The 72089-nt window shown below is 33.2% G+C and overlaps 2 protein-coding genes across 4 annotated transcripts; one reads left to right on the top strand and one right to left on the bottom strand.

The window, feature by feature from the left end:
• Positions 1-46098: 46098 nt before the first annotated feature.
• On the bottom strand, positions 46099-47160 carry Uxt (Uxt prefoldin-like subunit). Of its 2 annotated transcripts, none has more exons than XM_075289187.1 (2): positions 47010-47160; positions 46099-46679 (listed from the first exon to the last, which is right to left on the bottom strand). In XM_075289187.1, the coding sequence occupies exon 2, from the start codon at positions 46668-46670 to the stop codon at positions 46239-46241; it is 432 nt and encodes a 143-aa protein (XP_075145302.1). In that variant the 5' UTR covers positions 46671-46679; positions 47010-47160; the 3' UTR covers positions 46099-46238. The 2 variants fall into 2 exon arrangements, with proteins under 2 accessions (XP_075145302.1, XP_075145303.1); XM_075289188.1 differs by lacking the exon at positions 47010-47160 and adding an exon at positions 46823-46991.
• Positions 47161-50796: 3636 nt separating this feature from the next.
• Os-C lies at positions 50797-51565 on the top strand. Of its 2 annotated transcripts, XM_075289186.1 has the most exons (3): positions 50797-50954; positions 51012-51264; positions 51461-51565. In XM_075289186.1, the coding sequence occupies exons 1-3, from the start codon at positions 50880-50882 to the stop codon at positions 51469-51471; spliced, it is 339 nt and encodes a 112-aa protein (XP_075145301.1). In that variant the 5' UTR covers positions 50797-50879; the 3' UTR covers positions 51472-51565. The 2 variants fall into 2 exon arrangements, with proteins under 2 accessions (XP_075145301.1, XP_075145300.1); XM_075289185.1 differs by lacking the exon at positions 51461-51565 and having other exon boundaries at positions 51012-51445.
• The last annotated feature ends 20524 nt before the right edge of the window (positions 51566-72089 follow it).

The raw sequence follows: 72089 nt of genomic DNA, 5'->3' as shown, positions 1-72089 counted from the left end.
TGTGAGATACAATAAAAAAGAAGTTTAAATCAGCTGACTTATGCTTCTACTTTATAAGTGTACAGTGCCCAGAAAGGGTCTAACGAAAACTACAACGTATTTGACATTAAATTTTCGTCAAAATCACCATAAACATAGCGAAATTTCCTAGTTTTCAAAAAGCATTAATTTCGTCTGAAAATAGGGTTCATTTCGTTTGAAAAAGGATTTCATGTGCAATGTAAAAGGATTTGCAAAGAAGTTTATGTTTAATATTAAGTTACATATGAAATCTTTTAAATCTCCAAGGTACCTTTCAGGCTGCAACCGTCATTTCGTCCGATATTATTAAAATGTCGCATATAATTGTTACCAATTTTAAAATTCAATTAAGCCATAATTGACCTCTGTCTCATACAAGGGAAATTTGTTTCAAAATTAAAGCCTCATGCACTGGCCAGCTATTAAAAATGTTTCAATAATTCAAAATTTTTTCTCTGGATGGATTAACGTTGACAACATGTTTTACACAATTTTCATATGCAAAACTCATCATGGAAATTAAATCCCTTCACACATTCACATATGTTCCTGGCTAGAAAAATAATTGCTCTTTGACACCCTGCCTCCTATCCATATTTAATTTGCTTCATACACTCTGTATTACACAGGGTACAATTAACATGTCACACATTTCATAGTCGGTCAAAATGAAAGAACATTCTGATTTGACCATACCACACAATAGTAGTGGAGATATGATGGGATATTCCTCTTTCCACAATTGTACGAGGAGATGAACTAACTGGTCCTGCAAATTTGTTCATAATTAAGTGCAAATGCAGAGCACATACATATACACATTTCAGGTTCCAACACTTATGAGTGGTCATTATGTCTAATGACCTAGACTGTATGGTTATTTTGGGAAAAATGGTACATTTTAAGGGTATATCTAAGATTGGACCAAATATTCTCTTCTTTGTGCTATAAATCAACATTAACATTGTGATTTGTAGAAATTTGCTCGTTTATGGAATAGCTTGACAGTGTTCCATAGCATAGTTCGGTTTAAGCGATTCTGGCGGAGCCATGACAATTGTGCGATGACGTTGTTTCAGGGATAGAAGAATGTTGTCCCAAGCGAGTGCAGAGGTAAACAGACCCATCACAAAATGCGTCGCCAAAAAAGTGATGAAAATGTTATTTTTGGATCCGGAAGTGGTGCAAAATTGACGCAGAAGCGTCAATTTAACATGAATTTAACATGAGCTTGTCATAGGACGGAAGTCCTCCATTTCAACAGCCGTTGCACTGAATTTGCATCACTTCTTTAGGTGTGATCCGAATTCAATGTTTTGGATGTAAATTAAAAAAATCTGTGATATTTTGTTAAATGAATAATTTTTATAATTTTTAATGGATTCTAACGCTTGTCGGAAACGTTTGACTTCAGATATTTCCAAAAATCCACAATTTTTTCAGATTGGACTTAGCATTTTTTTCGACAAAATTTAAATGATTTGTACCATTTTGTGAATCCTTACTCTGTTTTTAACCTATTTGAAACAAAAAATCTTAAAATTACCCATTAAAAGTATGAAAACACCATGATATAAAAAATTGAATTAAAATAACTTCCTGGGTAGTTAAAATAAAGAAAATCATTGAGAGTGCATCTTCTGGAAGTGCTTTTTAAAGTTATGCCTTTGGAAAAACTTCCAAATTTTTTTGCTGGGGATGTTTATATGAATGAGTACACAAGGAGTTTAGTGCATTTATGACATTGCACGCCCTGAGTTCCATGTGACATGCTCACTTTAACTTAACAGGTTGGCTGATAAGTCCCCGGTCTAACAAAGAAAAACACATTTTTTTGTCAAAATTCGTTTTTATTATTCAACATAGTTCCCTTCAAGAGCGATACAACGATTATAACGACATTCCAATTTTTTGATACCATTTTGGTAGTACTCCTTCGGTTTTGCCTCAAAATAGGCCACAGTTTCGGCAATCACCTCTTCATTGCAGCCAAATTTTTTTCCTGCGAGCTTCCTTTTGAGATCTGAGAACAAGAAAAAGTCGCTGGGGGCCAGCTCTGGAGAATACGGTGGTGGCGAAGCAATTCGAAGCCCAATTCATGAATTTTTGCCATCGGTCTCAATGACTTGTGGCACGGTGCGATATCTTGGTGGAACAACACTTTTTTATACCCACCACCATAGAATGGTGACGGCGTTATAATAAGTTTGTCATTCCGTTTGTAACACATCGAAATATCGATTTCCGACTATATAAAGTATATAAAGTATATATATATATATATATATATATATATATATATATATATATATATATATATATATATATATATATATATATATATATATATATATATATATATATATATATATATATATATATATATATATATATATATATATATATATATATATATATATATATATATATATATATATATATATATATATATATATATATATATATATATATATATATATATATATATATATATATATATATATATATATATATATATATATATATATATATATATATATATATATATATATATATATATATATATATATATATATATTCTTGATCAGGGAGAAATTCTAAGACGATATAACGATGTCCGTCTGTCTGTCTGTCTGTTGTAATCTCGCTGCAGTCTCCAATAATGAAGCAATCGTGCTGAAATTTTGCACAAATTCGTCTTTTGTCTGCAGGCAGGTCACGTTCGAAGATGGGCTATATCGGTCCAGGTTTTGATATAGTCCCCATATAAACCGACCTCCCGATTTGGGGTCTTGGAATTATAGAAATCGTAGTTTTTATCCAATTTGCTTGAAATTTGAAATCTAGAGGTATTTTATGACAATAAAGAGGTGTGCCAAAAATGATGAGTATCGGTCCATGTTTTGGTATAGCCCCCATATAGACCGATCTCCCGATTTTACTTCTTGGGCTTATAGAAACCGCAGGTTTTATTCAATTTACCTGAAATTGGAAATCTAGAGGTATTGAGTTCCAAAATCTGTGAGTATCGGTCCATATTTTGGTATAGCCCCCATATAGACCGATCTCCCGATTTTACTTCTTGGGCTTATAGAAACCGCAGTTTTTATTCAATTTACCTGAAATTGGGAATCTAGAGGTATTGTAGAACCACAAATACGTGTGCCAAAAATTGTGAGTATCGGTCCATGTTTTGGTATGGTCCCCATATAAAACGACCTCCCGATTTGGGGTCTTGGGCTTATAGAAACCGTAGTTTTTATCCAATTTGTCTGAAATTGGAAATCTAGAGGTATTTTCGGGTCATAAAGAGGTGTGCCGAAAACGGTGAGTATCGGACCTTATTTTAGTATAGCCCCCATAAGAACGATCTCCCGATTTAACTCCTTGGGTTTCTAGAAACCGTACAAAAATGGTTCTTATAAATCCAGAATCATCTCATAGGTGAAATCTTTAAATTTATCTTCGGGAAGTGTCCTCAAGTCCTAAAGCCCTCCTGAAATTTCAAAGGAAACCCTAATATTTGGTTCATGGTGGTGGGTATTTAAGATTCGGCCCGGCCGAACTTAGTGCTGTATATACTTGTTCTTCTTCATATGGGGCCGTTTTGCCGCGATTTCGACCTTCAAACGCTCCAATAACGCCATATAATAGTCACTGTTGATGGTTTTCCCTTCTCAAGATAATCGATAAAAATTATTCCATGAGAATCCCAAAAAACAGAGGCCATTACTTTGCCAGCGGACTTTTGAGTCTTTCCAAGCTTCCGAGACGGTTCACCGGTCGCTGTCCACTCTACCGACTGTCGATTGGACTCAGGGGTGTAGTGATGGAGCCAAGATTCATCCATGGTCACATATCGACTGAAAAACTCGGGTGTATTACGAGTTAACAGCTGCAAACACCGCTCAGAATCATCGACACGTTGTTGCTTTTGGTCAAATGTGAGCTCGCACGGCACCCATTTTGCACAGAGCTTCCCCATATCCAAATATTGATGAATCATATGACCAACACGTTCCTTTGATATCTTTAAGGCCTCTGCTATCTCGATCAACTACATTTTACGGTCATTCAAAATCATTTTGTGGATTTTTTTTATGTTTTCGTCGGTAACCACCTCTTTCGGGCGTCCACTGCGTTCACCGTGCTCATTTCACCACGCTTGAATTTTGCATACCAATCAATTGTTGTTGATTTCCCTGGGGCAGAGTCCGGAAACTTATTATTTTTGCTTGCACCGTATTTTTTCCCAAGGCATATTAAAGAGGTAAAGTCATGCAATCAGGTGACTAATATCGACATTCATCTTGTCAAAGGCTTTGTTTACGTTTAGTAGGTTTGTTTACATTCTTTGTGTACATAAATATTACAATACAACAACACTACACATACACAAAATGTCAACTTAAGTGACCTGCCATTTTAGTTTGACTTTCTAAATATCATGGGGTATACACACGTTTGCTCGTGACTTTACCTTTAATTAATATGCCTTGATTTTTTCCCTTCAGAAAACAGAATTTTATCACAACACGAAATTCCTTTTTTTTCACAATAACAAAAGTTGCTTCACAAAAGACGCTCTATCTCACAAACTAATTTACTTACGGACGTCATATTTTGACACGAATCATTTGAAGGTTGGTACTATATAAAAATAATATGCATTTAATACTAGCGACGCCGTGGACTTATCAGCCAACCTGTTAGTAGGAAACGTGCCTTCAGAAGCCACTCTAATCGAAATGCATCCCGGAGTTAATTTGTCTTATCCGATATGAACGATTTCGTTCGAATGAAACGTCAAAAGCGGCTGACATTCTTAGCTGTATTGGACATTCTGGTCAAAAAGTCCTGGACTTAACCAGACTATAAGTTTATCCGGACGACAGTGTTCGTGTCAATCCATATCCCAGACATAATCGATATTGCAGCTTGTTTATGGGATCGATAACACCGTTATCGATATTTTACTTCCGACAATTCTTATCGTTCGGCCATAATGTGCGATTCTTTACAAAAACAGACATTCCGTCCGGAATAACTTACAGTCTGGACGGCGAATTAGACAATACGATTTGGGATCCGCTATAAGAAGAATGGAATAGAACTGCACTCAATAATATGCCTCAAAGTTTTTTGTGAGGCATAATGATGATTTTAGAGCAGATTCTGTCGTTTTCATAAATTTTTAGTATTTGGTCCTTCGACCTGTATCCTTTGCATGGTAAGATACTACATAGGTACCTTATATTCAAAAAAAAAAATTGTTTTGCTGATAATGCAACCGATACGCAACTGATATAAGATGGCCTTTTGAGGATTGGTAAGTCCACCTTCTTAATAAGCACCCTGAGATTTTTGCGCGGGCCAAAAGTAACTAGCCCAAAGACTAAAGTTAATACAATAACTGCCCATCGAATTTAAAATCCTAATGATAGCTTCTTACAATCGATCCATAATCCAAGAAAGGCCCAGACTATGACATCGTGAACCATAAGCAGGGGTGTGTATGACTTGGTAATGCGGCAAGAAGCATTGAGATCCTAGCCATTGGATAAGAAACGGATGAAAATTGAAGTTGGACCGTAGAAAGGAGGGAATGTTGAAGGATGTAGAGAACCAGATTCCGAATTAAAGGGTCTGAAAATTTCGCCAAACTAACTGACAGAAGAAAAAAGTTATTAACGTTCGTCATGGCTATGGAATGGGATAATCCGATGTCTTCGTTTGAAAAGCTCTTCGATTACATTAGAACTGTAAGAGGATCAGATGTTCAGAACCACAGAACAATGACACGAAGTTGATGAAGCAAGTTCTCCGTTTTAGAGCATCTGTTAGTACACCTCTGATTAAAGAGGGAGAGTTAAGATTCCTACTCAGACTGTGGCAATTAACACGCGAAACTGATGACTAAAAGGAAGATATTTTATGCGATAGCTCAGAAACCTCCGAGGGATGCAGAGGAGTGATGGAGGATCAGATGTTCAGAACAACAGAACAATGACACGAAGTTGATGAAGCAAGTTCTCCGTTTTAGAGCATCTGTTAATGCTCCTCTGGTTAAAGAAGGACCCTTAAGATTCTTACTCAGATTGTGGCAATGAACCCGCGAAACTGATGACTAAAAGGAAAGCATTGTATGCGATAGCTCAGAAAACTCCGAGGGATACAGAGGAGTGGTGGACCTGAAACGCACAAATCCAAAAATGACACAATGGATGAGAGTGTAGAAGTAGAGCAATATTAGAATTTTGTTTAAATAATGCACCGAAAACAATTTGGAAACAATACTGAACTTTAGACCTATACGGAGCGATACTTGCACTAGTAGTTAAATAAGGGAAGGTCATGCTGTCGGGAAACTTATGATGAAAAGTAAGATATTATAAGCGGTAGAATGAAGAAAGTTGAAGAGACTAAAACAGTTAAAGAATGCAATATCTCAGGAGTATCCGAGAGATGCAGAGGAGCGATGGAGGAGGAGAAGATAGACTGTCCACCGGAAAGACTAAGAGAGTCCACTATATTAAACCACTATCTGATAAGATTGAGCACTTAGTAGTAAATTTAGCCACTAGAACCACATCAAAGAGAGGGCTGATAGATGTTGGGCACTATGGACATACCAGATGAGCGCTGGGTTCAAAACGGGCCCTGATACCAAAGATCAAACACCGGATGAGAGCATAACTAGAGAATCCTAATATAGACGTTGGCAGACAGTTTAGAGGAAGTCCAACATTAGCAGTTTTAAAAGTGTCCAAGGTAAATGTTGTCTTGGCATGATCGGGTCAATGAAGGTCACGTAAGACAAAAATTTCGAAACAATACTGGACCTTGGACCTACCGAAACACACATGTCGATGCCGGGAATGTGGACACGAAATAAGGCGAACAATTTACGGGTAATAGAGGTGTCTGTGGAATAGTAATGACCACGACCTCCGTGTTGTACATTCTGATGCCAGAAAGGAGCTTCCAAGGGACTAGAACCGCAGAACACACGCCAGGGGAAAGATTGCTACACCAATAGATCGATGATGGGTGAAAGGGCTGGACTGGATAATTGATGATGAATCCAGGCATCGATAAACTATATCGCACTACGAATAGCAGAGCAGTCCATGCAAGCAGAAGTGTGGGTGGGAATAGTGGTGATCACGACCGCCGTGCGTTCCATTCTTATTCCACAAAGGTGATCCTGTGGCAATGGAACCCCCGAACCAGAGACCACGACCGCCGTGCGTTCCATTCTGATGCCACAAAGGCGATGCTTTAGGAATGGAACCTCCGAACCGAACCAGAGGAATATAAATGTTACACCGATGGATCGAAGATGAGTGAAAGGCACATCGATCCTATTCCGATTGCCGGAACCCAGAACAGGACCTGCAGGCAAAAGTATGGGTGACAACGGAATGCGTTGCATTGCTCAGAAATAACACCAGACCAGCTAGTGAACATTTTCCCGGATATCCGGACTCGAAACGGACCTTGTGGTTGATTTGCAACATTAAAATATTGGTTAAATTTTGGACCGGTGATGAGATTGAAGATGAATATGGACAGAAACGCGAAACATGACAAGCAATCAGAAGACAAAAGAGAATCTGCTTGTGCACCCGATGGGAAACTGAGGAGGCTAAAACAATAAAAATGCAGCATTTCAGGAATTTCCGAGATATGCAGAGGAGCGGTGGGCTCGAATTGGGCCCTGTTATCATCAATAAAGAGGATGTGCAATATTTGAGTTTTGCGTAAATGTTGGACCGGTAGTTTGGAAACACTGTTGGACTTTATATCTATAGAGATACACATCGATGCCTCCATATCGGCGATGATATTAAATATGTAGGAAATATGGACAGAAACGCTAAACATGATGAACGATCTAAGGAGGATAGTCGAGTCGATGGGAATCGTGGTGCAATGCATACACAAGGTCGTGGGTCGATTCTTGCCTTCACCGAACACCAAAAAGTTTTTCAGCGGTGGATTATCCTACCTCAGTGACAGTTCTGAGTGTTTCAAAGCTTCGGACTCGGCTATAAAAAGGAAGTAACATAGAATCGGGCAGCACTCAGTGATAAAAGAGAAGTTCACCACTGTGGTATCACAATGGACTGAATAGTCAAAGTGGGCCTGTTACATCGGGCTGCCACCTAAACTAATCTGTGACCGACATATGTTATATTCCGATGATAGAAAAATGGTCCTGGGGCCGATAATAGACACCAGACGGACATAACTATTTCACCGTTGGTTCGAAGATGGATTAAAGGCGGAAATCGGTATTTATGAAGCCAGACACCGAAATTCTATTTCAATTGCCAGACCACAGAATATACCACGACGCCTGTTTACCATTTAACCATTATCAAAGGAGTCTAAGTTCCAAATATTATGCTCATTTACTGTCCTTTGAACGTTTTAATTCATATTCTAAATATGAGATAAACTACAAAACAGTAGTTTGGACAATAACTAAAATTGACAAAGATCTGAAATTCTCTTACAGAAGTCTTCTCAACGTTTTGGATCACACAAAAACTGGCCTCGCTTGAGGGGCCAGTTATGAATACTAATTTTGAAAAATAAATAAATTTACATTACCAATAAATGACATCACTGTGTTCCATATCTATCTATACTCAGACATGGCATCTTCATCTCATGCTTAGCGTTTGCCCAGAAGGAATATTGACTCCATTGTTGAGAGACAACATATTAGCATATTTACATATTGTGATTTGTCTTTCCTCGAGTGGTGTCATCTTCTTGCATAACATATAGGACCAAGTTCTCATCTCTACTGACTCAGGAATTTGGTTAACATCTCGATAGCACAATGGAGAAGATATGCTAATATTATTATGGATATTTGGATCATAACTCAAATTTGTGTTACTTCTTCCATCGGTGAGTTTGTGATAAGCATCTAAGGTTACAATTTCCGAGGACATTTATGGTTTAAGACAAAACCTAGGCCATTTCAGGTGATTGGTCTCTGGGTTCGTAAACCCAAAAATTAAGCACTAGAAAATTAAATTATGGACCTATAGCTGGACACATAGTGGAATATCAAGCAGACTTAACCATTAGTTGGGAGTGCTTCTTGTTTCAAAATGGAACCACAGTCTAAAGCACAAAGGTAAGGCAGCGGGTGTTGTTTGTTAAGCAGGTACATAATCATGCACTATACCTAGTACACAGTATGCTCGCTTCCTTCTAACTTATTCTCGTTTATCAAGATGAACAGAGATTATTATCTTCATATGCCAATCTGTGAAGCCGGTAATCATTTGTCATTCCATTCATTTTCCACATTGAGTTGAGCTGTTTTTGGTCCGTTGTTTAATATGTATGAATAAGATTCGATTGCTCCTCCGCCAGGCGGATGTATTGTCCCGTTTTTTTTTTTGTTGTGTCTGTTTTAAATCACAATTTTGCAGATGTTCTTTTCGTTTGGAATTGTACTCTTGTTTTTGGACATTGTTGGTTTTTTCACAAAATCCAAGCAAATCCTGTTTTTCACTTTCAATCAAAGCTGTGGGATTTTTTCGGCTTTCTTGTTAATGCAATGGAGTTTAATGAATCAAGACAGGATAATTTTTGGGACATTGATGGTTTGTATGAGAAAGTAGGCATATAGCAAACTGTGAGAGGCATTTTTAGTTATTTGCAGGATGCTTAAGATGTTATTAGTGTACGCTTCTTCACTTTCACCTTGCAAGGAGATATTGAGTAGTGAACTATTTTGAAATCTTACAGAGTTTGAGTATTTGAGCTGGACTCGGAACCAATTTCTTATATTCCTTTTTTCATTAATGTAATTTTAACGGGCAATGTTGAGGGGATACACCTCAGCGAAGAGTGCAATCGTCATCACTATAGGTAACCACTACACGCGGCCTACTAAGGAGCGTGGCTAAGGAGCGTGGGATTTGAACCCATCTACTACGCATACGATATTATAAAACTTCTGGGTGAGAAAGATCGTAACAGGCTCTATAGAAGGACAGAGAGTCCTAAGCTTGTACAGGACGAGAAGATAGACTGTCCACCGGAAAGACTAAGAGAGTCCACTATATTAAACCAGTATCTGATATGATTGAGTACTTAGTAGTAAATTTAGCCACTAGAACCATATCAAAGAGAGGACTGATAGATTGGACACTATGGACATACCAGATAAGCGCTGGGTTCAAAACGGGCCCTGATACCACAGATCAAACACCGAATGAGAGCATAACAAGAGAATCCTAACATAGACGCTGGCAGACAGTGTAGAGGAAGTCCAACATTAGCAGTTTTAAAAGTGTCCAAGGTAAATGTTGTCTTGGAATGATCGGGTCAATGAAGGTCACGTAAGCGAAAAATTTCGAAACAATACTGGTCCTTGGACCTACCGAAGCACACATATCGATGCCGGGAATGTGGACACGAAATAAGGCGAATAATTTACGGGTAAAGGTATGTACTATGTTCGCTTTTCGAGTTGAAATTTTCGCGGTTACTCTATTAAAACAGTTCAATATAAAGCAGATAAATTAAATCAGTTGATGCACAGTTTCTTGTTCCTCTACATTTCGGCAAGACATTATGGGAATATGTTTGTTTTCATTTATAATTTTGATTATTTCAGGAAAAGTAATCGCGAAAATAAATGATTTTCAACTCGAAAACCGAACATAGTACTCACCTTAATAGGGGAGTCGATGGAATAGTGATGACCACGACCTCCGTGTTGTACATTCTGATGCCAGAAAGGAGCTTCCAAGGGAATAGAACCGCAGAACACACGCCAGGGGAAAGATTGCTACACCAATAGAGCGATGATGGGTGAAAGGGCTGGACTGGACGATTGATGATGAATCCAGGCATCGATAACCTATATCACTCTACAAATAACAGAGTAGTCCATGCAAGCAGAAGTGCGGGTGGGAATAGTGGTGACCACGACCGCCGTGCGTTCCATTCTGATGCCACAAAGGCGATGCTTTAGGAATGGAACCTCCGAACCAAACCATATGAATATAACTGTTACACCGACGGATCGAAGATGAGTGAAAGGAACATTGATCCTATTCCGATTGATGGAACCCAGAACAGCACCTGCAGGCAGAAGTATGGGTGACAACGGAATGCGTTGCATTGCTCAGAAATAACACGAGACCAGCTAGTGAACATTTTCCCGGATATCCGGAGCGCACTGAAAATAATAGCAGATTTTAAAATGGGACCCGTGTTGGAATGCCAAAATCAAATGAACGATTAATCGGAATACAGCGTGATCCCCATCATATGGGTACCTGGATATGCCGGATTAAGAGGAAACGTAATGCGCTTTACAGACTATTAGTTATTCCGGACGGAATGTCGGTGTTTGTGAAGAATCTTACAGTGTGTCGGATCGATACGACTTGTCGGCGATGACTAAATAATCGGTAAATGTGTTATCGATCCCATAAACATGCAGCAGTATCGATTATGCCTTCGGACTTAACTTATAATGTACACAATATATGGGATATGTTCGACACGAGCACTGTCGTCGGGAATAACTGATAGTCTATACAGCGCATAAAGGACTATGACTCAAAAGCAAGGAAAGAAGAAATTAAAAGAAAAGCTCAAAAGTCAAGTCGGAACTTGTTGGGTGAATCACGGGAGACCCATAAGGCGGTGCAAGATAGTGCAAAGGTCGGAAGCCAATGAACATTTTATGGGTTTAACGAAACAAGAATAAAACTACAGAACTTCTGGAGGATAGTAGGACGACAGTCAGAAGGGCTATAGAAATCCTGTCGGGGTATTCCGAATTAATCGCAATGCGACAGGATCCACATCATATGGGTGCGGGGATAAGCCGGAATAAGACGAAACGCTAAGGGCTATTACTCAAATGCAAGGAAGACATTAGAGCACGCAAAGCTCAAGAGTCTACTAGGAACTTAGTGGGTGAAGGCGGCAACGTGGGACGCATAAATCATTGCGAAATAGTGCATCACAAGGACAAGAAAAAATCTGAAGAACTACTGAAGTATAGAAGGACCACAGTCAGAAGGGCCATGGACAACCTGTCCGGTTATTTGGAATAGAGGGCACATCTCAACCGAATATGGACAACGGATGGTGATGTATGTAGGGCGTTTTTTTAGGAGGTGGGAAGCCTTGGAACACTACCTATAGAGTAGAGCCCTCTATATCAAGGGAAGAAATGATTCGAAACCTGGCCCAGTTTGGAAACAGCGACTGGAAACAATTTAGGGAATTACTTACATACCACAAATTCCTGAAAGACAGTAATTACAGGGTGCTGCATATGTATTTTTTTAATGTTATTGTTCAAAAGGGAAGAAATGATTCGAAACCTGGCCCAGTTTGGAAACAGCGACTGGAAACAATTTAGGGAATTACTTACATACCACAAATTCCTGAAAGACAGTAATTACAGGGTGCTGCATATGTATTTTTTTAATGTTATTGTTCAAAAGCAAAAAGATCCGAAATAACATCAAATTTTAGAATCAGTTTAGATTTGTTCGAATTGGCTAGCTTTGGCACGAATTATGGAATTCAAACGTCCGACAAAGCCATAACACTCTGCACGAGAGTGGCTCTACGGTTTGTTGGACCATTCACCGCGAATCGGCGTCATGAGATGATCGACACTTTGGTATTTTTTTCGTGCTAACCTAACTATCCAAAATGTACCAGGCGATTGAGATCCAGAGAGGTTTGCGGCCTTTGGGCGCGTGCTGAGTCTTGTTGGAATGCCCATAGTAGGAGGCTAAACGTTTGTATCCACAGGCTTCAATACTGTCCGATAATATTCGCCATTTATTTTAACCCCCCACGGTAGATGACTACTAGAAGGGAGCGACCATCGGCCCCTACGGTGGCTCATATCATTACCGTAGTCGGCGCTTGAGTTTTGGTGGCCAATCGGATGTAAAAATTTTAAGAAAGCAAATTCGGTAACTGGCCACAAGCGAAGCAACACCTTGGTTCTTTGCAGTCTAGGTTAGGTTAGGTTAAAGTGGCAGCCAGATTAAGTTTCAGGCTCACTTAGACTATTCAGTCCATTGTGATACCACAATAACTAAAAGTACCTAAAGGGTACAAAATATATACTTATACTTAAATGCAAAATCAATTTTGCATTTAAAAAACCTGAACACCCCTCATTTTGAAGGTATGTGTGTGTAGAATGTTGCTCCTATTTTGATTTTGAAATTCACTCTTCAGTTGTCAAAATGCCGTCCAAGCAAGAATAGCAGCGTATCAAAATTTTGCTCGCGCATCGCGAAAATCCGAGCTACTCGCACGCAAAGCTGGCAATATCGCTAAAAGTAGACACATCAACCGTTGCAAATGTAATTAAAGTGTTTGGGGAACGTTTGTCGACAGCCAGGAAGTCTGGATCGGGGGGAAATCGAAAACCGGAAGTCGCTGAGACGACAAAGAGAGTTGCCGGTAGTTTCAAGCGAAACCCTATCCTCTCTCTCCGAGATGCCGCAAATAAGCTGGGTGTATCGTCTACAACCGTGCATCGAGCCAAAAAACGAGCCGGACTATCGACTTACAAGAAGGTAGTGACTCCTAATCGCGATGATAAACAAAATACAACGGCCAAAGCACGATCCCGGAGGCTGTACACGACGATGCTGACGAAGTTTGACTGCGTGGTAATGGACGACGAAACCTACGTCAAAGCCGACTACAAGCAGCTTCTGGGACAGGGGTTTTATATGGCAAAAGGAATGGGAAAGGTAGCAGATATTTTCAAGCACATAAAACTGTCAAAGTTTGCAAAGAAATATCTGGTTTGGCAAGCCATCTGTACCTGTGGCTTGAAAAGCAGCATTTACGTGAAAGAGTGTTTGAATAAATGTCTGCTGCCTTTCCTGAAGAAACACGGTTGTTCCGTACTGTTTTGGCCGGATTGGGCATCTTGCCATTACGGTAAAAATGCCATGGAGTGGTACGCCGCCAACAACGTGCAGGTGGTTCCCAAGGACAAGAACCCTCCCAACACGCCAGAGCTCCGCCCAATTGAGAAATACTGGGCTATTGTCAAGCAGAACCTAAAGAAGACCAAAAAAACTGCTAAGGACGAGCAGCAGTTCAAGGCAAACTGGCTTTCTGCGGCGAAGAAGGTGGACAAGGTGGCTGTACAAAATCTGATGGCAGGTGTCAAGCGTGATGCCCGGCAATTCGGATTTGGAAAAGCGAAAGCCTAACTGAATATTTTTCCAGAATTTTATACTAATTGAACTTGAAAAAGAAATTTAATTTGATTTTTTAAATAAACGATTTCACCGATTTACACGCGTTTTCCCTTGACAAAATTTTGACCGTATCACCCTTTATTACATATGGGCACTTCTAGTTTTAACCACTGAACCTTCACTATGATTTTCTTTTGTTGAACCAACCAGATTGTTCCAAAAACATTAACAGACTGTTTAAGTTAACGTTTTCCAGGCCCGCCAGTAAGCTAAAGCTATATGTCCCTAAAATTCCCTTACGCCTTACAAAAAATGCAGGACACTCACACAAGAGGTGTTTAATTGATTCCTTTTCCTCCGCATCATGACAGCTCATACAGTAGTCATTATACTTCGCACCAATAGTTTTTTGCAAATTCGCCTATCAGGCAGCGACCCGTTATAGCAGATATCAGAAGTGATATCTGACGTCTTGAGAACACTAGCATATATAGTGTGCGGTTCAAGTTTAAATGGGGCCATATTTGCTTGGTGTCGTTACAACACTTGCATATCTCCCATCAAGGCTGTCTTTTGCAACTGAGGCAAACGATCTTTGAACACGTTTAGAGGATGACAGTTCATCCGGTGATCGTTCCCTTTTTCCAGCTTCAAGAATTCCTTGAGCCCATTTTAAGAATCGCTTTGCTTAGCCGACAACGTGCTTGGGTCCACAGATCATAATTTCTTTAGGATAAACAAAGCATTTCTTCTTTGAATCTCTTTCGTGAGGGATTACCTCCTTTTGATGTCGTTACCTTAGAAAAGGTTCGACTTGCTAAAGTGTCGCACCTGTCGACCCGCCCTGAAGGTAGCAACCCAGTGGATGACTTTGAATTTAGCTGCATGGTGGTTTCATTTTCCACCACACGTGAAAATTCGTAGTAGGTACCTATTACGATGAAATAATCCGCTGTTCAGTTCGACGGTTAAAATAATTGATTCTTTGCAGTCTAACTTTTAAATATCCCTCATACAACTTCCTCTTCTTGAAAATACCAAAATGACAGAGTTTTTTATGTAAAATGTTTATACTTTTGTTTGCATGTGTAAATATCTTGTTTTGAATATTTTCTTTTCTGTCCATATGATAAGTTTTATGCTCAATCGTGTAGCACTCAATGGGAGGCGGGGTGTTTGTTTTCAAAGCCATCAAGGCCATCGAATGAAGTCTATATCGACTCAAATCTAAATGGCACTCTGTTTTTCATAGACGTCAAAATATTCAAATTAATGTATGCGACACCTAAATCACTGGGATAGATAACTTTGATGCTGCCACTCCATATCGATTAAATGTGAATCGAAAATTGAAACACTTTGAAATTTTGTTTTAATAGAGTGTCCTGAGTAAAATTGATAAGAAAATAAATCTTCGTTAGTGTTTCAAGAGGGATAAAGCGCGAGAGATTTTAGATTCTTCCGAAAGCTTTGAAAGAAACCATTTGATTTATATTTAAATAATAAATTAGTTCAAACAACCGAAACAATTGCTTCTATACCATGAGATTTCTACATTTTGTATCAAAGAGAATTTGCTTTGATTCATTGTCTCTCGAAAAACAAATAAAATATGTGTGTGTGTTGTTTATCCTTTCCTTGCGTTGTCAATATTTTTGATTCCTCTTTTCTACTCTCTCTTTCTCCGTCCCTAACCTATCTAAATATATTATATCATTAAACGAAATTTCTAAATTTAATATATTTTTACATACAAATAAATTATGTTTAAAAACTTATTAATAATTTCTTAATTATTAATAATTTCTTAAAATGTGAATCCCAAACATATTACATTGATTTATGAATATTTTTCATTACAAAACTCTGTCCTAAATAGAAATTATTTGTTTGTGTTAAGCTCTTTTCAAAGACTGAAAACAATGTTTTCTTGCATATTTTGTTTAATATTTAACCTGTCGACCCTAAGCCATACGTTTGCGATCATCTGGTTTGGGTCACTGAATACATAAATTTAGCCCTCTAATGCTAGTGGTAGTCTCTCAAAGTCTACAGCAATATGAAGGCGAACCAAAACAAGGACATTAAACAAAATTTCAATTTACATCACAGAGAACATCAAAATCTACCACAAATTGTTTACGTAGCTTTTGTGTTTCTAATAAAGTATCGAATTTTTTGGAGTGATAAAACTTATATATGGACTTAAAGAGGTTTATTCGACAAAATAGTGCAGTTATATTCCCAACATCCACCAAAAAACTTACTGAATTTTCCTCAGCTTTGTAAAGGAAACAAAGTCAAGCAGTACTTGTCATCAACCAATTTTATTTCTATAGAAAATTTTGTAAAAATTTTATTTCTATAGAAAATTTTGTCAGAATTTTATTTCTATAGAAAATTTTGTAAAAATTTTATTTCCATAGAAAATTTTGTCATAATTTTATTTCTATAGAAAATTTTGTCAAAATTTTATTTCTATAGAAAATTTTGTCAAAATTTTATTTCTGTAGTAAATTTTGTCAAAATTTTATTTCTATAGAAAATTTTGTCAAAATTTTATTTCTATAGAAAATTTTGTCACAAATTTATTTCTATAGAAAATTTTGTCAAAATTTTATTTCTATAGAAAATTTTGTCAAAATTTTGTTTCTATAGAAAATTTTGTCAAAATGTTATTTCTATAGAAAAGTTTGTCAAAATTTAATTTCTATAGAAAATTTTGTCAAAATTTTATTTCTATAGAAAATTTTGTCACAAATTTATTTCTATAGAAAATTTTGTCAAAATTTTATTTCTATAGAAAATTTTGTCAAAATTTTATTTCTATAGAAAATTTTGTCAAAATTTTATTTCTATAGAAAATTGTATTAAATTTTATTTCTATAGAAAATTTAGTTGAAATTTTATTGCTATGAAAATTTTATTTCTATAGAATTTTTTTATAGAAAATTTTGTCAAAATTGTATGTCTATAGAATTTTTTTCTATAGAAAAAATTTTCAAACTATTTGTTGACAAAATTTTGTCAAAATGTTATTCCTATCGAAAATTTTTTAAAAATTTTATTTCTGTAGAAAATTTTGTTAAAATTTTATTTCTATAGAAAATTTTGTCACAAATTTATTTCTATAGAAAGTTTTGTCAAAATTTTATTTCTTTTTGTTTGTTATTGTTGGCTTCTCTTCAATCGTTATTGTTGTTTTTTTGTTTTTTGATCTCAGCTTAAAGCCATGCATTGACTATACTACAAGTGTAGCTTAACCAACAGAGGAAAAGTATGCTTGTCAAATTTATTTGGGCAAAGCCCTATAGACTGCAAGATGGTTGGATGTACAGCTGTTTCGGAATTACCACATTCCTCATCAGCATCCTCTACTTGCAGCAAAACTATCAACCAATTATCAGAATAAATTCGGGTAATTCACTCAACCCAACGTGAACTACACTTGAACCTCCCGAAAAATTTATTCTGATAATTGGTTGATAGTTTTGCTGCAAGTAGAGGATGCTGATGAGGAATGTGGTAATTCCGAAACAGCTGTACATCCAACCATCTTGCAGTCTATAGGGCTTTGCCCAAATAAATTTGACAAGCATACTTTTCCTCTGTTGGTTAAGCTACACTTGTAGTATAGTCAATGCATGGCTTTAAGCTGAGATCAAAAAACAAAAAAACAACAATAAAAATTTTATTTCTATAGAAAATTTTTTCAAAATGTTATTTCAATAGAAAATTTTGTCAAAATTTTATTTCTAGAGAAAATATAGTCAAAATTTTATTTCTATAGAAAATTTTGTAAAAATGTTATATCTATAGGAAATTTTGTAAAAATTTTATTTCTATAGGAAATTTTGTCAAAATATTATTTATAATGGAAATTTTATCAAAATTTTATTTCTATAGGAAATTTTGTCACAAATTTTATTTCTATAGAAAATTTTGTCAAAATTTTTATTTCTATATTTTTTCAAAATTTTATTTCTATAGAAAATTTTGTCAAAATTTTATTTCTATAGAAAATTTTGTCAAAATATTATTTCTATAGAAAATTTTGTCAAAATGTTATTTCTATAGAAAATTTTGTAAAAATTTTATTTCTATAGAAAATTTTGTGAAGTGCCTCTCAGTTGGAGAGGAATAATTAGAAAAATCTACGAATCTGGATTCTAGAACGTTCATACTATACACGAAATTTGGCTTTCCGAGGGATTTCGGTCATGGAATGAATGTAACATAGAACACAACAATGTCACTTATTTTCCATCATTCCAAAGTACTTTGATGGTGCCCCTTGTCATCCACATGTTGATAGCTTCATATATGAGTGCAATCAAAATTTTTTTTTCATTCCTCTATCGCCGCTTTGGGATTTCAAATAATATTCAAAATTCAGCATCACAAAAAAACCTGCTGGGTTGGGGAGGGGGTGCACAGTATGGATGTCAGGACTTTATAATAACGTCCGGTTTTTTTTTTTGTCGCAATAAAACTTTGTTTACGAATATGAATGATGAATTTTGTTTTCGGTGTAATTAAATCATCATATGTTAACACAGACCCCATCCTCAAACATCCTCCCATGCATCGGTGTGAATATCGGTGTGTTTCCCACATTATTGCTATGAAGTGAATGGTCATGTTCCTACCACCGCCATCATCACAAACAATAAATAAAAGGTGTGAAATGTTCTGACATTTTGGTCGTGTGTCACTAGGCATAATGATATTCCATGGAAGTGCTGTCATATTTAAAGGGATGTACGCGTGTTGTCCTTTGCCGGGAACATGGCAGATTTTTGGTAGAATTTTTTTAATGGAACACATTAGGAATTTCGGTAGATATCCTTAGAACGAAAAATCATTTAATTTAGGAACTTGGAATTTTAAAAGATCTTCACAATGATTATCACATATTTGGAAGGAGCTGATTGATGTGTATTTGGGGACAGGGAATATAAAACAATGAAGCAGAAAAAAAAATTGGGTAAAATGAACTAAGATTTTTAATTTAATTTAATTTAATTTAAAAATAAATATAATTTACATACAATTTCAAATCTATCCATTGTCTTACTTCCCCCTTGTGTTTTGCCTAGTATTTCATAGAACATCAAAACATTTTGTCACTATGTAGTGTCATAATAAAGTGTTGGCCAATTTCACCATACTTCACGCATGAGATGATGAGATTTTATAACCGCAAGGGTTTAAATATTTGAAACCATTGAACAATATTGGCGAATTCATTTATGGAGTTTTGGCTACAATACAAACGATAATATATGCGCATATGAAAAATTTAAAGGACATATGTTGCAAAAAGTGGCAAAAAAAAAATAAGCAAAGGGGTAACTCATAGGATATTTCCCAATTTAATTGAGTGTTGATATTTGAAGTACTTGGTGGTTTAGTGCATGAATAATTCTACGGACAATAGAAAAAGTCCCACAAAACAGGAAATAGTCAATTATCGTGGGGTAAATAAACTTGCAGTTCATATATTTACTCTTTACAAGGGATTGGATATGTCCTGAAGAAACTTAAAAAATAATAGAAAAATATACGCTATGAGCCATAAATCTAATATTAACGTCTTTAAAAAGTAAGTAAAATCGGGAGATCGGTGTATATATAGATCTTAAATTGGTCTTTTTCCGATAAATACATTTTGATTTTATTGTAGTATTAATAAAAAGTACTTTTTAGTTCGTGGGGTTGCTGCAGTACTTGTGCAAGTTAAAAAGTTCTGAGAAAAGTACTAAAGTACTGAATTTTACATCTCTGGGTTGAATCAATAAATACAGAAACAGCGTTGCTAAAATGAATTTTTAGTTTGGACCAACATTTTTTCAAAATTGGACCAAAATTCGTACCAGCGGACCATTTTTCCAAATTAAATTAATATCATTTAAAAGTTAACATTTTTTCAAAATTTTACTTCGATGTGAAATTTGTATTTCTATTCAAAATTTTTATTTCTCTTTATTTCTATAGAAAATTTTGCCAATATTTGATTTCTATAGAAAATTTTGTCAACATTTTATTTGTATAGAATTTTTTTTTTGTCAAAATTGTATTCCTATAGAAAATTTTGCCAATATTTGATTTCTATAGAATTTTGTCAACATTTGTTTCCTATAGAATTTTTTTTTCAAAATTTTATTTCTATAGAAAATTTTCTCAAAATTTTATTTCTATGGAAAAATTTCTCAAAATTGTACTTCTATAGAATATTTTGTCAAAATTTTATTTCTATAGAAAATTTTGTCAAAATTTTATTTGTTTAGAAACTTTTGTCAAAATTTTATTTCTATAGAAAATTTTGTCAAAATATTATTTCTATAGAAAATTTTGTCAAAATTTTATTTCTATAGAAAATTTTGTCAAAATATTATTTCTATAGAAAATGTTCTCAAAAATTTTTTTCTATAGAAAATGTTCTCAAAATTTTATTTCTATAGAAAATGTTCTCAATATTTTATTTCTATATAAAATTTTCTCAAAATTATATTTCTATAGAAAATTTTCTCAAAATTTTATTTCTAGAGAAAATTTTCTCCAAATTTTATTTCTATAGAAAATTTTCTCAAAATTTTACTTCTGTAGAAAATTTTATCAAAATTTTATTTCTATAGAAAATTTTCTTAAATTTTATTTCTATAGAAAATTTTGTAATAATTTTATTTCTTTAGAAACTTTTGTCAAAATTTTATTTCTAGAGAAAATTTTGTCAAAATTTTATTTCTATAGAAATTTTTCTCATCATTTTATTTCTATAGAAAATTTTCTCAAAATTTTATTTCTATTGAAAATTCTGTCAAAATTTTATTTCTATAGAAAATTTTCTCAAAATTTTATTTCTCTAGAACATTTTGTCAAAATTAGTTTTCTATTGAAACTTTTTTGTCAAAATTTTATTTCTATAGAAAATTTTTTCAACATTTTATTTCTATTGAAAATGTTATCAAAATTTTATTTCTATAGAATATTTTGTAATAATTTTATTTCTATTGAAACTTTTGTCAAAATTGTATTTCTATAGAATTTTTTTTAAACTTTATTTCTATAGAAAATTTTCTTAAAATTTTATTTCTATAGAAAATTTTCTCAAAATTTTACTTCTGTGGAAAATTTTATCAAAATTTTATTTCTATAGAAAATTTTCTTAAAATTTTATTTCTATAGAAAATTTTCTCAAAATTTTACTTCTGTAGTAAAATTTATCAAAATTTTATTTCTATAGAAAATTTTCTTAAATTTTATTTCTATAGAAAATTTTGTAATAATTTTATTTCTTTAGAAACTTTTGTCAAAATTTTATTTCTATAGAAAATGTTCTCAAAAGTTTATTTCTAGAGAAAATTTTGTCAAAATTTTACTTCTATAGAAATTTTTCTCATAATTTTATTTCTATAGAAAATTTTCTCAAAATTTTATTTCTCTAGAACATTTTGTCAACATTTGTTTTCTATTGAAATTTTTTTGTCAAAATTTTATTTCCATAGAAAATTTTCTTAAATTTTATTTCTATAGAAAATTTTGTAATAATTTTATTTCTTTAGAAACTTTTGTCAAAATTTTATTTCTATAGAAAATGTTCTCAAAAGTTTATTTCTAGAGAAAATTTTGTTAAAAATTTATTTCTATAGAAAATTTTTCTCAAAATTTTATTTCTATAGAAAATTTTTTCAAAATTTTATTTCTATTGAAAATTCTATCAAGATTTTATTTCTATAGAAAATTCTGTCAAAATTTTATTTCTAAAGAAAGTTTTATCAAAATATTATTTCTACAGAAAATTTAGCCAAACTTTTATTGCTATAGAAAATTTGTCACACTTTTATTTCTATAGAAAATTATCGCAAAATTGTATTTATTTTTACAAAATGTTCTTCCTATAATTTTGTGTCTATACAAATTGTTTTTAATGTTTATTTCTATACAACATTTCTATAGAAAATGTTTGCAAAATTTTATTTCTATAGAAAATATTGTCAAAATTTTACCAATTTGACGAATTTGGACCAAAATCAATTAAACTCCTTTTGGTCCAACCATCGGACCAAATTTAAAAATTAATAATTTTTTGTACCAATTTTTGTTCGCTCGGACCAAAATGGCAACCCTGCACAGAAACTCACACACAAGGAAGTTTGAGAGAGTTTCTAAATTATATGCGTACATATTACGTGTGAATCAATCAAATAACCTTTTTTGATAAATTCAAAAATAACTATGTAGTTTGTAATGTGAACAGCAGGATTGTATTGGGTTTAGGTTTGGATTGTCTTATTAGCAATCATTTTAAATAACAACATAGACAAAATGCGTCTAAGCCATATATATTAGTACTAAGCCAGGATATTAAAAACCTACACACATGGAAATTAATTTATACACATACATACAACGAATTAGAGAAACTTACCCAAATATCTGCTCACGGATTTTGCCGTCACGTACATATGCAATAAGTTTTCTCTTTAAAATATTCAATGACTTTAATATTACCGTTTAATAATACGCTCTTATTTATGTTTCGCACTATTCTTATTAATAAATAACATACATATATATTTAAATACATCTAATATGTGGTCAACAACAAAATACAACATCATTTCTTTGCACATAAAACCCTGAAACATTTCACCGATCACGACTGCACGACCAAAACGAACAATGTAAAAACCCGAACTGAGAATGCAATAGAATTTTTCGCTATTGCATACCATGAAATGTCCACCCTATTGAGTAAAGAGAGGAAGTGGAGACAATGGCTAATTGGGGAAATTTGCCTTTTCTCCAAAAATTCCCTCCCCCATTGACGAATGTCGCAACTCCACTCATTTCTCAACATGAAGGTTACTTCACGCGAAAAATTCCAATGCGTTGCCAGTACGGGTTTTTGCATTGCGCTTTTCGGTTCGTGTTGTGGTGATCGCTCGCATGTTTGCATATTTTCAGTTTATATGTGGCAAAATGAATATTTTATTGTGTTGTTGAGAAAAACATCCGTTATGTTAACATAGTATGTGTTTTATAATCGATAAAAATGTCGCGATACATGAACAAAACGGGATATTAAATGGTAATAGCCATTGTATATTTTATAAAAAACGTATGGCACAGATGAAATAAGTGTAGAAAGACTTTTGGTGCGAGGGATTAAATGATAAAAATTGAAAGGGATAAAAAATGTTTATTTTCTTCAAAATGAATTAAGGAAAAGTAACCGTGCAGAAATTGCCTTTTTAGCACGATAACGTGAACTACCGGCTTTTAATTAAAATTGCCTACATTCGCTAAGGACAGACGATAAAGAGAAGACATTGGGGTAAGTCTTTTTATTTATTTTTGATTTGTTATATTTTAATTAATAACCAGCTGTGTCATTTTTTTAAAATTTACCTTAGTATCACGTATTGTTTTCATTTTTCCTCCTAAAAAATCTCACTTAATTAAATGCCGTTGTAGTAGTAGGGAAGCATATTGTTTCTCTTGTTATTTAAAATGATTGCTCTTATTCTCCACATTAGAAACTTCATCTCTTCCAATTTTTGGTTTTATCAGGTACATATATGTAAAATTTTAAAAGAGGATATTTCATTTATAATATGTACTTTGGCATATATAATTTACAAACTCTCCAAAACTTTATTTTTATAGATAGCTTACAAAACAATAACAAACTAAAGTGTACTTGCGGTTGAAATTGCTTTATAACTACGAGTACATACCCACTGACATTTTTCCGATCTCTGTTTTAAAGTTTTTCATGAAATGAAATTAAGTTTTTAATGTATGTATATAATTGTCAAGAGAGGGATAGTTCATTGTTTCAATTGATGGAGATTTGAATCCCCTTTCACCTCTTTCCACTTAATGTTAAGATAAATGTAATTATATCCAACAATGATGTTGGGCACCAATAAACTGTTAGTTGTGGAGAACGAGAAAGTTATTGTCGTAGTTGGGGAAGACAGTATTTTCCTCAATTAAGATTGTATCCATTTTTTCTGGAATTTTTACGAAAAATATCTAAATAAATGCATATTTTTATGAGACATATCTAAAAAGTTAAAAGAGGTTATTTAATTGATTAATATTTGCAAATAGAAAAAACTCTCTCAGATTTACTTGTCGAGCGAGAGATGGTGTCATACGCAAACTATTATGTTGTTCTCCTTACTTATTAAACAGAGAGAAGAATTTTTGTCATTTCTTATGTGTACGTGAGTTTGTTTTTTCCCACCTGACCACAACGTTCGTTATCGTATTCGATATAGAAATATTCTCGGTATTTTCTCGAAGAAAACTATCGAAAACGATATCGAGAATGGTTCGACAAAATTTCGAAAAACGTTCATCTGTCGTGCTGTTACTGCCAACAAACTCTTCGTTTTCGAAGGCTTGCTAGTGATTCGTCAAAGAAGGTTTCGCGATATCTATATTTGATCGTTAACGAATCTATTTCGAATTCGTTTTCGTATTCGATATCATTCCGCTTTCGAAGGTTTTCTATACTGTTTTATTCCCATTTTGTTCCCATTATAAGTTGTGTAGTAAACGAAAATTTTCAAGTTTGTTTTTATTTTATTACAACACAATATAGATATTTATAATACAAAATAATATAGATATTAGTTTTGCGAACAAAATACTTAAAATATTTACATTTAGGAATATATATTTGAAGTGATTTAAAGCACTGCATTAACTTCTTTGCGCGGAATTTCTTATTAAGCCGGTCGAGGCTATGCCATTGAAAAGGACTATAATCAATGAGTAACATTTTCCTGGATACACCTGCAAATTAAACAAGAATGAAAATTGGTAGTTGTTTAAAAAATATATAAATAAATTACTTACCTCTTTTAGATTCGCTAAGACACTTCACCCGCAATTAACAATTTCTTAAACTGAAATGACTTTTTAATGTCTTTCTTTGTCAAAAACAAACATGGCGGAACACCAACAAATAAGCCGAAAAATATTCGTTATTACTTCGAAACAACGAACGTTCGAAATTTTTCTATTATCGAACTTTTCTCGAATAATGTGCGCGTTAATTTATTTCGAAAAATGTTCGCTTTAGCGAACCTTCGCCATTTCTCGGCACTTTGGTCGGGTGGGTTGCTATACATGTGTGATTAATGCAATTGCATACATACCCAGCAAAAACTCTCATTACCCGGTAATCTTGTAGGTAAGCCTGTTTAGAAATGAATAACCACTTATTAATTGGCATCGCTCCGGATTACATATACATACGCATGTCCTAGGAGGCAAGTACTTCTCCCCAGGCATACCTTTGGCCATGAAATAATTAGTGCTTTTAAAGCATATAATCACCTAAAATGTAATCACTTATTCGTAGATATACCAAAGTTTGCAAAACTTTGGTATATCGAAAATATTGACTTCTCTAGCCGATTACAATGGATCAAAATATGGCGAGTAATGCTGTAATATGAACATTACTTGAATAGAAACGAATATTGTAGAAATAAACAAAAATGTAACAAATCATCTAAATAACATTACAGGCAAATTATGTTCACAGTTAAAATAGAAATAAATGTTGGCGTTTAAGGGAATTAGATTCACATTATATTCGAAACCTACTAAAAGTTGATTTTAACATATATATCCCTTTTTATAAGGCAAATGGCAGTTGAAATCTAGTGAAGTCGATTTTGAAAGTGTAATGTGAATGAGGTATAATAAAGCATTAATTTAAAACATAGTATGGTAATGTCATTAATTTAAAACACAATTATTATGAAATATTCGTGAAGAATATTCCTTAACGGAAAATCTTCAGAAATACCATATTCTTTTTGAGTTTTTTTTTAAATTCTCAATTATGTGAATAATTATACTTAATGGTACCGTCATTTATTCTATTTTATTAAGTCATTAACAGCCAAATGGAATACATTTTGAGAATATCAATTCGAAAATTATCGAGAAGTATTTATTATTGCCATTACAAGTTAGTCATTATAACTCACCGCAATGTAATGCAATGTGTAATGACAGCTTTACTCCTGGTAATGTAAATTGTAATGAGATGTGGTTACCTAGTTTTTGCTGGGTACAAATATGCTTCTGAAATAAAACAAGTTTAGTATTTTGTTGACAATTTAGGTCAGCTTTACTCATTAGGATTGGAAAGTTTAGTTTGTTTTTGCCCCAAATGTTGAGTAAATTATGTAAAAATGCAGTGATTATAAATTCCTAAGAATATTCGCTATATATGTGTCAGGTTGGCTGATAAGTCCCCGGCCTATCAAAGAAAAACACATTTTTTTTGGCCAAAATTCGTTTTTATTACTCAACATAGTTCCCTTCAAGAGCGATACAACGATTATAACGACCTTCAAATTTTTTGATATCATTTTGAATTTTTTGATACTCCTTCGGTTTTGCCTCAAAATAGGCCTCAGTTTCGGCGATCACCTCTTCATTGCAGCCAAATTTTTTCCCTGCGAGCATTCTTTTGAGGTCTGAGAACAAGAAAAGGTCGCTGGGGCCAGATCTGGAGAATACGGTGGGTGGGGAAGCAATTCGAAGCCCAATTCATGAATTTTTGCCATCGTTCTCAATGACTTGTGGCACGGTGCTTTGTGTTGGTGGAACAACACTTTTTTCTTCTTCATATGGGGCCGTTTTGCCGCGATTTCAACCTTCAAACGCTCCAATAACGCCATATAATAGTCACTGTTAATGGTTTTTCCCTTCTCAAGATATGTGATAAAAATTATTCCATGCGCATCCCAAAAAACAGAGGCCGTTACTTTGCAAGCGGACTTTTGAGTCTTTCCACGCTTCGGAGACGGTTCACCGGTCGCTGTCCACTCAGCCGACTGTCGATTGGACTCAGGAATGTAGTGATGGAGCCATGTTTCATCCATTGTCACATATCGACGGAAAAACTCGGTGTATTACGAGTTAACCGCTGCAAACACCGCTCAGAATCATCAACACGTTGTTGTTTTTTGTCAAATGTGATCTCGCGCAGCACCCATTTTGCACAGAGCTTCCGCATATCCAATTATTGATGAATGATATGACCAACACGTCCCTTTGATATCTTTAAGGCCTCTGCTATCTCGATCAACTTCATTTTACGGTTATTCAAAATCATTTTGTGGATTTTTTGATGTTTTCGTCGGTAACCTCCTCTTTCGGGCGTCCACTACGTTCACCATCCTCCGTGCTCATTTCACCACGCTTGAATTTTGCATACCAATCAATTATTGTTGATTTCCCTGGGGCAGAGTCCGGAAACTCATTATCAAGCCAGGTTTTTGCTTCCACCGTATTTTTTCCCTTCAGAAAACAGTATTTTATCAAAACACGAAATTCTTTTTTTTTCCATTTTTTCACAATAACAAAAGTTGCTTCACAAAAGACGCTCTATCTCACAAACTAATTAACTTACAGACGTCAAATTTCGACACCAATCATTTGAAGGTTGGTACTATATAAAAATAATATGCATTTAATACTAGCGACGCCATCTCTGTGTCAGACCGGGGACTTATCAGCCAACCTGTTCAGCGGTGCCAACTCTGACGATTTTTCGTCATTTTGACGATTTTTGATGGTAAATTTGGCCTCTGACGATTTGACGACGATTTTAAACAACTTAGTTATGAGATGACGATTTTTTAAAATGCTCGACTCAAGTGTTTCCTTTTACAGGGTTTTTATGCCAATTTGCCAATTTGATTTTTCAAAGTGATGTAGTTATAAGTTGACGATTTTCATAAGTTGTAATGTAAACATGTTATTTTGGATCTCAATAATATGACACTTTATATGTAGCTTGCTCCCAGCCGTCTCCAATGTAGAAGGAAATTTCAAAGCAATCAATATAAATAAACCTAAAATTCGAAATCCCTTTGAAACTTAAACATTGCAAGGTATTCTTTTGTCTATAAACTATTTAAAGCGAAATAATTTTGATTGCTATGAAGCCAGTTTAGTTAAATTCACTTTATTTATTTATTCATTACCGATAATAGTAATAATAACAAAAATTATACATGAGCAAGTAATAAGGATTCGCTTGGAGAATAGGAAATTTTTCTGTCAAGAAAATTTTGTTAAACAATGTAGTACATGTGGGGACAATCAGATATATTAATTTAAATTAATTAAAAATTTATTTCAATTAATCGTCGTTTAAAAAACTGGAAACTATATGACTTACTTAGAGATTTAAATGACATTATTCATGTAACTAAAATGAATAAAACCCCTTTTTTAATGACAGCTTTATTGTGTATCCAATATATGGATGTCTCAGATGTTGTAATAAAACTTTTATTTTGATCCTAAATCTTTTTTTTCAACTGTTGTATGAGTGACGATTTTTTTACGAATTCTTTGGGATGAATTGACGATTTTGACGAAAAATATTTTTAAAATTGACGATTTTCAGCCCAAAACAGTTGGCACCACTGAACCTGTTATGTATGCTATTCGTTTGTATACATTTCTTACGATTACTTTTCGTTAATAATCAGTTTTAAAGAAAATAACCTTTTCCAATTGTAGTTTGGATCATTCCCTATTAAGTACTAATAAAATTTGCCAAAGAAAGTTTCAATTTTAATTTGATTTTACAGATTTATTTTCGATTTTAACGGTTAAACTCAAACTTAATACCCAACATTAATTAGAATATTAAATGTTCCAGACAAAAATTTGCTCGGAAAAAATAAGTTCCAATATAAATATCCTCCATTGGTTAATTAAATGTTTACTCTAATCTAAGGAAATACCCAAAAATAATTATATTCAAAAATAAACATTTTATTTAACTAACACATATAACAAAATTTATTATCCCAATTTTCATGAAGCTCTGTTAGTGCTACGTTAGCTAACGAACTTTTAAACCATCCTATCTACATATCTGTGATCTTGCGTATATACATATACCATAAGCCAGTTAGAAACTTAACTGCTGAAAAAAAATTCATTTAAAGTTAACCGGAGGAAAGATATTTCCATTATTCTTTCTGTTAACTGACACTTAAAGCCTAACGAAGCTACATGGAAATGGCCGTTAATTGAATTTATAAAAGCTGGCAAAAACATAATTCAAGGTCAGTTTTGAATGGTTTGTATGTATATGTGTACTGCAGGCCATGAAATACCCACCCTATTGAGCAGTGTTGCCAACTCCCCAAGGCCAAAAGGCACCAAAAATATATTATAAATTCTAACAGACCACCTTCCACCACAAAATCGGAAATTAAATGCTCTACTAAACAAAAAAAAAAAAAAAAAAAAAAAAAAAAAAAAAACTTCCGAAGATGTATTATAGAACTTTTGTGAATTAAATTTTATGAAGGTAAGGTGGGTATTAAGATCGAGTTTAGCTGCTAAAATAGTCATTTTTTCACAATTACTTTTCCTTAATACTTCATTTTAAGGAATACAAACTTTGTGGCTTTTGGCTATACCCCATCAAGTTATAATAAAATTTGCAGCAAATATGCATAATTTTATGCCTTTTTTGCTGATATAGTTTTCACTTTAGCGGCAAACCTCAAACTTAGTACTCACCATTATGAACCGCTATTCAAGTATACACCTTGATCAGTTTTAATGCTTTCGTCCAATTCATTTTGATCAGTGATGTTTTTCAACTTTCAAAATCTTAATATATGGAAGGAGTCTATTGCTTATTTCAGTTGTGCGGCTTTCCTACAGAATACCCTAAATAACAACCAACTTCATAACAATCAAATTCTATATTTGGCAATAAATTTGAGTTTCTTCAGCTCTTGAAAGTCTAATCAAATTTTTTGTATCAATTACTTAATACTGTTCAAAATAAAAAAAGCACCAAAAGCACTAAATGAAAATGCCAGAAAGCACCAAGTTGGTGCTTTTTTTAAAAAGGCACCAAAAAGGCAATTTGGTGCTTTTTAGAAATCAAAAAGCACTAAATTTGGTGCTAAAAGCACCAAATTGGCAACACTGCTATTGAGTAAAGAGAGGAAGTGGAGACAATCGCTATTGGAGAATATATGCCATTTCTCCAAAAATCCCCTCCCAACATGGCGATTGTGGCGACTTCCTCTCATTACTCAGCAGGATGGGTATTTCATTCGAAAAATTCCAATGCGTTGTCAGTTCGCGTTTATCCATTGCGCAGTTCGGTTCGTGCTGAGGTGATCGGTGAAATGTTTCAATATTTTGAGTTTATTGTGGTGTTGAGAAAAAAAAACCGTTATGTTGACAAAGTATGTGTGTTTTATTATCGATAATAATAGTGCGAACATGAACAAATCGTGATATTAAAACAAGTAATGGACACTGCATATTTTATAAAAAAACGTATTGTACATGTGATAACTGGCTAGCCTGGAAAATACATTTTGGTAAGTCTTATTTCTTTTTGATTTTATGTATTTTAATTTTTTTTCGATAATCTACCTTAGTACTGCGTTTTTGTTTCCATTTTTCCTCTTATAAATCTGACTTAATTAATTAATTAAATTAATTATCTTCTAATTTTTTGGTTTTATGAGATATGTTTAAAATGTTTAAATAGGATATTTGATGTATAATAATTTGCAAACTCCCCCAAACTATCTTGTTATAGATAGCTAACAAAGCACTAACTATGTATGTATATATATTGTCAAGCGAGAGAGAGAGATTCATAGTTTAAATTGATGGCGTTTTGGATCCCCTTTCCCCTCTTCACACTTGTTGGTGGCACCATTAAACTGTTAGTTGAGGAGAGCGAGAAAGTTAATATCGTAGTTGGGGAAGCGTTATTTTGAGGAAAACAGTATTTCCCTCAATTAAAATTAAGATTGTATCCACTTCCTCTCTTCCAAATTATATTTGTATGAAAAATATTTAAATAAATTTATACTTTCATGAGACATATTTAAAAAGTTCAAAGAGCTTCAAAGAGGATATTGCTTTGCAAATAGAAAAACTCTCTCAGACTTATTTTCGGGAGAGTTGGTGGCATACGGAGTTTGTGTTTTTGTAATTATGTTGTTCCCACTACATATTTAGTAGTGAGAAGAATTTCTTGCCATTTTTTATGGGTACGTAATTTGTTTGTTTTGTGCTATACATGTGTGCTTAATGCAATTGCATACATACAAATAAGTTTCTGAAATAAAACAAGTCTAGTACTCTGTTTACAATTTAGGACAGCTGTACTCATTAAATTAGGAAAGTTTTGTTTGTTTTTGCCCCAGTGGTTGAGTAAATTATGTAAAAATGCAGTAAACAGCATAAACAGGTAGTTTTTTTTTATAATTGTGTTCAATAATGGCGCTATCGTCCTGCAATTTAGCACAGATTTCTCTATGGGCTATATCGGTCCAGGTTTTGATATAGCTCCCATATAAACCGATCCTCCGGTTTGGGGTCTTGGGCTTATAGAAACAGTAGTTTTTATCCAATTTGCCTGAAAGTTGAAATCTAGAGGTATTCTAGGACCATAAAGAGGTGTGTCGAAAATGGTGACTATCGGTCCATGTTGGACTTCTAAAATCCGTAGTTTTTATCCAATTTGCCTGAAATTTAAAATCTAGAGGTTTTCTAGGACCGGATGTATTGTGTATCGGTACAGTTTATGATATAGCCCCCTTATAAACCGCCCCTCCGATTTGGGGTCTAGATTATAGAACTGATCTTCCGATTTAACTCCTACACCCAGAAAAAAGGGGCTCTAATGCCAACTGAACTTTATTTTAGTTCATGAAGATTAGTTGATTTTAGTTAAATTTTGCACAATATGAGTAAATGTTCCTTATTTGAATAATTTTTTGCTAACTTTAATGACGTGAACTAAAAATAAGAAAAACAAGTATATATGGCCGTAAGTTTGGCCAGGCCGAATCTTATGTACCCTCCACCATGTATTACGAAGAAACTTCTACGAAAGACTGTCATCCATTACTTGGGTTGTGGTATTTTAAATCGTTTTCTAAATTGTGAATTAGTCCATACGTGGTATCAGAGAATGAAGCCGCCGAGTCGCACCACTGATTTCAGTCGCCGCCGATCATTTTTTGCCAGTCGACGCCGCCGCCGAATATGTCGACTCATCTCGACTCAAATTAATCCGCCAATTAATCAAAAATATCTATATAAATCAGAAAAATATAATAATAATTGTAGTATTTTTGCCAAAATGTTGAACCTTCCACCCACAATCAATCAATTTCAAACTGCTATAACATTTTTGCAAATATTTAGTTCAGAAAATTTTAACTAAATGTAAATTTGATTGTAAGATTGGTTGTACAACTAATCTCATTACCATTCGAATAACTTCAAATTGATTTTATAATGGATGATTGTGCGCCGCCGAATGGACAAATTTATATCGGCTTAGCCGTCAAGCCGCCGCCGCCAGAGGTAAAACTTTAGTGTCAGCCGCCGCCAACAAAAATGGGTCGGCTTCATTCTCTGCGTGGTATATATTAGACAAACAAGGTATGTGTAGGTAAGTCTACAAATAATTACGAATCGATATGAACTTTTGCATGGTACGTAGAGAGCCAGAATTGAAATATGGGGGTCGCTTATAAAGGGGCTATATACAATTATGAACTTGCTATGGACCAATTTTTGTGTGATTGGGGATCGGTTTATCTGAGGGCTATATATAACTATATACCGATATGGACCGAGAGTTAGGCATGGTTGTTAACGGCCATATACTAGCACAATGTACCAAATTTCAACTGACTCGGATGAAATTTGTCCCTCCAAGAGGCTCCAAAACCAAATCTCGAAACGGTTTATATGGGGGCTATATATAATTATGGACCGATATGGAACAATTCTGGCACGGTGGTTAGAGACCATATACCAACACCATGTTCCAAATTTCAACCAGATCGGATGAAATTTGCTTTTATTAGAGGCTCCGCAAGCCAAATCTGGGGATCGGTTTATATGGGGGCTATATCTAATTATGAACCGATGTCGCCCAATTTTTGCATGGTTGTTAGACACCATATACCGACACCATGTACCAAATTTCAGCCGGATCGGATGAAATTTGTTTCTCTTAGAGGCTCCGAAAGCCAAATCTGGGGATCGGTTTATATGGGGGCTATATATAATTATGGATCGATGTCGACCAATTTTTGCATGATTGTTAGAAACCATATAGTAACACCATGTACCAAATTTCAGCCGGATCGGATGAAATTTGCTTCTCTTAGAAGGTATGCAAGCCAAATTTGGGGGTCCGTTTATATGGGGGCTATACGTAAAAGTGGACCGATATAGCCCATTTACAATACCGTCCGACCTACATCAATAACAACTACTTGTGCCAAGTTTCAAGTCGATAGCTTGTTTCGTTCGGAAGTTAGCGTGATTTCAACAGACGGACGGACGGGCGGACATGCTCAGATCGACTCAGAATTTCACCACGACCCAGAATATATTAACTTTATGGGGTCTTAGAGCAAGATTTCGATGTGTTACAAACGGAATGACAAAGTTAATATACCCCCATCCTATGGTGGAGGGTATAAAAAGTTGTATACAAATATAGTGCACAATTTTACTAAAAAATAAAATAGTTCATATTTTCCTAAAATGGCAGAAGTTTGCTTAAATTGAGTTTATAAGACTCTCAAATTAATAAATTTTACTAAAATTGTACCTGTCTCGAACTTCGTACAGCGCTAAAGACATTTTAACAATTTTTAAATCCAATTTTTTCATCCAGCATATTAAATTTTCTTAAACAACAGAAAAAAATCTGATCTAGCCTTCATAGGTAAAATCTTTACATTTATCTTCGGGAAGCGTACTGGTTGAACTGATCTGCTTGGGAAAATATCTGTCATCAAACCGCCCTGAAACTATTATATTTGATTCATGGTGGTGGGTATTTAAGATTCCGCCCGGCCGAACTTACTGCTGTATATAATTGTTTACGATTACTTTTCTATAATAATCAGTTTTAAAGAAAATAACCTTTTCCAATTGTATTTTCGATTTTCTATTTTAACGGATAAACTCAAACTTAATTCCCAACTTTAATTAGGATATTAAATGTTCAATTATTAGAATTTTCTTTGATTTTCTTCGATCTTTTTTTTTATAATAAATTAATGTTTTTTCAAACTCGAAGTTTTTTGAATATTTTTTGTATTTTTCCAATATTTCCCGATTGCCATAATGGATAGCTTCTTCAGGTGGTCTATGAAATGAAGAAGCGATTCACTATGGTAATCGCGAAATATTGGGAAAATTAAATAAAATATTCAAAAGACCTCGAGCTTGAACATTAATTTATTATTAAATGCTTACTCAACTCCAAGAAAACATCCAATAATAATTATAATCAAAAATAAACATTTAATTCAAAAATAGCAATAAATCAAAATTTTTAAATTTAAAATGTTTCTACATAAAAAAAATTTGTGATATTAAAACAAAAACATCGATCACACATGTTTCTCGTGTTAAACGGTCTTATTACAAATTAGCATATAATTCAAACCAAACATTATAAAATTCGATGAAGGAACAGACACTCCAACAACCCCACCCACAAACCCATATTTTTTTAAAACTACACCTGAGCATTTGTATTCATTTATATCTCAATATAGTCTCCAGTTTGGGTAGAAATACCAAACTAGCATGAGGAAAACAATGTAGCACGATCAACCAACAAGCAACAGCACTAAAGGATACTGGAGACAATTTCCTCATGTTTCAAATTCCCATTTTACCATTTAGTAGTAGATACTCATTCCTTTGCTCGATATGAACAAAAGCCCCCACACTAAATTCACCAAAAGCCAACTCAAAGGCAAAGACAATTTCCAAACGTTTTGAACAATTTGACCCCATAAACCACAATGCTGCCAAAGACAAGAAGGTAATACAAACTTCTCTATATGTTAGTGGTATGGAAAGGAAACATGGTTAAACAATTCCAAAACTTGAGACATAAGCATGAAAATAAGACACACAAAACCGAAGAAAAACTGTAAACTGTAGGGAAAAACTTAGACAAAACTAACACAACATTTGTTCAAATGAAATTATTCGAAGACTCCATAAACTCCAAATGAATGCAAATAAATGCCACACATATGGACAGAAGCGGGAAACACGGGGCTCTGGGATGCTAATCTGGGCCTTAATGATGCTCAGAAAGCCAAAATAGTAATCGGTTCTCTTGGGAGATTACATAAATCGGCATTAATAGGACTGTTTTCCTCTAGCACTGGATACCCTAAGCCGTGAAGGACTAAAAGAAAACAGAGTACTCGTTTATCCAGGCATCTCCAAAAATATGCAACACTGTCATCAGCTGTTTAAAAACAATCACAGAAAAGAAGTGAAATCTTGCTTTTGTAATGTATGAAATGCTCCAATTAGTAATAAATATTTACTGCTGCGATTATTTGTGACACTATACCAATTTGAATTACATGTTTTTCCATAAATTAGTCACAATAAAGTGCTATTGTGAATAGATGAAGCGTCACTTTATCAAAACACAATCTGGCTAGATCGGCGCGACTTGCACTGATGAGATGTTCTGGATAGAACACCAGTGCAACGATGTTCTGGATAGCCCATACAAATGTTGTATCCAGTGCAAAAAGAAAACAGCCCTATTATCGAAATTGGGATACAAAAGTCGAAAATCGACTTTTTGTAAAAAACGGCGAAAATCGATTTTTTGTCAAAAAAGTGGAAGTCGACCTTTTGTAATCTTCAAAATCGTCAAATTCACTTCTGAGTTCTCGAAAATTGATTCGATTAAAATATCGAACAACCGTTTTAACAATAAACCATTTTTCTTGTGGGCGAATAAATTACACGAATCTAACTCACAAACGGAATATGGATACAAAAGTCAAAAAATCGACTTTTCCCTGCCAGCATTTCAAAGTTCCATTTCATCCTCATCGCTACCACAGACTCGTAATTGACACTACAACTATCGCCAATTGTGATAGGTGAAACATATGAAAAAGTACGAATGGTACATGAAAGTATTTTGTCATCACTATTGTTACAAGAGCCATTTTATATTTTTTGTGAAACACCAAGCGCAACTAGCTTATTATAATTTATTAAAAAAAAACGATAATTAAGGGCTGAAAACATAGTTATTTCGCTTAAAATTGTGAAAGGTATATTGGTGAACAATTTTCGACTTTCCAAATGGAATAAAGTGATAATTTTCAACATATTTTTCCATCGAAAATAAACACACTGGCTGATAGACGCTGCAGCATGTAACATGCTACATGTAACTCAACATCATTCTTTTATTAATTCAAAAAATTATGTTAAATATGTTGTGATAGTCGTATAAATGTCATATTTATAAGTATTTATAATTGTTTAATCAAATTAATAAACTTCTAAATAAACGTGTTTTACTTGACCACAATGATTCTTTTCCAACTATCTTAAAATGCACTTTTTCTGATAGTTTGAATGGGCTCTTATTGGCATCGATCTAAATTTATCTAAAAAGGCACCTAATAATTGCACTCATGCGATGCTTGGCGTGGTACAATTTCTCAATAGTGACGGCACTTTTGTGAGGAATTTTTGATATCGTATACGAATGTTTACGACGTGTTGGGGATTCTCAGAAGCGCCGTCATATTCAAGAAATGTTGACAGGGATATTAGACTATTCGACTAACCAACTCTAAACGTCGGAATTGACCTTCTCAAATTTTGAAATAAAAAAAAAAAATAAAAATTATTCCAGTCAAACTATCAGTTATTCCGGACGGAATGTCGGTGTTTGTAAAGAATCTTACAATGTGTCGGATCGATACGACTTGTCGGCGATGGCTAAATAATCGGTAAATGTGTTATCGATCCCATAAACATGCAGCAGTATCGATTATGCCTTCGGACTTAACTTATAATGTACACAATATATGGGATATGTTCGACACGAGCACTGTCGTCCGGGATAACTGAAAGTCTGCAAAGCGCATAATATATTTTTAAAATGTTCACTTTAAAATTTTTAAGATGTACGAATCATTTATCATTATTTTCCCAAATAATTATTCATTTCCACCAATTTGATATTTTATTTAATAAATCAGAATTTTTATTATTATTGGTAATAGAATTCTATAAATAAAAATTAAGAGATATGTACTCGTTTCCTCACATCTACACGGATGAAAAAGACTGTTTTTCATATGTTTGGCTATAAACATTATATGTTTGGAACACACATTTTTAAACACAATATTTTTGAGTGCAAGCATATAATGTTCATAAACTAGCATAACATGTTTGGGACATATATGTTAATATGTTAGAACATATTATGTTTGGGACATAAAATGTTTGTAAATATAATATGCGTGGATGCAAACATATATTAATTTAGAAATAGCCCATAAACATATATGTGTTTAGTAGCTTGGAGCGCTATTTAACAGGGAGCGATATTGAATTAAGTTGGTGGTTGTTGCTTGTTATTACAAAATTAACTTTTTATTTTTCCTTGGGCAATTGATCAGCTACTTCTTTGATCCTTACAAACTGTGTGGTCCGCTGTTCGAATCCCCGTCCGGCAAAAGGTAAAATTAAAATAAAAAAATCATAAAATTGAATAATTTCTTCTACAATGTTTGTATTACAGAAAAAGGTGCTAAGAACTAAAAAATCTCGTGGAAGTGAGAAAGATGTGGGCGAATATACAATTAGGCAGAAACAAAATTTTGAGCATTCAGGTCGAAAACCTATGTTGTTAGCACCTATATTACCTGTTTATTTTCATAATTCATTATGATTGTAAATATATAAATAAATAAATAAAATTTTGAGCACAATATTGTTTGGGAGAATTTTTTTAAGCATATAATATTTTTGGGTGCAAAATGCTTCCAAACATATTATATGTTCACATAATAACATATTGTTTTTTGGAAGAAAACATTATTGAATTTGGATGCAAAAATACAAAATGTTTGGAACTTAGACTACCCAAACATATATTGTTTAGACCAATATGCTTTCAAACATATTATATATTGGAAGAGATCAAACATAAATGTTTGGGCAATACCCAAAAATGTATATGCTTGAAGCAAAATATGTTTGGGAGCATATGTTACAGAAGCGATTTTTTGTGAGGGTGTAGCTACATTTCAATTCAATTGAAACCAATGAATAAAACTTTAAAATCGCTTTTTGATAGTCAAAATAAAAAATTATTTGAAAAACTGAAGTCGATTTTGCGATGATTTTTAGGTTAATAATCGATTTAGATTTTTTTAGATTTTCATGCCAAAAATCGAATAATCGATTATTCGATTTTCGATTTATAGACCCCTACTCCATCTCTCCGACAATTGTAATTTTCAATTATATTTTCAATCTATGGGAAATTGCTTATGCAAAAACCGACTTTTTCAAAATCTCAGATAAAAAGTTCACTTTTCCATATTGCGATGAAGACGCAAACCTAACTTTTTGATTCTCATTGCAATCCCTGCTAGTCAAGTCTGCAAGAATTATTCAAATTTTTCATCGATTGTAAATATCTAGAATCATAATACCTTCCACTGTCCACATCATGCCAGAAGGCCCCCTTAGCAAGACCCCCCATGATTATAACAAACACCTATGCTCACATGGTATTGATGGCAACGATGATGAAGATGTGATGTGTTGCTGCGTATGGTTAGTTGGACTTTAGTCCATTGTCTATCCTCAATGTACTTGTAGCTAGGTATGAATAAGAGATAAGCCACAATCTCCTGGCTGATGTTAACGGATAAAGATGCAAAACCACTCATTGTCAGATACAAGTAACCCCGCTACCATATAACAAAATAAACTATAATACTTTTGTTGTTGTTTGTATTATTGTTATTATTGTATTGTATTATTTTTATTGTTTCTGTGGGTTTCCTTTTGGGCAAAGTTTCAAAATGAAAGTTTTGCATTGGGGACCAATGCTGCATGATAACAACAGCGTAAAAGTATTTCGGAAAAAAAATTCAAAAGGGTTAAGTAGAATTAACTTAAATTAATTTAAACAATTAAATGCAGATACGTTAAACAAAATAAAAAGAAGTACTATGATCAAGCTAAGGTCAGGCGGACCGGACTCTGTGGAAGGCATATTTATGGGAGCTACTTTTAACTCGTATTCTATATGGCTGATATTTCGCATATTTATGGGGGTAGCATGTAGGATTACTTGATCCAATATCTATTGAAGAGTGGTAAACATTTTGAATCTACATTTAGGATTATTCTAAAAACTGAATTGAGTTTTATCAAATTGGAATTCGATTTGAAATTTCCTGTTGTACAAAGAATTTGTAAAATTTGGGCTTAGAGTTATCGACTAATGAAAAAACAATTTCTCTATTTTTTCCTACACGAATATTCGATACTACTTCGAAGAACGCTTTCAGCGAGACATTGTATTTTAAAAAGGCAATGGAATTACTTCTTACAAAGCTCAAGACTAGTTGAGCAAATATTCAGTCTGAAACATCTACTGTGACTACTGCAAATTTCATTCCTCATTTTCTCGATATGGGCTTTTTATAGAAAAACTAAAAAAATCATTAAAAATTAGAGACCTGCGGATATGCAATTTTCGAACAATTCTAGGTTAGGTAGGCAACCTGATATTTCAGGTTGTCTACCTTAGACTATTCAGTTCATTATGATACCACAATGGTGAACTTCTCTCTTGTCGCTGATTGCTGCTCGATTCCATATTAAGTTCAATGACAAGGCTCCACCTTTTTATAGCCGAGTCCGAACGGCATTCCACATTGTAGTGAAATTACTTAGAGAAGCTTTGAAATAGAGGTGTGCACGTGACACGAAATTGTCGTGACTCACGCGTGAGTCGTGAGTCACGCTCATGGCAACGGCATGAGTGTGCGTGATTAACAAACTAAAATGTCGTGCGTGAGCGTGAATCAAGAATATATTATCTTCGTGAGTGTGCGTGAGTAAAGATTTACGCTCACGAAAATAATCCCGCTCACCAACATAAAATGCTTAAGAGTTAAATTAATTTACAATTTTAGTGACACCTGGGGTGTTAAGAGTGCAATAACGCTCTCTATTTTAATAATGCTCAGGTTTTCTTACACGTCGCTAAGGTAAATTACTTAAAAAATTGTTCGTGAGTCACGGTATTTTTCGTGAGTCACGGTATTTTTCGTGAGTGGCGACATTTTCGTGCGTGAGTGTGTGTGGGTACAAATTTTCTTTTCGTTAGTGTGCGTGAGCGTGAGTCCACCAAACAATATCGTGCGTGAGTAAGATTTTTCCGTCGTGAGTGTGCGTGAGCGTGAGTAAAATATTACTCTCGTGCACACCTCTACTTTGAAACACTTAGAAATTTCACCAGCATTACTGAGGTGGGATAATCCACCGATGAAAATAACTTTTTGGTGTTCGGTCGAAGCAGGAATCGAACCCACGACCTTTTATATGCAAGGTTATATATGCTAGCTATTGCACCACGGCGGCTCCCTTAAAGTTGAGAGGTGATAATCCACCGTTGAAAATTTTTTTGATGTTTGGTCGAAACTGGAATTGAACCCATGATGCAAGGGTAATTATTTGGAAGAAATAAAAAATTATCACCATACTCATCATGGTACTCTGATTAGGTATAGGGCAAAAATTTTTAGTGCAGGAGGATTATAATGAAAAGTCCAGTTGCAGTGAAACCTCTCAAACCGTACACAAAAATTTTTTTTTCTGATTCAATCACAAAATTAATTGATCCAATTAATTTTTTAATTGAAATGTCTTCAATCACAGAAATGATAGTATCAATTAAAAAATTAATTGACAGTCAATTAAAAAATTAATTGATCCAATTAAAAAATTAATTGATACTATTACTTTGTGTGATTGATTTTTGTTTCAATTAAAAAATTTGTTGAATCAATTAAATTTTTAATTGAATATTTTTTACAACTCAATTAAGATTTTAATTGGAAAAATTTGCGTGAAGTTTTTTTTCTGTGTACAATTGTGGTAAGTCGCTTGCTATATTAATAGATTAAAATTAATTTCTCATAATTGGACACCTCCAAAATGTGGACAAAATTTAGACGACCGTGGGTGTCCACTTCTTAGAGGTTTCACTGTATTTTGAAACTGCTTCTGGAAGAATATTTGACACTAATTTTGGCCAAATATATGCCTAGCATGACTAGAACCTAAGATAGTTATCTGTCAACCTCTTCCTATACTAATCAACATTTTCTCCAATAATAGTTTAGAAAAGTTTCATTCGGACAGATATCGTAGAGGGTACACGCGTTAAAGTGAAGACCGTCGACAATCAATTTTTCCAAGGATCGGAAATTCTACCACAAACAACACAGCTGATAGGCGGTGGATTTCTTCCCACTACAATGGTGCCCTGTTAGGAAGAGATCGCCTTCTGAACCGCTGCCGTATACACAGACAATGAAGGGCGGCATTGTTCTTCATCATTGAGCAGGTGACTTCTCAATTGTAAGTCCCTTTTGGAGTCGAACCAGATGGCTTTGGCATTTTTTAGTGTGCCCGCCTTTGCTGGTTGATGAAGATGTCGCAGTCTTGCCTCAATGAGAGCTTTTTGCTACTCCAGCAACAATCCGAAGGGCAGTATTTCTATACGGTCTGGAAGTTCCTCCATTGGGTCTCGCTTATATTGGGATTCCTAACGGGGAGCAGTGTACTATAGAGGAACAATCTTTACGGCAAGAATCTTTGGGTACTTGTACGTGGGTATGCTCTGACCAAGAATGTGGATGTCGAGCTCCTGGTTTAATCCTCTTTAATCCACTATTGTTGTTGTAACAGTGTATATCCCGATCTCAGTTCATCTTACACAGAAACAAATTTCATGAAAATTTTTCCAATTAAAATCTTAATTGAGTTTTAATAAATATTCAATTAAAAATTTAATTGATTTAACAAATTTTTGTAATTGAAACAAAAATCAATCACACAAATTAAGAGTTTCAATTAAGTTTTTAATTGGATCAATTAATATTTTAATTGACTGTCAATAAATTTTTTAATTGATACTATCATTTCTGTGATTGAAGACATTTCAATTAAAAAATTAATTGATCAACTAATATCGTGATTGAACCAGAAAAAAAATTTTTGTGTGTAGGTTGGTATTTTATGTGCTCAATGCGTTCGGAGCTGATATTACTTAATTCCTTAGATTTTATCTTTATTCTAAAGCAATTTGTGCCTATATTCGGCCCTTTCTGGTATTCTTGAATGTACACCTTTCACTATTCCATCTAAGATATCCTTAGAATTTTGCCATCCTAAGGGTGATATATTGATCTCATACGCTATGGTGAGAGTGCAAATTCACGCCTACCAACTCGATTTGTTGTAAATATATGCATATGCAATTAGAAAAATCAAACACAACTTTTAACAGGCTATTCAATTTAATATTAGATCACAAAAAGAATTATATTAGTCTTAAAATATTCGTATATACATTTATTGAAAGGCTTATTAACATTGGATACATACTATAAAAAGTGGGCCAATTTTTCAAAGTTTTTTATCTATACTTGGCCAGGCTTATCTTTAAATTAAATTTCGATATATTTTTGTTTCATTTCTCATAAACTTCAAAAATTAATCCATTTCATATTGATAATTTTCTGGGTTTATGGAACAAAGCACATATTTTATATCTATAGTACATACGAATAGGAAACGATGTTCAGATTTGGGCTTTAATCTTTAAGAACAAAATTTAGAATCTCATTAAAAAAAAATAAATAAACTCTACATGTACAGATACAAAAATCGAATTTTTAGCCAAAGACATTTTCGGCTTTAAAATATTTTTGAAAAACGACTCAAAGGATGTTGGCCGAAAAAGACGGCATAGGATTATGATGCGTAATACATCTATGGTAATTCCGACAATATCTCTAGATGATAACATATATGTTAAAAAATATTTGAAAAGGGATATTTTTGTATATACAGCCATACGGTAAAATGATCGGATTTAATCGCAGTTCAAAAATTCTAAAGTCAGAGTCTTTTTTTTCAAGTTTTTATAAAGATCAAAGACCAATAGTTTCCTGTTAACAAAAACGAAATCGCAAATTATGGACTTTTGCAAATTTTGAAAAATTAAAAAAAAAAAAAAAACAAGTAAGTAAAGTCTAAAGTCGGGCGGGGCCGACTATATTATAACCTGCACCACTTTGTAAATCCAGCTATATCAAATCCGTCAAATGTGTTGGGGGCTATATATAAAGGTTTTTGTCCCAAATACATACATTTAAATCTGACTTCATCTGAACAAAATGTATAATCTGTAGACTTAAAATTTAAGTCGGCTAATGCCCTGGGATGGTACACTATGTTAGTAAAAACAAGTAAAGAAAGTCTAAAGTCGGGCGGGGCCGACTATATTATACCCTGCACCACTTTGTAGATCTAAATTTTCGATACCATACCACATCCGTCAATTGTGTTGGGTGCTATATATAAAAGGTTTGTCCCAAATACATACATTTTAATATCTCTCGATCTGGACACAATTTGATAGACTTCTACAAAATCTATAGTCTCAAAATTTAAGTCGGCTAATGCACTAGGGTGGAACACAATGTAAGTAAAAAAATATGGGAAACATTTAAATCTGAAGCAATTTTAAGGAAACTTCGCAAAAGTTTATTTATGATTTATCGCTATTAGAAGTTTAGGAAAATTAGATTCATTTTTACACCTTTTCGACTAAGCAGTGGCGATTTTACAAGGAAAATGTTGGTATGTTGACATATTTTGTCGAAATCAGAAAAACATATATATGGGAGCTATATCTAAATCTGAATGGATTTCAACCAAACTTGGCACGCATAGCTACAATGCTAAATCTACTCCCTGTGCAAAACTTCAACTAAATTGGGCCAAAACTTTGGCTTTTAGGACCATATTAGTCCATATCGGGCGAAAGATATATATGGGAGCTATATCTAAATTTGAACCGATTTCAATCAAATTTTGCACACTTGACTATACTACTAATTGTACTCCTAGTGCAAAATTTCAACCAAATTCGGGGCCATATAAGTCCATATCAGGCGAAAGATATATATGGGAGCTATATCGAAATCTGAACCGATTTCAATCAAATTTTTGCACACTTGACTATACGACTAAGTGTTATGTTTGTACAAAATTTCAAGCAAATCGGTATAAAACTCTGGCTGCTGGGTCCATATTAGTGCATATCGGGCGAAAGATATATATGGGAGCTATATCTAAATCTGAACCGATTTCTTCCGAAATCAATAGGGTTCTATTCTGACCCAAATTAGGAACATGTGCCAAATTTGAAGGCGATTGGACTTAAATTGCGATCTAGACTTTGATTACAAAAATGTGTTCACAGACAGACGGACGGACATGGTTATATCGACTCAGGGACCCACCTTGAGCATTATTGCCAAAGACACCATGTGTCTATCTCGTCTCCTTCTGGGTGTTACAAACATATGCACTAACTTATAATACCCTGTTCCACAGTGGGGCGCAGGGTATAAATATGTGAAACATTTTAATCTGAACCAATTGTGGGGCAACTTCGCCAAAGTATATTTATGATTTATCGGTTGATAGATATGTATTAGAAATAAAGGAAAATTTGAGTCACTTTTACAAGTTTTCAACTTAGCAGTGGCGATTTTATAAGGAAAATGAGGGTAGTTTGGTCAATTTTGCCCAAATCAGAAAATCATATAAAAGGAAGCTACATAGAAATCTGAACCGATTTCAACCAACTTTGACATGCATACTTAGTATTTTAATTCTACTCCCTGTGCAAAATTTCACGTAAATCGGACTACAACTTTGAACTGTGTGGTCATATGACGGAAAATCGGGCGAAAGATATATATGGAAGCTATATCCAAATCTGAACCGATTTCAATAAAATGTAGCACACTTGACTACACTAGTAATTGTACTCCTAGTGCAAAATTTCAACCAAATTGGGCTAAAACTCTGGCTTCTGGGGCCATATAAGTATATATCGGGCGAAAGATATATATGGGAGCTATATCTCAATCTGAACCGATTTCAATCAAATTTGGCACACCTGACTATAGTACTTATTTTTCTACTGGTGCAAAATTTCAACCAAATTAGGGTAAAACTCTGGCTTCTGGGGCCATATAAGTCCATATCGGGCGAAAGATATACTATATGGGAGCTATATCACAATCTGAACCGATTACAATCAAATTTGCACACTTGACTATACGACCAAGCGTTATGTTTTCAAGCAAATCAGGGTAAAACTCTGGCTTCTGGGTCCATATAAGTGCATATCGGGCGAAAGATATACTATATGGGAGCTATATCTAAATCTGAACCGATTTCTTCTGAACCGATTGACCCAAAACAGGAACTTGTGCCAAATTTGCTGGCGATTGGACTTAAACTGCGACTTAGACTTTGATCTCAAAAATGTGTTCACAGACAGACGGACGGACGGATATGGCTAGATCGAATCAGGGACCCACCCTGGGCATTATTGCCAAAGACACTATGTGTCTATCTCGTCTCCTTCTGGGTGTTGCAAACATATGCACTAACTTATAATACCCTGTTCCACAGTGTGGGGCAGGGTATAAAAATATGGAAAGGTTGACTTTTTCCATTTTGATTACAATCACTAATAATTCTCCTAATCTTATACACAATTATGTGTAGAAATATTTGTCTTTTGAGATACCAGCTATGGGCTTTATCCAAAACTACAATTGTGGCCATATAAAGGTCTTTGACAATAAATATGAATTTTGGTACTTTGATTTCGTATTTACAACTTCAACAAGAGATTTTATATTAAAAACTATTATCTACGACTTATCGTATCCAAAAAAACGTAGATTTTCCACCGGGAGTTTTTTTCTAATCCTTTTCCTTCTCCATCAACTGTTGCCGCTCTGCCATATACATTAGGGCCACCTTAATTTCGGAACGTTTCTTAATGCTCTCTTTGCGCAGCACATCACATTCATTATTCAACATTTTCACTTTAACATCGGCAAACTTAAGGGCTTCTTCAGCGGTAAATGGAATATAAATGCCTTTGCCTACATCCACTAGTATGGTCTCCAAATCATCAACTTTAGCCTCCATAAAAAAATTGCCACCAATGTTCATTTGTGTCTTATAACCATCGGGAAGATTGTCACGCATTGTTTGTATGGTATTCTTCAATTGGATATATTCCATAATTTCCTCATTGTAGAGGTTAATGTATTTTTCTAAATGTTTCAAATCTTCTTTGAGATAGTCGTTAATGAAAACCTCCAGATTTTCATTGGAGATGCGGGACATTTTTGTAACCTGAAAGAAAAAATAAAATTTGTTAGTGGTAAAAACCTACTAAAGTAAAGCGAATTCAATGTTGTCGTTGATGACAATACTGGGGCTTTGAAAAATGAAATTGAAGTAATCCATAATTCCCCATTAGCTCACTGACAAAGGACCTTCTTCTTATAGCCGAGATCGAACTGTGTTTTATATTACAATGATACCACTTTTGAGAAGCTTTGGTAAACTCAGAAATTTCCTCAGCGTTACTGAGGCATAAATTTTTTATGCCGGTTTGGACAAACCAACAAGCACAGTTTGTCAGTTGTCTTTTGTCCACTAATTGTTGGTTGTCGTACTTACTTCTAATTAGCTTTTCCTAATCAACTGTTCTTTCCTAATTCACATATTATGGTTAAGTTCTTATGAATTAATTTCATTCAGAAATGTGGATTCTTCTTTTGTTCTTGTTTACAAATAAATTCTTCTTCTTGCCGGAGATGGGAAGTATTTATCATCAACTTTCATTGTCAACAGACAACAAGAAATACTACGGCCTTACCTAAATAAAATCGTATTTGTGTAGCGTAAGTGGGTGCGTACTATACAGAAAGAAACAAAATATACAATATGTGAACTTCGAACATCTAAGCTGACTTCATTATTATTTTATACACTAATTAAATTATTTTGAATAGTGGACAAAAGGGAGGCTAAACTCTACTGTGCACCCAAAAAAAATATTCTGAATTAATCATTAAATTAATTTATCCAATTAATTTTTTAATTGAAATTTTTTAATTAAATCATCATCATTCTATTATTAATGAAAAAATTATGTTAAATGTGATGTGATATTCGTATAAATGTTATATTTATGAGAATTTATAAATGTTTAGTAAAATTAATAAACATCTAAACAATCGTGTTTTACTTGACCACAATGATTCTTTTACAACTATCTTAAAATGCACTTTTTGTGATTGTTTGAAGGGGCTCTTATTGGCGTCGTTCTAAATTTATTAATTTAACTTGGCGTGGTACAACTTCTCAATAGTGACGACGCTTTTCCGACGAGTTTTGGATGTTGTATACGATTTTTTCGACGTGGTGGGGATTCTCAGAAGCGCCGTCAAATTCAAAAAATTTTGGCAGGGATCACGTTTTTCCCCGTCTTGCAAATTTTATAGCGTCATACCATCTAAATTCTTAATGTTGATATTACTATTTATTTGTTGCAAATACTACCTTATGCGCTTTACAGACTATCAGTTATTCCGGACCGAATGTCGGTGTTTGTAAAGAATCTTACAGTGTGTCGGATCGGTACGACATATCGGCGATGACTAAATAATCGGTAAATGTGTTATCGATCCCATAAACATGCAGCAGTATCGATTATGCCTTCGGACTTAACTGATAATGTGCACAATATATGGGATATGTTCGACACGAGTACTGTCGTCCGGAATAACTGATAGTCTGTAAAGCGCATTAAGTTCGACTTTTGCCGCCAAAATCGTCATTTTTTCACTAAAGTGAAAACTAAATTAGTAAAAAAGGCATAAAATTATACAGATTTCATTATAACTTGATGCGGAATAGCCCAAAGCAAATTTTCACAAAGTTTGTATTCCTTAAAATGGATTATTAAAGAAAAGTAATCGTGAATTTTAGCGGCTAAAGGTGAGTATTAAGTTCGAGTTTAGCCGCTAAAATCGCCATTTTTTCACGATTACTTTTCTTTAATAATACTTTTTAAGGAATACAAACTTTGTGAAAACTTGCTTTGGGCTATTCCCCATCAAGTTATAATAAAATATGCAACAAATATGTATAATTTTATGCCTTTTTTTAATGATTTAGTTTTCACTTTAGTGAAAAAACTCGAACTTAGTACTCACCTTAAACTCGAACTTAATACCCACCTTTACGCGCGTCCCATGATTCAACTAAAATTCTTTTAATATACTCAACTTTTGGTTATACTAATCGTTTGTTGATTCCCTTGCTGTAGGTCTCACTATGCTGGTGGTGAGCTCCTCAATTTTATGAAACATAACACTAAATTGATCGGTACTGCCCTGCCAGCATTTCAAAGTTCCATTTCATCCTCATCGCTACCACAGACTCGTAAATGTCACCACAACCATCGCGAACTGTGATGGGGGAAGCATATCAAAAAGTACAAAATGTACATGAAAGTATTTTGCCATCACTACTGTTAGAAGAGCCATTTTATTTTTTGTGAAACGCCAAGCGCAACCAGCTTTTTATATTTTATTTAAATAAAAACGAAAATAAAGTTCTGAAAACATAGATATTACGCTTAAAATTGTGAAAGGTATATGGTGAACAATTTTCGACTTTCCAAATAGAATAAAGTGATCGTTTTTCAAATATTTTTCCAGGCACGCTGTCTCCATCGAAAATAAACAAACTGGCTGATAGACGCTGCAATATGTAACTTGCTACTTATAACTCAACATCATTCTTTTATTAATGCAAAAAATTATATTAAATGTGATGAGATAAACCCAAAAATGCTATATTTATAAGAAATTATAAATGTTTAATCAAATCAATAAACATCTACACAATCGTGTTTTACTTGACCACAATGATTCTTCTACAATTACCTTAAAATGCACTTTTTCTGATAGTTTGCAGTGGTTCTTATTGGCGTCCTTCGAAATTGATGTAAATAGGCACCTAATAATTGCACTGATGAGAAACTTTTTCGTAGTAACTTGGCGTGGTACAACTTCTCAATAGTGACGGCGCTTTTCCGACGAGTTTTTGATGTCGTATATGATTGTTTTCGACGTAGTGGGGATTCTCAGAAGCGCCCCCAAATAAAAAAATGTTGGCAGGGTGGTTATTGTAACCAATTGAATGATTATGGGAATTCCTATTTTATTTTGTGAACTTTTTTACAGTTGTGTTGGATATATAATGGGGGATATAATCAAAAGATTGTTCCTGTAACAAAAAATAAGTTACTGTCGTTATCTCCTTATTGTAATGATCGAATTACAACCAACGATTTCTCTGGGTGTATATAAAATGAAACATAAACACAAGAAGAAGAAGAAGCATAAACACAAACAATGAAGATGGACGAAAAGTTAGGTGTAAAGCCATTTTTTAGTAAAAATGGAAGAAACAATAAAAATTCCAAGCTGAATTAGCGATCCCTCATTAATTTCATTGCAGAAATGCAATGAAATTAATAATTTGTTGTTGCTAATGTTTGGCGAACATCCCCTTACACATGAAGATTTGTGCCTCCCAACCGGAAAAAATCAAAGTTGTTTTGATTTTATGCCAACAAGTCCCCGCAACACGCGAACATGACCTTATACTAGCGGATTTGTCGCCGCAACGTGTTGTGTCGCAGGGTTTATCCGACCGTATAAGGTGCCCATTACAGTGTGTCGGATCGATACGACTTGTCGGCGATGACTAAATAATCGTTAAATGTGTTATAGATCCCATAAACATGCAGCAGTATCGATTGTGCCTTCGGACTTAACTTATAATGTGCACAATATATGGGATATGTTCGATACGAGCACTGTCGTCTGTAAAGCGTATTAGCCGTCTTTGCTTTGTCGCATATATTCCTTACGCATAAATTAGGCGATTCTCTTTTATCATCGTCCGACCCATTGTCAAATGTGTCATCGAAATCACCGTGTATTAGGTATCCCCTTCTATAATAACAATTGGTTGTGGTCGTTAATAGAAGCGAAGCACATTTTAAGACAATATTAACGGTAAACTCTGACATATAGATGGCGCCAAGCTACTGTGGTATTTGCACAGACTAATATAATGTATAAGGCAGGTACACATGCTTAGCCGCAAGAGGGACTCGATGGGAATGTGTCACACAGAAGAAAAGTGGTTTAGGCGAGTTTCCTCGTAGTAATTTCCTATTGAGAATGAATTCATTAAAAATTTGTTGAATATTTTTTTTCGTATTGCTTCTTAGAAAGCAAAGGGCAAAAATCACCATTGACATTTTTTCGTATTTTTTATGACAAGGTTTGCCTTTCCTGAAGCACAATATGAAAATGCCTAATTTTCAAATTAAATTGAGACCGTTTTGTTAACTAAGGCTCACGCCACTACTTCGCTATTAGTTAATAACATATAAATATCTGGGGAAAGCATCTATTGCAAGTTACTCATAGTCAGCAATCTATTGAAAATAGGTCGTGGTATAAAATGTCTCTACATTTCAAACGAAAACTATGGATTTTAATGGTTTTAGTTTTGATTGTAAATAGGGCAATGGGTCAGGTATAAATTGAAATAAAATCAAAAATTTAATACCCGATTCATAGGTCCTTTTTATAGGATGACGGTCAAGCAGAATCTGAGGAAGAAGATGATGACTCATCTTCTGAAGAAACTGTAGAGGATTCCAATGAGTCCGGAAATCAAAGACGTCGCCGTTCTCCAGATCTAAGTGATTTCGAATCAAAAAGTGTAGAGACAATTCCACAGCCCAATTTTGCTATACCTGGTCTACCAGATCCATCAACATTTATTAAATTAGCCGAAATGGTTTCCAGATTGGGTCAAGAGGTCTTACCTCAAGTGCTTGAAGGTAATACGGGATTGAAAACATTAATTGAAAAGCGTTTACAACGTAATTCTAAATTGATAAAGAATTTAAGTGATGAAGTGAATGCAATTTGGAATAGAATTTAATGAAAATAATTTGGTTGTTGTATTCATAATGAACAGAATAGAATATGTGCGATTGACATAAATGTTTATAAAAATTATTTTTTCAATTTCAGCATTCTGTTAATTTATGGAAGCTTATAGACCTTTTATAGACCTTTTCTATTAAATTGTGTAAATAATTTGGCAATAAATTGCAAGTGACTGTAATTTCAAATAAAGATAGCGTTTTTTTAATGTGAGGGGCATAAAATTACCTAATGCGGAAATCAAAAATATATTTACAAATAAAATTATAACAAATATAATTATACGCTATAATAATATTACAGGGTAACTGATACGAAATGTAATCAATAAAATGGTTATAGTTTTTATGTGAAACTTTTTTCTGTTACTTCAAATGACAAAAATATAAATATGATTTTTTTTCTAGAGTTTGAATAAAAATTTAATTAAAATATCATAAACGTTCATCTCTCTCGCTCGCTCTAGGATGTATATTTAAGGAGATATGGACAAAATAAGTGACCCATATAAAACTTTTGATTACGAATTAACGTACCGGCATGTCAGCAGGCCAATGAGAGTTATTGTAGTTTAGCGAATTCCGACATTCATTCAACAACGCTCGGCAACTTCGTACCCTCTTTCCAAACTGACAGCGGTCCAAATGACCATGATAAATTGAGATATGGGAAAATAAGCTTTTCAATTAAAAATTGTAATTTTTTTAAGGATTCTCGTTGACATTTTTTTTTGGGCGGTCGCAAATTAGACTCATTTTTATACCCTCCATCATAGGATGGGGGTATATTAACTTTGTCATTCCGTTTGTAACACATCGAAATATTGCTCTAAGACCCTATAAAGTATATATATTCTGGGTCGTGGTGAAATTCTGAGTCGATCTAAGCATGTCCGTCCGTCCGTCCGTCCGTCTGTTAAAATCACGCTAACTTCCGAACGAAACAAGCTATCGACTTGAAACTTGGCACAAGTAGTTGTTATTGATGTAGGTCGGATGGTATTGCAAATGGGTCATATCGGTCCATTTTTCGTATAGGCCCCATATAAACGGACCCCCAAATTTGGCTTGCGATTGCTCTAAGAGAAGCAAATTTCATCCGATCCGGCTGAAATTTGGTACATGGTGTTAGTATATGGTCTCTAACAACCATGCAAAAATTGGTCCATATCGGTCCACTTTTACGTATAGCCCCCATATAAACGGACCCCCAAATTTGGCTTGCGATTGCTCTAAGAAAAGCAAATTTCATCCGATATGGCTGAAATTTGGTACATGGTGTTAGTATATGGTCTCTAACAACCATGCAAAAATTGGTCCACATCGGTCCATAATTATATATAGCTTCCATATAAACCGATCCCCCGATTTGGCTTGCGGAGCCTCTAAGAGAAGCAAATTTCATCCGATCCGGCTGAAATTTGGTACATGGTATTGGTATATGTTCTCTAATGACCATGCAAAAATTGGTCCACATCGGCCCATAATTATATATAGCCCCCATATAAGCCGATCCCCAGATTTGACCTCCGGAGCCTCTTAGAGGAGCAAAATTCATCCGATCCGGTTGAAATTTGGAACATGGTGTTAGAATTTGGTCTCTAACAAGCACGCAAGAATTGCTCCATATAGGTCCATAATTATATATAGCCCCCATATAAACCGTTCCCCAGATTTGGTCTCCGGAGCCTCTTGGAGGAGCAAAATTCATCCGATCCGGTGGAAATCTTAGTATAAGGCCGCTAATAACCAAGCCAAAATTGGTCCATATCGGTTTATAGTTATATATAGCCGATCCCTAATCACACAAAAATTGGTCCATATCGGTTCATAATCATGGTTGCCACTCGAGCCAAAAATAATCTACCAAAATTTTATTTTTATAGAAAACATTGTCAAAATTTTGTCAATATTTTATTTCTATAAAAAAATGTTTCCAAATTTTATTTCTATAGAAAATTTTTTCCAAATTTTATTTCTATAAAAAATGTTGTCAAAATTTTATTTTGCCAAAATTTTATTTCTATAGAAACTTAATTATATACGTATTTAATCGGCCTTGTTTAGTTTAATATATACCACGTATGGACTATGTGGTATATATTACGGTGTTAGGAAGTTTTAAGATACCTTGCCATCGGCAAGTGTTACCGCAACCCAAGTAATTCGATTGTGGATGACAGTCTTCAGTAGAAGTTTCTACGCAATCCATGGTGGAGGGTACATAAGCTTCGGACTGGCCGAACTTACGGCCGTATATACTTGTTTATAAATATATTGTGGAGGTACCATGGTACCTTGTGTACTCAAAAAGTACTAAAACAAGTACATCCCTATCTGTAATAACGGCGATATGTTTTGAATTTCCAATATACCTGATTAGTCTACATCGGCTATTGGATTTCCACTGAAGCAGCTGAGTTCCCAAATATAACGCCCTGATTCTGAAGACTTATGGACTGGTGATATTTTTTATTTATGTATGACAGAAAGGTCCCAAAAGTGGTACCACGAGTACTCAAAAGGTACCAAAAGAGTACAGCGGTAGCATAAACTGTAACAAACATGTGCTGTTTTGGACTTTCAATGTATATTTTATGAGCTATGAACAAAATAAATTCTTCATGTACAATTTTAGATTTTTAGGATTTTCAGCGAAAATTTTGAATTTTTTGTGAGCAATTAACGTCATTTTTGCTTTTGGAGGTATACTGTAGGAGATATGTATTAAAAAAAATTCTTATAAAATATTGGAATTTTAGGGATTTTCAACAAATATTTTAGAAACTATAAAAATTCAATGTTTTTTCATTGAAATATAGATTTTTTGGCGGGGGTCACGAATTATGGTCCTATTGCTTAGGATGCTTCTGGATTCGCTTTTCTTATAAAAATAGGGAGTTTTTCTTTTTAAATTTTGGAGGTAGCCAGTACCCAGCAAAAAAAAAATTGGAAGTTCCTCTTAAGGCACAACTTTAAAAGCACTTCCAAAAATGTCCTCCCAAAGATGTTTTTATTTTAACTGCACAGGAAGTTCACTTGAGTCCAATTTTTATAACTCGCTTTTTTCATATTTTTAATGGGAAATTTAACATTTTATTGTTTCAAATGGGTTAAAAACAGATTAAAAATTAATAAAATACTCGTAGTGCAAATTATTTAAATTTTGCCGAAAAATGCTAAATCCTTTCTAGAAAAATTGCAAATTTTTTTAAAATATTTGATATCAAACGTTCCAGACAAAATCATAAAAAAAAATGTTTTATTCGTCAAAATATCACAACATTTCTTAATTCACATCCAAAATACTAAATTCGCCTAACACCTTAAGAGGTGATGCAAATTCAGTGCAGCGGTTGTTGAAATGGTGGACATCCGTCCTATGACAAGCCCATGTTAAAATCATCGCTTCTGTGCCAATTTTGCACCACTTCCGGATCCAAAAAGAACATTTTCACTACCTTTTTGGCGACGCTTTTTTTGCTGGGAGGTTAATAACAGATTAAGAAGTAATAAAATGGTGCAAATTATTTAAATTTAGCCGAAAAAAATGGTAAATCCTTTCTAGAAAACATTAAAGCAAATTTTTGGAACTATTGACAAAATAAACTTTTTTTATAAAAATTGTGATTTTTTCAGATTTTCATAGATATTTATAGGAAAAAAACAAAAATTTTCTTCTAAAAAAATTTGATTTCTAAGGATTTGCAACGAATATTTTAGGAACTATATAATTTTTTGGATATTTAAAAAAAATTTTACTACAAAAATCTTTATGGGCAAAATATTTTTTTGTTCTATAAAAACTTGGATTTTTTTCATGGATTTTCTTTTACCAGGAGTTAAGCTCCTTTTCGTTTTGGGCCCATATCTGAAATCTTAGCCTATACTTGAAGCGTTATTATATTAAGTTTAAAGACGATTTCTTTAAATCAAAATAATACCCCATAAAGTATATATATTCTGGGTCGTGGTGAAATTCTGAGCAGAGAATGAAGCCGACCCATTTTTGTCGGCGGCTGCTGACATTAAATTTTTGCTAAGCCGACATAAAGAAGTCTCTTCGGCGGCGGCCAATTATCCATTATAAAATCAATTTGAAGTTATTCGAATGGTAATGAGATTAGTTGTACAACCAATCTTACAATCAAATTTACATTTCATTCAAATTATATGAGGTAAATTTTTGCAAAAATATTATAACACTTTGAAATAGATTGATTGGGGGTTAAAGGCTCAAAATTTTGACTAAAATTACTACAATTATTTATAAAGTTTTTTGATTCATCCGATCCGGCTGAAATTTGGTACATGGTGTAAGTATATGGTCTCTAACAACTATGCAAAAATTGGTCCACATCTGTACATAATTATATATAGCCCCCATATAAACTGATCCCCAGATTTGGCTTGTGGAGCCTCTAAGAGAAGCATATTTCATCCGATCCGGCTGAAATTTGGTACATGGTGTTGGTATATGGTCTCTAACAATCATGCAAAAATTGGTCCACATCGGTCCATAATTATATATAGCCCCCATATAAACCGATCCCCAGATTTGGCTTGCGGAGCCTCAAAGAGAAGCAAATTTCATCCGATCCGCCTGAAATTTGGTACATGATGTTGGTGTATGGTCTCTAACAACCATGCAAAAATTGGTCCACATCTGTACATAATTATATATAGCCCCATAATAAATCGATCCCCCGATTTGGCTTGCGGAGCCTCTAAGAGAAACAAATTTCATACGATCCGGCTGAAATTTGGTACGTGGTGAAACCACGCCAAAATTGGTCCATATTGGTATATAGTTATATATAGCCGATCCCCACAAATAATCTATCAAAATTTTATTTCTATAGAACATTTTGTCAAAATTTTATTACTATAGGAAATTTTGTCAAAATTTTATTACTATACAAAATTTTGTCAAGTTATTATTTCTATAGAAAATTTTGTCACAAATTTATTTCTAAAAAAAATTTTGTTAAAATTTTGTTTCTATAGAAAATTTTGTCAAACTAAATTATTTACGTATTTAATCGGCCTTTTTATACCCTTCACCACTACTGTGGTACAGGGTATAATAAGTTTGTGCATTTGTATATAACGCCAAGAAGGAAAAGTCTGAGACCCATCGTTTAGTATACCTATCGTCTTAGAATTAAATTCTGAGTCGATTTAGCGATGTCCGTCTGTCTGTCTGTTGATGTATTTTTGTGTGCAAAGTACAGCTCACAGTTTTAGTCCGATTGTCCTAAAATTTGGTATAGGGTCCTGTTTCGGCTCAAAGACGATCCCTATTGATTTTGGAAAAAATCGGTTCAGATTTAGATATAGCTGCCATATATATTTTTCACCGATCTGGTCATAATTGGCGTGTGTATCAACCGATCTTCCTCAAATTCCGTACATCCGAATATTTTATGAGTCTCGAAAAACTTGCAAAATATCAGCCAAATCGGTTCAGATTTAGATATAGCTCCCATATATAGCTTTCGCCCGATTTACACTCATTTGCCCACAGAGGCCAATTTTTTGCTCCGATTTAGTTGAAATTTTGCACAGGGAGTAGAATTAGCATTATAGCTATGCGTGTCAAATTTTGTTGAAATTGGTTCAGATTTGGATATATCTCCCATATATAGCTTTCGCCCGATTTTCACTCATATGACCACAGAGGCAAATTTTTTGCTCCGATTTATTTGAAATTTTGCACAGGGAGTAGAATTAGCATTGTAGCTATGCGTGCCAAATTTGGTTGAAATCGGTTCAGATTTAGATATAGCTCCCATATATATGTTTTTCTGATTTCGACAAAAATGGTCAAAATACCAACATTTTCCTTGTAAAATCGCCACTGCTTACTCGAAAAGTTGTAAAAATGACTCTAATTTTACTAAACTTCTAATACATATATATCGAGCGATAAATCATAAATAAACTTTTGCGAAGTTTCCTTAAAATTGCTTCAGAATTAAATGTTTCACATATTTTTTTTACTAATATTGTGTTCCACCCTAGTGCATTAGCCGACTTAAATTTTGAGTCTATAGATTTGTAAAAGTCTATCAAATTCTGTATGTATTTGGGACAAACTTTTATATATAGCCCCCAACACATTTGACGGATGTGATATGGTATCGAAAATTTAGATCTACAAAGTGGTGCAGGGTATAATATAGTCGGCCCCGCCCGACTTTAGACTTTCCTTACTTGTTTTCATTAGTATTATTCACATGAAAAAATTGAGTTATAATAAATTAATTAAAATAATTTCTGGTTAATTTAAATAAAGAAAATCTTTGGAAGGACATTTTTGGCTGTAGTTGTAAGTTGTCCCTTTAGCATAATTACACTTCACGTGGCATATTTACATTTTGGATTTTTTAAGGGTTTTTTATCGAAATTTTGATTTTTTTTGGGTAATTATGAATTATCTTTCTTTTCACTCCACAAGACTTTGGATTTCTTAATGACTTCCTTAAATTTACGCAGTGTCGAATTATTCTCCTTTTCTTACATTAAATATAATATCATTATCATCTGAATATCTTAAGGTCCTCTTGTTACTGGTATAAAATTGGAAATTTAAATATCTACACCCTTCACATTGAAATTTCAATAAAATTTAATGTCGAAAGAATTTGATACCAGAACATTTTATGTATGCTGATATTGATAAGAAAAATGTTGCCATAAAGGATTATGACTTTAAAAGGCCATAACCCTTTCAACTCCCACTCTCTCTATATCTCTCTCTGTCTCTCACACTCTCTCTACTTAAGCTTTAATAATAATAAAAATGTAAAGATTTCATGTTATGATATGGACTTAAATGTTCACTCCACATTGTTGATGAGGGTGTTAGTGAGAGGATCCATGTTTAGTTCTACAAGGGAGCGTAAATGACAAAGCAATTGGGCACATTAAGAGAACGTCGTCCATATGAAGGGTGCTATTATTTTTATTTACTTGGAGCAGTATGTGCGCTCCTTTGTTATTGTTATTGTTAAGCTCATAATCCAAACAGGGAGTGATTAAAATTTTACGGTCATACAAATGTCAAAAGCATTCTGGGGGCGGCGATATGATGGCCTCGCGTCATTGCTATTGCCTGCCGTCGTCAACCGCAACAAACAGTCTCTGGGAATTTAAATGGTATATGAAAGTAGTTTACTCTCCATTGGAGATATGGAATTAAAGCCAAGAATGCAGAGAAATAATTCTGTTTTTTTGCCCACTTTATCCTTTGTTCAAATTGGTCTGGGGCATGTGGTGGTGTCATTGGACAAAGCTTGATTTTTTTTAAACAAAACAGAACAACGATGAAAGAATAAAAACCAATCCATACGCATTTATTTACTTACACTCCAAGGGGTCGTAGTTGTTAGTCCTCTCCCCTTTCTTGCAGCTACTTTTTCATTTGCTTCCCTGAATTCAAGACCCTGCTGAATCTTGGCATGGGGTATTTTGTGTCCGGGCATTGCTATCGCTCACGTTTCGTAACTTCAATAAAAGATAAAAACCACTTGCGACATGCGTTTCACATTTAATGTGCTTATAATGTTTTCGAATTATGGTCTTGTATTCCATGCCCGTGCAGCAAGATTCCCAACTCAAATGGGACAAATGGCATGCCACCATCCATGTCTGTCATGCTTATTGTTTGGTTTAACTGTTATTGCTACTGCTGCTGCTGTTGCTATTGCAAAGGAAATTCGAATCGAGCAACAATGCCAAGGGGTAAGGGGAGGGTTGAGGTTGAGTTACGTTTCAGACGTGAGTGGGTACGTTTACATACATATCCTTGCAGCATGTAATCCTGTAAATACCACCCACGTATTTTGCTGACTGAGCTTGACGTGCCATATTGCATGACTCTGCGTTTTCTCCGCTCAAGGTAAACTTTAACGTCCAAATAATCCAATTGTATTCTCATATTTCTTAAACCCATCGACCGACCGAATGTCGTCGATGGCCATCTAAGCCCATTAGCTGATAAATAGAAATTAAGCAGTAGATATACAATTCGCACGGTAAAGTAGAACAGTGGTTGCCTAACAGAGATGGTCTGTATCAAACTTTTTTAGGTTTGCGACTGTCGCAAAGTTGTAAACGTCGTAAACGTCACATACGTGTCGTAAATGTAGAAAAAGTAAGAAAAGTCGCAAACTGAAAATACTTTAGTCGCGTCAGCTAGGCAGCGAAGACGATGGTATGTGCGAAGAAGTTTCAATTCTTAAGAATGTTCACAATTTTCGGTTTTAGCCCCCACATTTTCCCTATTGTCTTTTGCACGAGTACAGGGCAACCGTGGATTTTCTCGTCCTTTCTTAGCATTAAGTTCAGTCTCCTGTCCAATATAACCACAAGGTATTTTGCACACTCACCAACGGGAATTTCGATACCACCAAAGAAAATAGGCTTGACCATGGGAAAACTTTCACAAATTTCTGCACAAACTCACAGCGAATGCTGTCAAACTAAATTAAAAAATGTTCGGGATTTCTTCTATTCAAAATTTGGTTTTCTACAGTAGGTTTACGACTTTTGCGACATACGTATTATACCGTCGCAAATGTATGTCGCAAAAGTCACAGTTTGTGACAGGCCAACCCTGTTGCCTAATAATAAGAAAACTTTGTCAAAATTGTATTTCTATAGAAAATTTTGTCAAAATTTTATTTCTATAGAATATTTTGTCAACATTTTATTTCTATAGAAATTTTGTTCCAAAATTTATTTTTATAGAAAATTTTGTCAAAATTTTATTTCTCTAGAAAATGTTTGCCAAAATTTCATTTCTTAAGAAAATTTTTGCCAAAATTTCATTTCTGTAGAAAATGTTGTCAAAATTTCATTTCTATAGAAAATGTTGTCAACATTTTATTTCTATAAAAAATTTTGTCAAAATTTTATTTCTATAGAAAAGTTTAACAAATTTTTTTTCCATAGAAAGTTTTTGCCAAAATTTCATTTCTATAGAAAATTTTGCCAAAATTTGTTTCTATAGAAAATTTTGTCAAAGTTTAATGAACTGCCTGAATTTATTCTGATAATTGGTTGATAGTTTTGCTGCAAGTAGAGGATGCTGATGAGGAATGTGGTAATTCCGAAACAGCTGTACATCCAACCATCTTGCAGTTTATAGGGCTTTGCCCAAATAAATTTGACCAACATTCTTTTCCTCTGTTGGTTATTGGTTGGTTCTGTTGGTTGGTTACACTTGTAGTTCAGTCAATGCATGGTTTTAAGCTGAAATCAAAAACAACAACATTGATTAAAGAACAAAACAAAAAAAATTATTTGCATAGAAAATTTTGTCAACATTTTATTTCCATATAAAATTCCGTCAAAATTTTTAATTTTATAGAAAATTTTGACAAAATTTTATTTCTATAGAGAATTATGGCAAAATGTTACTTCTATACATTTTTTTGTCAAAATTTTATTTCTATAAAAAATTGTGTCAAAATTTTAGTTCTATAGAAAATTTTGTTAAAATGTTATTTCTATAGAAAATTTTGTTAAAATTTTATTTCTATAGAAAATTTTTGACAAAATTTCATTTCTATAGAAAATTTTTGCCAAAGTTTCATTTCTTTAGAAAATTTTTGCTAAAATTAATTTCTGTAGAAAATGTTGTCAAAATTTCACTTCTATAGAAAATGTTGTCAAAATTTTATTTCTCTAGAAATATTTTGCCAAAATTTCATTTCTTTAGAAAATTTTTGCCAAAATTTCATTTCTGTAAAAAATGTTGCCAAAATTTCATTTCTGTAGAAAATGTCAAAATTTCATTTCTATAGAAAATGTTGTCAAAATTTTATTTCTATAGAAAATTTTAACAAAATTTTTTTCCACAGAAAGTATTTGCCAAAATTCCATTTCTATAGACAATTTTGCCAAATTTTTTTTCTCTAGAAAATTTTGTCAAAATTTTATTTCTATAGAAAATTTTGTCAACATTTTGTTTCTATAGAAAATTTTGTCAACATTTTATTTCTATATACAATTTTGTCAAAATTTTATTTCTATAGAAAATTTTGTAAAAATTTTATTTCTACAGAAAATTTTTGTCTAAATTTTATTTCTAAAATTTTGTCAAAATTTTGATTTCTATAGAAAATTTTTGTCAAAATTTTATTTCTATAGAAAATTTTTGTCAATATTTTATTTCTATAGAAAATTTTGTCAAAATTCTATTTCTATAGAAAATGTTGTCAAAATTTTATTTCTATAGACAATTTTGTCAAAATTTTTTTTCTATAGTCAATTTTGTCAAAATTTTATTTCTATAGAAAATGTTAACACAATTTTGTTCCCATAGAAAGTTTTTGCCAAAATTTCATTTCTATAGAAAATGTTGTCAATTTTGTTTTTTGTAGAAAATCTTGTTAACATTTTATTTCTATAGACAATTTTGTCAAGATTTTATTTCTATAGAAAATTTTGTCAACATTTTATTTTTATAGAAAATTTTGTCAACATTTTATTTCTATAGACAATTTTGTCAAAATTTTATTTCTATAGAAAATTTTGACAAAATTTTATTTCTATAGAAAATTTTGTCAAAATGTTATTTCTATAGAAAATGTTAACACAATTTTGTTCCCATAGAAAGTTTTTGCCAAAATTTCATTTCTATAGAAAATGTTGTCAATTTTGTTTTTTGTAGAAAATCTTGTTAACATTTTATTTCTATAGACAATTTTGTCAAGATTTTATTTCTATAGAAAATTTTGTCAACATTTTATTTTTATAGAAAATTTTGTCAACATTTTATTTCTATAGACAATTTTGTCAAAATTTTATTTCTATAGAAAATTTTGACAAAATTTTATTTCTATAGAATATTTTGACAAAATTTTATTTCTATAGAATATTTTGACAAAATTTTATTTCTTTAGAAAATTTTTGCCAAAATTTCATTTCTAAAGAAAATGTCAAAATTTTATTTCTAGAGAAAATTTTAACAAATTTTTTTTCCATAGAAAGTTTTTGCCAAATTTTCATTTTGATAGAAAATTTTACCAAAATTTCATTTCTATAGAAAATTTTGCAAAATTTCATTTCTATAGAAAATTTTGGCAAAATTGTATTTTATTTCTTTAATCAATTTTGCCTAAATTTTATTTCTATAGAAAATTTTTGTCTAAATTTTATTTCTGTAGAAAATTTTTGTCTAAAATTTAAAAAAAATTAAAAAATCTTATTTCTATAGAACATTGTTGTCTAAATTTTATTTCTATAGAAAATTTTTTGTCAAAATTTTATTTCTATAGAAATTTTTTGCCAAAATTTCATTTCTATAGAAAATTTTGGCAAAATTTTATTTGTATAGAAAATTTTTGTCAAAGTTTTTTATTTCTATAAAAAATGTTGTCAAAATTTTATTTCTATAGAAAATTTTGTCAAAATTTTATTTCTAAAAAAATTTATTTCTATAAAAATTGTTATCAAAATTTTAACAGCCGCACATTGAGGATTTTCTACTTTTTAAAAATTAGAAAAAAACTTAAATTATTTTTTTTTTCAAAATTTCAAACGGGTTATTTTTTGACTTTTCTTTTTTTCAAATGTCGAAAAGCCGAATTTTTTACTTTTAAACAAATTGAAAAATTCTCTTTTCCAATTCCTCATTCGAGAAGCCACCGTTTCTTCTCATTACAATTGCCGGCAATCATTCCACTGTGCAATATTTTACAATAAGCTGCCTATCACTTTCAAAACACTCATCACCAATGTAAAAATTGCACAATGCAATAAGATCTTGGGTATGAGGCATCATGACGAATGTTTGTAGAACTTTTTGTATTTTTTTTAAGACGGAAGTGGAGATTGTGCCACATGCCAGGCGTATGGTCGATGGTTACAAGTGTCTAAACATCATTTGCAATTGTTTGAGTTTGTAACTCCTTAATTGTTGACACAATCTGAATGAGGGGAATATATAGACTGGAAGGAGAACTACCCTCACCCGTCCCTGAATGGTGATATTGCAAAAAAACGTATCTCAGAATTTTACTGAGTCAATGACTTACCTTTTCTGTGTCCTGAAAATGTGGTTGAATTTCACTGGGATTTATACAAAATTTCTTAAAATCTATGTATAACTCCTAAGTCACGATAAGGGTTGATATTTTAAATTTATTTCAATTAATTTAAAACTCATAATAGTCGTTAAGATTTCTCGTCATCCTAACGTATAGAAATTTTAATCGTTTTTTATGCCCCATAAACTAATTTCCCAGATACGTTTCTGCAAGGAATCTTTCTTGGATTTGTTTTTATGGTCCCTTCTTTAGTTTTTTTTTGGTTTCTTGTCTTCTTATTTAAATGCAAAGTTTCCAAAGTGTAGGAAGAGATGAACACAGCTGTTGTACATTAAGCAAAGGAATAGTTCACAAGCAAAAAACTGTAACAAGGCAAATAGCATCCTTTAAACATATCACAAACCAGAAAAACTTACACTGAGCTAGATAAGGAACACCTCCCAGCCATGCTTCCTTAAAATAAATAGACATTCGGTATGGTACACCTTGGCGAATTCTGCCCACCAAAAATCAGTTGGGGGAGGATATAAAATGTTAAAGTACATTTATTTCATTTCTTTATGTTCCACAGCCTATCTATGAAATTCAGGCAATTTTATTGTCCTTTGCCTCACCTCACTGTGTGTGTGCCAATTTCTCAGTTTTTGTTCAAACAACTTTTCTCTTTTTGAACTAAAAATAATTTGGCAAGTTTTGCCAACTTTTTTTTTGGTATTTATCTTGATATTGTGCCCTGTATGATTGCAATGGATTTTCGGTGGTGCAAGAACATGGGGGTAGTTGCTAGTTGGGGCGGTCTATTGGCTACATGGCATTTTTCTTTGATATTTAAATGCTTATATAAAGAACAAAACTTGGTATTTTGTTATGTGGAAACGCCTCGCTTGGTATTTCTTATGTCTGATGTTGCCATAATAATTTTCTGAAATTATGCCATGAATGTTTCATTAATTTTTCTCAATTAACTGCTAAGGGGAATAACTGAGGGTTATAAAACCATACACAAAAAAAAACAATTTTTCTGATTCAATAACGAAATTAATTGATTGATCCAAGTGATAGTAATTGATCAAAATGATAGTATCAATTAAAAAATTAATTGCTGCAATTAAAAAATTAATTGATACTATTAATTTTTGTTTCAATTAAAAAAATTGTTGAATCAATTAAATTTTTAATTGAACATTTTTTAAAATTCAATTAAAATTTTAATTGGAAAAATTTTCGTGAATTTTTAAAGTGTCTCAAACCGAAAAAAGAAACAAAATAGTAATAAATAAATATGTTATGTATCGCTCGTTTTTCAAAATTTTGCCCCTTATAACTTTATTTCTGACCATAATAGCCTTATATAGTACCCGATATTACTCTAATCTAGCTTAAGGTAACCTTCTGTGGTATCAACCAAATCTGGAAAATATCAACCAAATCGGTTCAGATTTAGATAAAGTTCCCATATATACGCATCGATCGATTTTCCCAAATTTGGCCATAATGCTCTTATTTATTAACCAAGGTTGCTCATTTTTTCAGATGTACATGTAGTAGCCGATCGTATTTAGACTTACATGTAGCTATTACAAAAATCTATTGCCCCATTTTCAGAAATTTGCATTTATTACCCAGCTTATTGAGCGAATTCCTCTTTTAATAATGGACTCAATATTAGTGGCATACTAACTCTGTATTTAGGTTCACCCCAAAGAAGGAATATGATCGCCTCAAAAATGTTTCAAGAGCACCATGTTAAATGTTTCCCATATTTTTACTAAAATTGTGTTCCACCCTAGTGCATTAGCCAGCTTAAATTTGGAGTCTATAGATTTTGTAAAAGTCTATCAAATTCTGTCCAAATCAAGTGATATTTAAATGTATGTATTTGGGACAAACCTTTATATATAGCCCCCAACACATTTGACGGATGTGATATGGTATCGAAAATTTAGATCTACAAAGTGGTGCAGGGTATAATATAGTCGGCCCCTCCCGACTTTAGACTTTCCTTACTTGTTATTTCTAATTAATTCTATGGTTGGTACTACCAATTTCGTGATTGATTTTTTTCTGCACAGTGTGGATCTAAGAACTAAGAGGGAACTAAGAGATATTCTCTTAATCCCAATTAATTGATCCTTACAAAGTTTTTATAGAAATGTCTTTAGTCTCGAAAACGATAATAATTTGTCTCATAGAACAGTATAATTTTTTTCTATGTACCCCTCCACCATTTGAGTGGATACAATATTAAAATTCGTTGGCAGCATTAGTATGCTGGAAGGGTGTTATATACCACTCGGAGTATTAAATACATTCAACTAATGGCGGATATTTGTGCCAAAAAATCATTATCAGTAATTTAATGGTGTTGGTAGTGGCTTTTTATAAAATCACTAATCAAAGGTTCTTAGTATTCCAGTGTTAGATATAAGACAGCACCATCAAACCATTAAGAAATGGAACTAAAAGCAATACAATAAGGGAGGAAGTGGGCAGGATAGGTAGCTTCTTTATGTCTCTTACACTTACCTTAGATCACAGTCAGTTTTATAGTCCATGCCATGGATGGAGAATTGGCGTGGCAAAAGCGATGGCATTCAGAATACAAATTACAACAAGATCTTATCAATTTAACATAATCTTCAGTGAGTTATAGTTACTTCAAACTGTTTCCCCAATGAATTTTTGTTTGGCTAACTTATTGTAATGAGTTTTGATAGTATGCGGATTTTGAGAACAACCAGAGTTAACCCTCTAATAAAGGGATGGCTGCTATATTCTGTGCTTATAAGTAATTCATGAAGAAATTCTCTAAGGTTTCAAAGACATTTATTTTTTTTGTCTTAAGGAGAATATTATAAACTAAATATTAGGGAGAGGTTCTGTGGATTATGGGGAGATGACAAAAAAACTATTTTATTTGCTAAATTTATACTTGCTAAAAGGAAAATTCAAGGATGATTTGAATGTAAATTAACATACTCTAGACTGACTACACTAAATATGGCTGTAATATGGAACATTAACAGGTTGGCTGATAAGTCCCCGGTCTGACACATAGATGGCGTCGCTAGTATTAAATGTATATTATTTTTATATAAAGGGTCAAAATTTGGTCAAGGGAAAACGCGTGTAAATCGTTGAAATCGTTTATTTAAAAAATCAAATTAAATTTCTTTTTCAAGTTCAATTAGTATAAAATTCAGGAAAAATATTCAGTTAGGCTTTCGCTTTTCCAAATCCGAATTGCCGGGCCTCACGCTTGACACCTGCCATCAGATTTTGTACAGCCACCTTGTCCACCTTCTTCGCCGCAGAAAGCCAGTTTGCCATGAACTGCTGCTCGTCCTTAGCAGTTTTTTGGTATTCTTTAGGTTCCGCTTGACAATAGCCCAGTATTTCTCAATTGGGCGGAGCTCTGACGTGTTGGGAGGGTTCTTGTCCTTGGGAACCACCTGCACGTTGTTGGCGGCGTACCACTCCATGGCCTTTTTACCCTAATGGCAAGATGCCAAATCCGGCCAAAATAGTACGGAACAACCGTGTTTCTTCAGGAAAGGCAGCAGACGTTTATTCAAACACTCTTTCACGTAAATTTCTTGGTTGACAGTCCCGGAAGCTATGAAAATGCTGCTTTTCAAGCCACAGGTACAGATGGCTTGCCAAACCAGATATTTCTTTGGGAACTTTGACAGTTTTATGTGCTTGAAAATATCTGCTCCCTTTCCCCTTCCTTTTGCCGTATAAAACTCCTGTCCCGGAAGCTGCTTGTAGTCGGCTTTGACGTAGGTTTCGTCGTCCATTACCACGCAGTCAAACTTCGTCAGCATCGTCGTATACATCCTCCGGGATCGCGCTTTGGCCGTCGTATTTTGTTTATGATCGCGATTTGGAGTCACTACCTTCTTGTAAGTCGATAGTCCGGCTCGTTTTTTGGCTCGTTGCACGGTTGTAGACGATACACCCAGCCTATTTGCGTCATCTCAGAGAGAGAGAGAGGTTAGGGTTTCGCTTGAAACTACCGGCAACTCTCTTTGTCGTCTCAGCGGCTTCCGGTTTTCGATTTTCCCCCGATCCAGACTTCCTGGCTGTCGACAAACGTTCCCCAAACACTTTAATTACATTTGTAACGGTTGATTTTGCAACTTTTAGCGATTTTGCCAGCTTTGCGTGCGAGTAGTTCGGATTTTCGCGATGCGCGAGCAAAATTTTGATACGCTGCTCTTCTTGCTTGGACGGCATTTTGACAACTGAAGAGTGAATTCCAAAATCAAAATAGGAGCAACATTCTACACACACACACCTTCAAAATTAGGCGTGTTCAGGTTTTTTAAATGCAAAATTGAAAGAAATACGTCAAGTTTATATTGACCAAATTTTGACCGTATCAACCTTTAGTACCAACCTTCAAAGGATTCGTGTCAAAATTTGACGTCTGTAGGTCAATTAGTTTGTGAGATAGGACGTCTTTTGTGAAGCAACTTTTGTTACACAGAAAAAATTTCACGAAAATTTTTTCAATTAAAATTTTAATTGAGTTTTAAAAAATTTCAATTAAAAATTCATTTGATTGAACAAATTTTTTAATTGAAACAAAAATCAATTACTAAAATTAATAGTATCAATTAATTTTTTAATTGGATCAATTAATTTTTTAATTGACCTTCAATTAATTTTTTAATTGATACTATCATTTTTGTGATTGAAGACATTTCAATTAAAAAACGAATTGGATCAATTAACTTCGTGATTGAATCAGAAAAAAAAATTTTTGTGTGTATTGTGAAAAAAATGAAAAAAAGAAATTTCGAGTTTCAATAAAATACTGTTTTCTGAAGGGAAAAAATACGGTGGAAGCAAAAACTTGGCTTGATAATGACTTTCCAGACTCTGCTCCAGGGAAATCAACAATAATTGATTGGTATGCAAAATTCAAGCGTGGTGAAATGAGCACGGAGGACGGTGAACGCAGTGGACGCCCGAACGAGGTGGTTACCGACGAAAACATCAAAAAAATCCACAAAATGATTTTGAATGACGGTAAAATGAAGTTGATCGAGATAGCAGAGGCCTTAAAGATATCAAAGGAACGTGTTGGTCATATCGTTCATCAAGACAACTCACCGTGCCACAAGTCATTGAGAACGATGGCAAAAATTCATGAATTGGGCTTCGAATTGCTTCCCCACCCAACGTATTCTCCAGATCTGGCCTCAGCGACTTTTTCTTTTTCTCAGACCTTAAAAGGATGCTCGCAGGGAAAAAAATTTGGCTGCAATGAAGAGGTGGTCGCCGAAAATTGGTTTTGAGGCAAAACCGAAGGAGTAGTACCAAAATGGTATCAAACTATGAACTATGTTGAATAATAAAAACGAATTTTGACAAAAAATGTGTTTTCCTTTGTTAGACCGGGGACTTATCAGCCAACCTGTTATACCACTCAAATTTTAGAATTTGTAATTTAAACAGTAGTAAGTACAAATTTCTTCTAAAATATCGGCTGACACTATAACTAACCTAACATCGGGGCTATACCAAAACATGGACCGATACACACCATATTCGGCTCACCTTTTTGTGATTCTAAATACCTCTAGAATGCTAATTTCAAATCGCAAATCGGATAAAAACTACGGTTCTAGAAGCCCAAGGCCCCAAAACGGGGGGTCGGTTTATATAGGGGCTACATCAAATTTCGGACCGATATAGGCCAAGGCAGACGGACATAGAGTCGGAAATCGATATTTCGATTTATTATACCAATGAGGGTAAACAAATGAAAAATTAACCTTAACCTTAAGAGGAGGTCAAAATTGTTGGACCCATATAAAATTTTTTTAGTGTATGTCGATATTGGGAGTTCAATATTTGCTGCACTGGAAACAGAAAGTATGTGAGAAGTAAAATAGTGGTAGAAATCATCAAGCAGTGGTTGTTATAATAATTTCCTTAATGAAATTTTCCATTAACTTTTCCATAAAAATATAAAAGATACTGGAAATAATACTTTAGCAAAATTAAACTTCGCCAATTCATTTGTTTTTCCAAAAACTTGTATAAAATAATTTTGAGGAAATATTTATAAAAAATTAAATTTCAACGAAATTTTCTATAAAAAACAAAAACTCGATGAAAATTTCTATAAATATAAAATTTTCATAGACTAATTTTTTATCATATAATTATTTTATATTAAATTATAAAATAATTGATCAAATAAATTTTGTATAAATTAAATTTACGACCGAATTTTATACAAAATATATTTTAACGAAATTTTCTATAAAAATAAAATTTTGATTGCAGTTTCAATAGACCAAATTTTATATAAATAATTTATCCGCAAACTTTTGTATAAAAAAATTGAGAAGTTTTTTTTATAAAAAAATAATGGAAAACTAAATTTTGATATAATTTTTAATAGAATAAATTTTTCTATCAAATGTTAAATGAATAATTTATTGTCAAAATAAATTTCCGACATTTTATACAAAATAATTTATTTTTTTTAATTTACAATTAATTATTATTCGAGGTTTATGGACAAATTAGATTAAGGAACTTGATCAAATGAACCATTGAAAAAAAAAAACACGCCAGATACAAATCTGTACACGCCTAGACTGTACATGTTTCAGTTCGGGTCAATGAAATTTTCCACAGCCTTTAGTATAGATCTGGCTGGGATAGATAACTCAATTTTGGGCCCTTTATGCTAACTTCTTATGGAGAAAACATTTTCTATAAAATAAAATTTTCCATTGAATAAGTTGTTCACCAAATTTTATATAAAATAATAATAATAATAAATTTTCAACCAAATTTTATACAAAATAAATTTTTGGTGAAATTTTCTACAAAAAATGAAAAACAAAATTCAAATAAAATATTTCATATTTTTTACCATATTTATCGGAGAAATTTTTTGAAACTAATTTTTGGACCCAATTGTATACAAAATAAATTTTCTACGAAATTTTCTATAAAAATAAAAATATTTCATATTTTTTACCAAATTTATCGGAGAATTTTTTTTGAAACTAAATTTTCGACCCAATTGTATACGAAATAAATTTTCTACGAAATTTTCTATCAAAATAAAATTTTGATCAAAGTTTCCATAGAATACATTTTTGGCCAAATTTTATATAAAATAATTTATCGATAACATTTTTTTTTGTATAACATAAATTTTCAACCAAATTTTATGCAAAAAAAATTTTCGACGAAATTTTTCATAAAAATAAAATTTAGATAAAAGTGTCCAAAAAATACATTATTTATCTAATTTTGTATAAAATAAATTCTCGCCGAAATTTTGTATAAATTAATCTTTTAATTTTTTTTTTGTAATAATTAATTTTAAGACCAAATTTTTTACAAAATTTATTTTGGACAAAATTTTCTATAAAAATAAAATTTTGATAAAAATATTTCGATAGAACAAATTTTGAGCCAATTTTTATATGGAATAATTTATCGACGGAATTTTCTATAAAAAAATTAAACTATAATTTCTATAATATAAATTTTAAGACCAAATTTTTTACAAAATTTATTTTGGACAACATTTTCTATAAAAATAAACTTTTGATAAAAATATTTCGATAGAACAAATTTTGAACCAATTTTTATATAGAATAATTTATCGACGGAATTTTCTATAAACAAATTAAACTATAATTTCTATAATATAAAATGTCAAGGTAATTTCCTTTAAAAAGAATATTTTTGCGAATTTTGGGTTTGTCGACAAAAATTTGTATAAAATAATTTTTCGACCAATTTTTATACAAAATTAATTTTATATTTAAGCAATTTTATTCATAGTTTCGGTTGTAGGTCTATTAAAAAACGTTAGTTTATTATTTTTCCTTTTTATTTCCAATATTTCGGTTGACTTCATCTAACCCGTTTTCAAGGCTGAAGTTAAAGAAAATATAGAAAATTTTCAATTTTAATTACAAAAATCCTAAAACCAAACAATAAATATCTGAACTATTGATAGAATTTAGATTTATTCTGTGCACAGCTTCAAACTCTGCTTAACACTGAATTTAAATATCTCTTGTGCTTCTCTATTGGGTGTCTATATATTTAGGGGCAGTTGTGCATGACTTCTTTTACTTCATTTTCTCATCCGGTGGGTTCTTGGCGTTAATGTGTCGCATTTCAAGAGTAAATCTGCGCCTGCATGCAGTTGTTTTCGTGGTCTAGAATTTCTAGACGTCTTCTAAGTTTGCCTTGTGACCAGTCAGTGTACAATGGCTGCGATGTCCATGTTATCGAGGCCTGACCAGATCTCTTGGGATTTTTAAAGTGGATGCACTTTTCATCGTCAGTAACGATGCGATGAAAAAAATATTTCCTTTTTTGCCTTTGAAGCAAAAGTTCGCAAGTGCAAAATCGCCTTTCTACATCCCTCGGCTTCAATTCGCTAAGTACCCATTTTCCCTGCTTTTTAATCATTCCCAATTATTTTAAACGATGGGAAATGGCTTGGCATGTAACTGCGAAGGACTTGGCAAGTTCTTCTTGAGTTTGAGATGAGTAAGGATTCCAAATCATCATCTTTAAATTTCTTCGGTTCTTTGTCTTCCACATGGAAATCATTATTTCTGAAACGCACGAAATATTTTTCGCACGCTGAAAACGAAAGAG

This window comes from Haematobia irritans, chromosome 1 (assembly GCF_050003625.1).
Source record: "Haematobia irritans isolate KBUSLIRL chromosome 1, ASM5000362v1, whole genome shotgun sequence".
NCBI classification, from domain to species: Eukaryota; Metazoa; Arthropoda; class Insecta; order Diptera; family Muscidae; genus Haematobia; species Haematobia irritans.
This window is presented reverse-complemented; position numbering and strand designations above follow the sequence as displayed.

Excerpts from the sequence above, each read along its gene's own strand:
- Uxt (XM_075289187.1), bottom strand. The coding sequence starts at position 46,670 with ATGTCCCGCATCTCCAATGAAAATCTGGAGGTTTTCATTAACGACTAT.
- Os-C (XM_075289185.1), top strand. The coding sequence starts at position 50,880 with ATGTCTCTACATTTCAAACGAAAACTATGGATTTTAATGGTTTTAGTT. Across the intron at positions 50,955-51,011 it reads TAAATAGGGCAATGGGTCAG|GATGACGGTCAAGCAGAATC; the intron begins GTATAAATTGAA and ends TCCTTTTTATAG.